Here is a 72,089-nt window from a genome sequence, read left to right as displayed (position 1 = left end):
AAAACATGTGATTTTACATGTGACATTCATGTTCTATATTTCTACAAGATCCCTCCTCTTTGTGTACAGTAGTTGGAACTTTGGCTCAGGGTGGACCCTCAGCCTGCGCTGGGATTTTAGAACTTGAATAAGCATCTAAGTTCCTCCTTGGTGGCAAAATTTGGAGGAAAGCTAGCAGGGGATCCAGCACCAGGGTTCCCCACAGAAGGGGATGGGGAGAATGAAATTGATAAGCCAAGAGAATCAGTTGGGGGGGGGGTCATTTACAAGCCCATCTTCCATTAAGACCAACAGCCTCCACCATCCCATGATTTTGTAAACATTACTGTCAATTTCCATTTTTACCTAAAGTTTGGCAAGTTGATTGTTCATTTGTAACCAAAATAATTCCAGTGAACACATATGGTAGGCGATTTCCCACCCATTTGTATTTCTTTGTGGGTGCTGTTTCCTCTGTGAGAATCTGTTCCCTCATTTCTAACTCACAGCTTCTATCTGTGAGAATCCAAATCTGAGTTTAAATACCAAAGCCTTAATTTAAAATGGTAGCCAATATCCCCAGCCAATGTGATGGTGCTCTCTCTGCTCTTTTATACTCACTACTTAATGGCAGTTACTTTTCCCCTTATGATAAAGCTACATATGTATCCCTCTGATCTCACCTCTTAGTGCCATTTCCTGTGGCAGGGATTGTGTGGTGATTGGTTTGCTCTTCCCTGTACCCAGCACAGGACTGTCAGGTGAAAAATACTCACTTAGCCTTTTCTTTTTTTCAAATATTAGTTGAATGTACATGCATGAGTTTATATACTCTTTTCTTTTTATTAAATGATGCTTATTGAAGTTATTGGTTCCAATACTGCATGCTAGCTACAACACACAACACCAAAGAGCCAGTGATCCTCCAACACAGTCCATTGCACCCCCCTCCACTTGCCCTCCACACCTTCCAGCCCTCTGGTAGCCTCAGTTCTGTAGTCATATTTCTCAAGGTTTTTTTGGGTTTGTTTTTTTTTTCTGTTCTATTGCTTTGTTTCTTTATATTCCACATATAAGTGACATCATTGGTGTTTGTCTTATCATAATCCCCTCCAGTTCCATCCATGTTCTCTGAATAGCAAGATTTTATCTTTCCTTTTTTAGCGTTGAATAATATTCCATTGTGTATACAGGCAACATATCGTCTTTATCTACTCTTCTGCTATTGAGCATTCAGGTTGTTTCCATATTTTGGCTGCTGTAAATGTTGCAATGAATGTAGGCATGCATATATCCCTTCAAATTAGTGTTTTTACATTCTTCAGGTAGCTATTTAGAAGTGGAATTGATGGATCATATGGCAGATATATTGTTAATGTCTTGAGAAACCACTTGTAGGGGCAGGATGGCCACAGAGCTGGTTCATCTATGATCTGAGCAGACCAGACCAGTTAAAGGAGAGTCCTGGAGCCCATGGTGGGTTTCTCAGGCTTTTATTGAGCTTTACAGGTAGTGTGGCAAACAGATACATGGCAGGCAGTGGTGCCAGGGGGCCAGGAGGCCACTAGGCCTCCTAGGCCCCGGCAAGTCTTCACTCTGAGATTCTCTGGTGTTCTTTCTCCCCTTCTCTCTCTCCTGCCTCTTCTGCTGCTCTTCTTCTCTCCTGGAATAACTCAATACTCCTCCCATGGCCCACAAAAGTAAACAAGACGTCTTACAATGTAACAACTGCAGGTGCCCCATCAGGCAGGGCAATCCTGATGGTGGGAGGGCAGAAAAGCCTGAAAACCATTTACCCAAACCACTATACTGTTTTTCATAGAGGCTGGAATAACCTCCATTCCCACCAATAATGTACAAGTGTTCCTTTTTCCCCCACATCCTAACATTTGTTGTTTTGGGGCAGGACTGTGTGGGTACTGCAGCCCTCTGTGGACAGCACCCAATAGAGAACAGGTCACAGTCTGTGGGTTCTTCACCTGAGTGTACAATGGCAAGACCACTCAGGCTCAGGGAACAACAATCATGGGGTTTGTTTATCAACAGGGGAAACTAAGAGTTACTAAGACCCTAAGCAGCTAGTTATTTCACCCTAGACAGAGTCCACCATGTTCAGAAGTCCCAAACAAAGGACACTCTTCCAAGACGTCGCCATCTGGCCAATGAGGGCCTGGAGTATGTAGCAGCCAGAGGCACTCACAAGTGGGCCACTGAGATGATGCAGAACAGCCCACATCAAGTCTGAAGGTCCAGGTGAACGGCACCAGATGCCGGAACAGACAACAGCAAAGGCAGCCACACCAAAAAGTGGTGCCACATAATCTGATAAATGGCGATTTGAGACACCAGGCCCAGGCCTCTGGTGCTTGCAGGGATTGCAGCGACAAGACCTGAGGCAGGCCCAGCCTCCTGGTCCCTGCAAAACTCTTCAGCTTATCTCTCTTTGGAAGTCAGCTGCTGGAAGCTTCTTTCTTCTTTCGAGGCAGGAAGCAGGGAGAGAGTGGGACAAGGCTGCTGATCAGCATCTTGGGATCCAGGGATCACTTCTGTGTTTCCTTCTCTCCCACCCTCCATGATCCCTCCTGAATGGCCCATTTAACCTAGCTGGCACCCAAGGGAGGGCCTGCCCACAGGCAGCAGCTTACCCACCACCTTTTTTCTAACAGTTCATTGCTTAAGTGGGTAATGAGAAAAACGTGAGTTTGGCCCTGGAGGGCCCTGCAGGGCCCTGTTACAGTTTCTCTTCTTTTCAATGTGGGCCATTCTCACAGGTCTGAGGCGGTTTGACTTTAATTTGGGTATCCTTGTCTTTTACCCGACCTTAGAAGAAAAGCTTTCAATTTTTCACCACTGACTGTGTCATATATCGTCTTTATTATGTTGAGGTATGTTCCTTCTCTCTCCATTGAGAGTTTTTAATCATAAATGGATGCTCACTTATCAGATGATTTATCTACATCTATTGATATGCTCACATGATTTTTATCTTTCCATTTGTTCATGTGGTCAGTTACATTAATTGATTTGTATATTTTGAACCATCCTTGCATCCCTGGCATAAATCTTTCTTGGTTATGGAATATGAGCCTTTTAATGTATTATTGAATTTAGTTTACTAAGATTTTGTTGCAGATTTTGTCTGCTTTGGGTATCAAGATGATGTTGGCCTCAAAAATGATTTTGGAAATGTTCCCTCTTCTTCAATGTTTCAGAAGAGTTTGAGAAAGATAGGTACTAGTTTCTCTCTCAAGGTTTGGTAAAACATACTAGTAAAAATTAGTCCAGAACTTTGTTTTTTGGGAGACTTTGGCTCACTTGTTTGTAATGGGTCTGTTAAGGTTTTCTATTTCTTTCTGATTCAGTCTCAGAAGGTTGTATGGTTCTAAGTTTTAACCATTTCTTCTAGGTCATCAAATTTTTTATTTATTGGCATAAAGATGTCCGCAGCAGTCTCTTAGGATCCTCTGCATTTCTGCTAAGCAGTCTGTATCTACTCTTCTTTTGTTTCTGATTGTATTTCTTAGAGTTTTCTCCATTTATTCTTAAGAGGACTAGTGCTCAAAGACACAGCATGGGTGATTATCCAGGAACACAGTCTACAGTCTGAGAGCTGGAGGAGCAGGGCCATGGAGGTCTCTGCAGTAGATTGTCAAGGATATGAGACTCCCTTGGTGCTTCAGCCTCTTGAACAGAGGGAAGTATCTGCAATCACCATCTGGCCAATGCAGGTCGGGTCAGTCTCCACCAGTGGTGCCCTCCCAGAAGCCCCAAACTGCAACTGACCCAAGCTGCAGCCTACTGATCTCCGTAGGTTTTGCTGGCAGTACCTTCCCCCTGAGGTGCAGGCATAAGCAGAGTGTCCAGGGGCTATGGATTTAATCCACAGGCAGGCACCACAGGAAGTTGCAGATTGTGGAGTGGTAATTATGTAGTCCAGATGCCTGCCAAGCCCAGATGGTAGAAGACTATGCTTCCAGGGACTGCCAAGCTAGCCTCCAGCAACCCCAAGTGTGTTAGCCCTGGCCTTCTCAGCAGTCAATGCTCTTTCTGGAAGGCACTATTTGTCCATCTATAGTGGCCAGGAGAGGAGAGAAGCCCCTAGAGTCCAGGTGGGGGAAGGTCCAGGAGCCTCTCCCAGTGCCATGGACCCATTTTTCAATCTTTCCTACTGTTCTGGTGGTCTCTGTCTCATCTGTCAAGTCCTCAGTTCTATTTCAAATTCAGTTGCTTCCTTGCTGATGATGACCCACTGTGTCCATGAAGGAAGAGACAAGTCCAGGCAGCAGTTATTGCCATCTTAGTTCATTTCTCATTTAGCTTTTTCTTGAGTTGTGTTGTGATCTGATTCTTCCAAGCATTGGAAGCAGAGCTCTGCAAGAAAAGTTTCCTAATCAAGTAAATTCTATCCAACAACTCTGTGTTCCAAGCCTGAGTTTTAGGCTCCTGGAGTAGGGAACACTTTTCTGACCACAAGGCTGCTTGAGAAATAGGCCCTCTTTTTCAGTTCCTGCTGAAACATCATTTCCCTTGGGGACCTCCCTTCAATTGGAGCCACTCTGAGGTCATAAGAGGATGATGTTGATGGGTCATCCTACTTCAGTTCTTCCCACTGAACTTGAGGGTAGAATCAGTATGTAAGATCAAACTAGGATAGAGAAACTAACAAGAACCAGCAAAATACAAAGATCATTAGCCTAAGAAATCATCAAGATCCCGTACTTCAAAAGATTCATTGGTGCAAATAAAACATATTCCATTCTTCTACTCATGTTACTTTTGGAATACTCCATGCCATTCCTAGTTCCCAAACTATGGAATCTTTCAGAATATCTCTCACAACCCAAGTTTCCCTTAAGTGTTTCTTCTGCAGCCTCTTTAGAAGTATCTTCACCCTGTTCTGCCCCTCCACTGTAGCCTCTCTGCCCCTTTCTTGAAGCCTTTGTTTTTAAAGGGCTTACATCTTGCTTTGCTTCATGTTTGACCCACCCACGTCTGTCTTCCTGACTAATGCACAGGCTAAAGTTTGTTCTTTCTGGTGTCCTATTCCCAGCATGGAGTCTGGTACAGATTAGGTGCTCAGTCAATATTTATTGTCAGCATCATCCTATAATTAGATGATGACAACAGGAAATATTTATCTTCCTGCATCTAGGTAAAGCTGAACCTGATTAAGCAAAGCAAGATAGGTGTCTGGGAAACTTCTGAAGCATTCCAACAGAGGAAAAATTCATAACTCAGCAAACACTTGTAACACTGATGTAGTTTGTTCAGTGACAATAAATATGTTTGCATTGTTATTTCATCTTTCATCTGCTATTTGTTCCTCTTTGCTGTAGTATCTTGAGCAGATAGGCACTGTTACCTTTCTTATAACCTTCACTGCATCTAATAAACCATAATAAGCAGAGTAGCTAAGTAATAAATGATTAATTAATTGATTGGATCAGTTAATAAATATTCCTTTGGCTTTTACTGACTGCCAAAGATATATGAAGTAGGCCACTTTCCTTTAAGTGTTCTTGGTCCACGTTGGGAGACATTGAATTTTATTATAGATAGTTGTTTATGAATTTGAATCAAAATGGAGACATTTCCTGAGAGATGTGGAAGCAAAGCAAGGGGTCACCAATTTTTGCGCCATAAAGTGCTTCACAGATGAAGGGATATTTGAATTTAATTTTGCAATTATACTGGCTACCCAGAGGAAAAAAGGCTCTGGGTTGATGGTCTCCAGTAAAAATGTCACAATTTCATGCCTAAATACAGCATGACTCTGTTTGCCTGGCAAAACTAACCCACATGATACCTTCCATCCCACTGAATAGGTCTCGATCCTGAGTACACCATGACCATGTGGAGACAAGCCGATCACAATGCATGGAAAGGTTGGTTTAGTCCTAGCAGTAAAACTGCAAGAAAGGTAGTCCCTCTCTAAGCCTCAGTTTTCCCATATGTAAAATAGGTATGATAACCTCATTCAAATGAAAATTCAATTATAAAACTGTTCTGAGACTTATTATAACCCTGGTGAGGTTTTTTCTATTGCTCTAGTGAAAATACTCTACTGTTACTTAAGGTTTATTATGATCTATTGAGTTCATCTCATCTTATTTCTCTCCTTCAAATAGCTCATTCTTTCATGTGGAAAGAAAAACTACAGCCCCCACTGCTAACTCAAGAAGGAATGGACAGGGCAATGGTATGGAAGAAGCAGTTAAAATATAAAAAATAGTAGCAAGGGGCTGCAATTGCCCCTGACTGCCCATTTCTGCTCTAGTTTTTATAGTCCATTAAAACCTACAATCACTGTAATGTTTATGCATTATTGGGGAGATAAATTGCATAATTTTCATTTTGCAATTTAAATGTAATTATGATCTTACTAATGACTAAAACCTGAATTTGCTAGACTATCAGTTTTTCTAACCCTTGCCAAAATTATAGGTAATTACTTAAGGCTTACAATAATTATAAGTCCATCTCTTAAATAATTAATGTGCACTTTCATGGTACAAAACAGCTAGTAATCAAACGACCTCTGCTTACACTGCAAACCCATGCAATTAGGCCTATTGTGTAGGCCTGTAGAAATATACCCATTTGCAAGAGTCCCTTCCGTTGGCAAGCTGCAACACAGTTACTGTGTTTTATAGGATTGAATAAGGGAGAATTCCCCTGCTGCCATCAGGCTGGGAAAGAAAGTGACCCACAACACTGGCAGAAAATTCAATATTAATCTCCACAATACCACAATAGCTGGTGGGAGTTGGGCTGAGGAGAGGGAGGAAAGTGAGATATGCCTTCACACTGGACTTGGAGAGATGGGAAACAATCTAATTTTCACAAAGAATCTAAGTGTGTGTGTTTGGAGAGGCTGTCACCTGTTTTTTTTGTCTTTTTCTTCTTTAGGGGACATGCCAATGCCATCCCCTAACATAAATACAGTGCTGGGCTCTAAGGGTGCAGGCATAAGTTAAGCAAAGTTTTTTTTTTTTTCCCCTGGAGGAATGAACCCACCAATGCGTGTGGTGAGGTTGGCAAGCAGATAATTAGAATACACTCTAACAAGTATTTCAATTTTCTACAAAGTACCTGTAGATACGAAAGGAGTGAATCATAATCGGCTTTTTACTATTCATTATTCAACTCACAGGTTCTAAAAGGTTCTGAAGTTTCCTGAGACTTCAGTGGTCAATAAGGAACATTCCAGAGACTTTACACCCTAATACACTCAGTCCTGCCCTGGGCTTTTTGTCCACCATGAGTCAGACATTGCTGATCACCTCAGTCACTATGACAAATATTGTTGATTCAGACAACATTAGAAATAAGTCCTAGCAGTCAACTACTCAACATTCTGTGTTTGCTATTTGCTTCTCTGTCTCTTTCTATCCTAGTCACAGTCAGCTCCACTTGTGTCTCAAATGGATTCCACCAGTTCACAACAATCCAACCAGTTCAAACTGGCAAAAAGTGGTTCAAATGAGATCCAACTGGTTAAACCCTGTTCCAACTGTACCCAGCCATCTCAAGCTGCTTCTAACTGGTTCAAACAAGTTCAAATTGGATCAAATGGGGTCCAGCTAGTTTAAACCAGTTTAGTCTGGTTCACATGGGATTCAGCATATTCAAACAGGTTCAAGCCAATTCAAATCAGCTCAGACAGAATTCACGTGGAACCAAGTGGATCAAACCAGTTCTAACTTTCAAACCAGATCTAACAAGATATAACTGGTTCTAACTGGTTCAAACCAGTTCCAACTGTATCAAATGTGTTCAAATTGGTTCTAACCAGATCCAGCAGATCCAATCAGACTTTCTGAACTGGTTCATTGTGGTTCAGAGCAGATCCAGGAGACTCAATCAGGTGCAAATTAGTACAAACCAGTTCAAACCAGCTCACAACAGTTCTGACTGGTTCTAAACAGTTCAAAACAGTTTCAACAGCTTCAAACCAGATCCAACTGGAAGCAACAGATTCCAACTGGTTCCAACTGGTTCTCACTGCTTCAAACTGGTTCTGACTTCCTTAAACAGGTTTGACTGGATAAAATCAGTTGTGGTTCAAACCAGTTAAACCAGTTCAAACCAATCACACTTGTTCAAACTGGGGTCTGAAATCTTGCCTAAGTCAAAGTAGCTTCTGACTGGAAACCAAAGAAAATGGGGAAAGGATGCTAGGTGAGTCTGGAATGAAAGGAAAAAATTCAAAATACATGTTAAGGTAATGGCTGCCATTGGTAGTCTCCCCACAGGTCTCTCACCCATGTCTCTTCTAAGACATATCTCATCTACATGTATCTCCTTTTCTGTCCTCCAAGTTCCTGATGCAAGTTTAAAACTGAGAAGCAAGTAGGACTTTTTCTTCACATGTCTCTCTGCTCCATGTGCCTCCTCCAAGTCTTTCCTTCATCTACGCCATCTTCTCCCCATACAGCTCCACTCTTCATTAGGGGAGATTCCTCTCTGTAACATGTACAATCTTCTAAGCCTAACCTTACCACAACTTTTCAAACATTTATGGAACTATTAGTGCCTTTCTTGGAGGACCTTGTGACCAGGTTGGTCCTCTCTTTTGCCCTTTTTTTCATACCCAAAATGCTGAAATTGCATTCACTATTGGCAAGCTCAGTGGAAATATTGCTTCTCTAAGTTGTTGGACTTCCATTCAATCCAGGGTAGCAGCACAAGTGTGCTGCCATGGCTGCTTACCAACCACCTCCACCAGGCTCTGCATGAGGGAGATGATGACCTTTGTACTTCTGTCTGTTTTATAAAAGAAGACACAGTAGACCAACTGGGGAATTCGCATGGAATAGAGTACTACTCGTTATACCAAAGGATAAGATTATTTTCACACATACCTCTGGAAAACATCTCTCTTCTGTTCTTCTGGTATGTTACAAAAATTATCATCTAAGTCACAACATTTTCTGAGAACTCCTTTTGTAAGTCTCAGAGAAAAGAACGTGTTTCTAAGGACATTTAACTCTACGACTCTGCAAGTGAACCAATCACATTAAACAGTATCTTCAGTTAACAATACGTTAGCCTCACCCAGACTCCTTGTCCTTTGCATACCTGGGGGTGCAAAGAGGATGCAAAACCCCCTTAATAACTTAAAGTATGACTTTTCAAAATAAATAAATTATCTTTATCAAAGAAATCTTCTTTTCCCAGTCTCATTTCTATTATTTCTCTGTTGAAGCTGTTGGAACATAAAAAAAATCATCCCATGCCTTTCTGGGTTCTTCTAGGTTAGCAAATAATCAAATAAGCATCAGATACGTTTATAGGAGAAAAGATCATATGGAGGTTTAATATTAACATGTATAGCACTTGTATACATGGGGAAAACCCAGCATTACTAACTTACCCCTGTGGCTTTCTTAACTAGCTAGCTAACACAAGGGAGATCGGAGAAAAAGAGGATAAACTTAGTTAGGGTGTTTACTGCGAAAATAAAGGAATGCAGATTTAAATTCTGCCTTCTCCATAGAAAAGAGATTAGGAGATTAGGTCTTCCTAGGAGAGAACCTCACAGAGAGAAATTTACAAATAAATATAAAAAGAAACCTCATTCAATCTTCAGAGACCCTTCCATGAAATAAGCCTCTTTCCAAGGACATTTTTATGGTAACAGAGTTTTGTTCCCATACACAGTTTACCACCACATGCTAGCAGACCTTTCTGACATGCTCTTATTTTTTGCACCACTATGGTAACTTCCAGTGAGTCCAGCCTCTCCAGGCTTCAGTTTCTTTATCAGATGCTATTGAGTGAAAAAGCAGCCTTATTCTACTTGGTCTTCATGGGCTGTGATGTCACCACAGTGAAATCTGTAGGGATGCAGGCTGTTGATAACTGGTGCAGGGACTCCCCAAGTTGCTAGACAATCAAGATAAGGTGTCAAGCTGTTACAGGGAAACCCAAGAGGCTTCACCTCAGAGTCCTCATCCATGTGCTTAAGAACTCAGGACAAGACTCATCAGCAGACACACAGAGAAATGGGGGGCGGAAAGGGTTATTTACAAGGGGAGGTTAGGCGGATTAATTAGGCAACACAGTCTTCCAAAAATGCAGTCTGAGCTGAGACCATGATGTGAGCCAAAGCCAGAAAGGCAAGAACATGCGCTTGCTCTGTCTTTTAAGCCTAATGTGACCATTCAATTCTGCCCCTCATTTCCAGTGCTCCCCAGTCAGGAAGACAGGTTCATTGCAGGCTGGCAAGCCTCTGCACCTGAGGTCTGGTCGGGCATGGTGATGGAGGTGGAGTCTGTTCGGGACATCACTAGCTTGCAGTTTGTTGCCCACTGCTCCTCTAACAAAGAAAGCCGGCAGGGGCAGAACCTGGGCTGAGTTCAGAATTAACTGTTGCTATCCACCAACCCATTTCCAGAGCTCTCCTTTCCTACTCTCTCTTTCCGCTCCTGGAAGAAGGACAGTGAGGACTTGTAACAGTGTGGTTTCCACAGAAAGGGGAGATTCAGGTTCCCTGCCACCCCAAGGAAGGGGTGGAGTTGAGCAGGGAGGAGAAGCTAGAGAAGAAGCAAAGTGAGAAGAATCAAGAGAAAGGAGAAGCCCTAGAGGAGGCACATGATGCAGAGAAACATGTGAAGAAGCTGTGCTTGCTTCTCAGCCTTGGACTTGTACCAGAGAGCTGGGGGACATGGAAGGAGACACTTGAAAGAGACAGAGATGTGGGTGAAGACCCATGGCAGCCTTTATCTTGATTTTGATTTTGCTCCTTTCCTCTCCTACTTGCCTGGCTCCTTCTGCCCCTTTACCAGAAGGTGTCTTAGATTTGTGGCAAGCTCTCAGGCCTCAGTGGCACTGCTTTGGGCCAAAATTATTTGTCTGGGCATTTATCCAGGAAGGGATGGGTAACTTTGGGTGTTTCATGGAGAAGCTATTTTAACTACACATTCCTTCTCTTCTCTCTACCACACATTAATTATATTAAAGTTTTGTCTTTTAATTGAAGGTCTCACACACTAAGAGTATGTTTGTCTTTATGCAGCGGATAGAGGAACCTATTTAAAGTAGGCAGGCAGGTTTGGAGGTCCCGGGGTGCCCCTCAACCTGTTTATAACGGAAGAACTCCTGGCTCAGTAGATGACATTCATCGCTAGCAAGATGGTAAAAGGTGGAACTTTCCAAACTCCACCGCTGATCCCTGACAGGGGCTGCTCAGAACTAGGGGCAGAATGGAGTCAACTTGTGGACCTTAAAAGGATTGAGAACAGGCAGATGGCTCTCTTTTGGGCTCTCTTCTGATTGCATCTTTTTTTTTTCTTTTTTTAAAGATTTATTTATTTATTTATTTATACAAGCACTGGGTACAGTCAGAAGCGCGGGAGGGTGAGAGAATTCACCAGAGCCAGGGCGGGGAGCAGAGCAGGCAGAAGGACCGAAGTACACTGCTGAGGGGAGCAGCGGGCGGCAGGAGAGGTCTGCGTGCCATGTGGGACCCTCGCCAGTGGCCAGGGATTGAACCAGCGCTGCAGAGGCTGCGGGCAGCTTCGCAACCCAGAGCTCAACTGCTGCGCCACCAGGGAGGCCCCTGATTGCATCTTGATCTCTGCTCGGCTGACACTATTTACAGTTAGAACAGGCAGCATCAGGCCATGTGCCAGTCAATCAATTTTCTTCTCCTTTCTCTTAGTCCATATGTAAATAAAAACTTTTAAGTCCTTTGTATTATTTCTTGCTCTTCCTGGACCTTTTCCTTTATTCTTAAGTGTGCAGGTGAAGACTCACAAACAGGGCCATCCTCTTTTTTCCCCAGGTTTGCCCGATAACACCGCTATACGGGAGCCTCTGTCTTCTGGCCTACTACCCAGTGGGCACCTCTTTATTCAGTGAAATCAGCACTCCTTCACTCTGTCTAATGATGATTGGATTGACTTGGAATAGCAAGCCAAGTCATTGATACTGTTATTGAACATGGCCAACAAGCTCTTACGTCTTCCAAATTCTAAACATAGCTCCTTCTAGACAAGTTTGCGTTCTCATGTTTAGAAGCACAATGGAAAGAGCAGGAGGGCATGAGGTCAATTATGGAATCCCCTGTCACTGTGCTCCCTGATGTGTCCCAGTCACCATCTACAGAGATCACTGGCACCAGCTGTGTGTCTACAAAAGGGCTAGGAGCTTCCTGAATCTTCAGACACAGCCTACCCGTTAGCATAGAAGAATGACATCTGCTTCAAAGGTGGGTTTTCAGGGCAGTGTTGAATGGAAAAAACAGCAGCAGGGCTGGTTGTGGGGGAGGCTGGGAGATAGTTGTGGCAGAAAGACCCACAGATCCCACCCTCAACAAGGAAGAGGGTGTCACATTCTATTACCTTTAATTAAACCTAACTCTGCATTCAGTTTTTAAATTGTGACATTTAAAAATTTAAACTAGATATAAAACATTTTCATTTTGTCATAAAAAAGTGTCAATCTTTATAAGAAATAGAAACAGTGCCCTACCGCCACCCCTCCCTAGAACTCTGTAACTGTCCCTTTAATTAGGCACTCATTAATAAATCTATCTTGTTCTCAAATCTCCACGCACTTGGTACAGTAGTTCATTAGCACAGGAAGAGGCAATTTAGATTTCCTCAGATAATAGCATCTGGTGCTAATCAAATTAAGACAGGATGTGCAAATGTATCTAAAGCTGGACAAGCCAGTGAGGAGCGGGGGTAGAGGAGGTTCGTGACATAAAAGATCCTCTTTCAAAGTACAGCCCCACATCCTCAGTCTGTGAGGCTCCCTGAGGTCAAGTATCTTGCTTTATTTTCCCCGTGAAAACATTTTTATTGATCATAATATTCATGTAGATATGAGACTTGTCAAATTTTGTCACAGTATCTAAAAGCATTAGAGTCACTACTGACAGACTCTCTGAGGTCCATCCATTCATTCAGTCATACAAGTTATACTGATCATGTTCCCATTCTGTTACCTAGTGCCAGGACTTGGGGGTGTAAGAGAAGATACACAGAAGGCATTCTTAATACTATGGCCTTCAACATGAAAGCAAGTCGTCCATATACCTGCCCCTCCACCCATGAATGCTGCCACAGCCACCATCTGCCCACACATTCAGGTTTTCATTCATTCATTCATTCATTCATTCATTCACTCATTGGGTAGTACATTCCATGAGCATAGGCAGCGTTGTGGCCACTAGAGAAACAGATGTAAACAAAGCAAAGTTCTTGCCCTCAGGGACCACTTATTACTGAGGTGGGGGTGGGACCAGCGTATAGCTATACACTATAAGGTAATGAGATTGCTATGGACACCAGAAGGCAGAGTAATGAGCTAGATTGAGAAGAATATGGAGTGTTAGCATGCTGATACTTAGGAAAGGTCTCTGAGCTTGGAGAGAGACCATAATCAGCTGAAGGGATGAACCACAAGGTCCAAAAGCCATGCGCAGCTGTGCAGAAAGACTCCAGACTCCAGATAAGAAGCAGAGTCAAGGCAGCTGGCTTTGGAGATTGCATCCTTGCCCAGCATACTGTTCTGACCTCCAGGGACCAAGGAATCACGTTGAGGTTGGAGGAGAACCCTGAAGCCCAGTGCTGAGAATCACCTGGGACAGATGCACGAGTGAAGGCAGCATCTGAAGGCTGACATTTTGAGTCAAAGAGAAGCAATCATTGGATCTGGCAGAATGAAGACTGTTGTTGACTTTGGCAAGCATTGTTCCCGCGGGTGGTAGAGACAAAAACCTAATTACTGTGAGTTAAAGAGAGACAAATAAGTGGAGATAGCAAATACAGAAAACAATGGTAAAAGTTTATCCATAAAAGAGACATGGGGTAGCAGCTGAAGGAGAATGCAGGCCCTCGCAAGGGCATTTTTAGAAAGATCTGAGCTATTACAGTATCTTTATAAGCTGGCAGTAGTGGCTCTGGAACAGGGGGAGAAAGCCGATGATGAAGAGAGTGTAATAACTGCAAGAGAGAAGTGTGTTCACGGGGGGGGAAATTTGTCTTAGGTGCAAGACCGTTTTATCCACTCTGGAAAGAGGGAAACAGAAAATGTGTGTCAGATGCAGCAGGCAGCTGGGTGAGGTGGTGGCTGGCTGGGGTATTTGTCCACCGCTCCTGTTTTCTCAGTGAAATGTGAAGTCTGGCTAGACTGAGGAAAATGGGTACAGAGGCTGAAAGACGCAAGGGAATTGACTCTATAGATGTAACAGAACAGTGGGCAGTGCTGAGGTTCAGTTGACAAAGTGCGAGCTGTCAACACTGTTGGGAGGTTTTCCACAGCCATGCTTGTTCGGGGAAGAGGCTGAACATTGAATTGGAGGCATGTAGGAGTGGGGCAGTTAAGGCTCACTCGTGTGCGAGGGAGTCAGGATGAGGAGGGAGTGAGGAATCTAAACTGGCCCAGGAAGGAAATGAACACACAAGAGATAGGACAGAAAAGCGACAACGACTATGTGTTGGAAGATCCAACAGGGGTGAGAGCAAGTGGGAAGCATGCTGGCTTCCCTCTGCAGATGGCAGTTTTCTTGAATCTTGGTGGTAACACTGAGTCCTGCCATTATCTTGTTCATGTACCAGCCCTGGCTGAGGATAAGGAGTAGAACCAGGACAAATGGAGTCCTGAGAAGTTACTGGCTGATGTAGGGAACCCTCACAGATCTGCTTTGATGATCTCTACTAAGAATGTAGGGTAAAAGCCAGGACCAGGAATAATGAGGTAAATCTGAGGGCAAGAGTTTGGCACCAAATAAGAATCAATATATTCAGAGAGTAACTGGGGAGCTAGAGTGAGCAGAAAGCAGAGGGTCTAGAAGAAGCATAGTAGATGTATCTGTGATAGACATGCCATGCGCCGAGGCCACAGAGTCGTTGGAATTCAGCAGTGCCCCTGCTGGATCCACACTCAGCTGCTGTCTCTGCCCCTGAACCTCAAGGGCATTCCATGGATGGTGAACAACATGGTGGGTAGAGGATAGTGGAACAGAGGAGGTCAGTGCCATGGGGCAGGGGCCACACAGGGTTATGTAGCCTAAAGGCAGTGACCAATTCTTGGGAGTGCAAGTGAGACACAGACCATACATGTTACTTCTCCCAACAGGGCAATGAGATCATCTAGGCGATTTAGCAAAGTAAGGGCAGTCAGAGGCACTTGGTTCTAGACCCAGCTCTGCCAAAAAACAATTAACTAATAGTTCAACTCTGGCAGACCCAGTAACTGCTAAAGTGTGCTGGGAGATGTTATGATCTAGATGTTATGATCTAGAACTGTATTTCAAATAGTCGTGGGCATATGTATTACCTGGCAAGCTGGTGAAAGTACAGATTCCTGGAGCTGGAGATTCTGATTTAGAGTCTCAGGAGTGGGGGGCCCATATATTTCATTTCTGGCCAACTCCCACATGATGTGGAAGCTTGGATCACACCTGGAGTAGCGCTGGTCAGGGAGAAAAAGGAGTCGGGAATGGTCAAAGGACACAAAAACGGGAGGAGGAGGCTGTAGGAAATGAGCACGGACCTTGTGGTCTGTTTGTCAATCTAGTCTCTGCGAGAAGGTAGCCAGCATTTCTGAACTTAAGGTAACACTTAATCTTGAAGTCCTGGCATGTTGTTATGCAAAATTTGGACTTCTCCTTACAGGCAAGGCTTTTTTCATGTGGAAGTGATGACAGGATGAGAATCATGTGGGCTTGTTATTTTGGCAGCAGATTGTAGGAAAACAGGAGTCATCAGAAAGGAAATGAGAATGAAGGTTGTTGCTCACTGAGAAATGGGAGGAGTGAAAAACAGACATGGAACAGAGAGAACGAGGACAGGGAAGTGAGGATGCATCTGGAAATAATGGGAAAGAACAATATAGAGTTGAGTGATAAGTTAGTGTAAAGGCCAAATTGAGGGAAATGCTATAATGACTGAATTTTTTGACCTTCTGGATCTTTTGTCTTTGGCACAAAATTAGAGAAAATTCACCAGAAGTATATTTGCTTCTATTTGGGCATAAAATCAAGTCTGATGGATTCTTATTTTGAAGGGAAGAATCAGAGACAAGCATTAGGAAGTTAATTTGCAAAGAACATCAGGTTTATCAAATAAGAGACCTAACAGTTTATTTAAAGTAAATGCCCACAAAATTACCAATTTTATAGTTAGTTCATTCATGGCGTACAATGATTTTCTGACAATCTTATTATATCTACCCACATCAGGCATGTCTTTAAACGTAAGAATTATGAAAGTCAGAGGCAGACTTATTTTGCTGTGAGTCTGGAACATACAGCAAGTGCTCCAAGACAGTCATGCTCTTTCTGCTTCTCTTGGGTGGCAAAGGGTTCTGGTTGGGGTTTGGATTGCTTTGGGTCTGTTTTCTGCAGGTGCCACTCCACTTGGTTGTGCATTGTACCGGGGTGGAAGTATCTGCTAGTCTGTGCCTTTCCTGTATTCTTGTTCTAACTAAAGAGACAGTGATGTCAAGTGGATGGGAGTCAGGAGACCTCACTTGGGGACAGGGCAAGTCATGAACTAGGTACTTCCATCCTCTCAACAGGGAGATTAGTCTCAGAGGCTCCAGGTAGCTTTCAGAGAGGAGCACAGATGGGAACACAGGAATTCTAGCACAGTTGCTGATTTCTTAGTGGATACCCCCTTCCAAACACACACTTTTTGTTCCAGAGCACATTAACCTCATCACGAATTCTCCCCTACAGGGCTACTGGGGAGTGTCCAAATCCTTCTACCCCTCTCCTCTTTTAGCTCTCTCCTCTTCATGTCCTTTAATTTCTTCCCTTCCCTTCTTTTCCCTCTTCCCATCCCTTCCTTTCTCTTGATTTCCATACCCCTTTTTTTCTCCCTCCCCTTCACCATAGAAACCCTGTCCGGGTCACGCTCTTGAGCTTCCCTTCTGCACAAAAGTGATAGAAATGATCCATGTCCATGCCCCAAGAAGTTCTCCTATATCTAAAAAATTTTCCTTGAGAAATCTTCTATCAGTAGGTGAAATACCAACATCAAGATCAGTCCTTTTGTATGAAGACACTATCTACAGAAGCATGTTGTGAAGCTGTGGCTCATTCCCAAAAGGATGATGTTCTGGGCTTACTAACTCATCAGCTGTTCATGCATCATCTCTCAGAGCACCAGCACATCAGAAGATAGATGAGAGAAGAGGTGATGCTGGGTGAGCTGACCTGGGTGGGCAATGCTAGACCCTGACTAGCCATGGCTGAAGAGATGAAACTCATTCCAACCCCATCTCCACATTATTGTGTAAGCTAAAGTTAGCATATTCTGCATTCTTAGTTTCCTCAATTATAAAATCAGATGTGGGAAACAGTTCCCGTCAAGTTCTATTGACAGATTGATGGTTTTGAAAGTACAAGGCAGAGGGGACCAGAAGCAAGAGGAAAGAGAATAACATAAGCAAATCAACTTCATACTTTTGCCAGTAGCCATGTGAATGTGAAAGTGACTCAAGTTAAACATAAAATTGATATGGCCCAGACTTAGGCCTGGGATCCACTGAACTATTAGTAACGTCCCCTTGACTTTCAGAAGTGTTGCAGTGTAGACCTAAAACTACACACTTATCCAATCATCATGATGGAGCCCAAGCTCAGTGCTGCCTCTACCCAGAGGACTTTCACAATCTTTTATATATTTATTTTCCTGGCTGAAATTAATCAAATGCAGCCCACGTCCTTCCACTAAGCTTCACACCATGCTCCTGTAGAGTGGAAGCTGTCATTTTCCCAAATGAAAAATCCCAAATGTCTTCTTATACCTAGAACTGCATCTTTAGAGAGCTGGCATTGACCTCTGGGTGATGCAGGCCTCAGGGAGACACATACCCTGAAATGTTCAGAGCTGAAGAGCTTAATGCGTTAGAGTCGAAGCAGATGAAATCAGCTTAGGATAAAATGCTTAAAACAGAAAGTGACAAAAGGTTTCAACATCATGAATTGCTGTGGAAAAGCTTGATGAATGTTTGGGGATTTCTTAACCCAGGCAAGCTGCAATGATGACTGTCCTCGGTTAGGTTGTGAGCAGCGAGGTTCCGATTCCCTTTCCTCCAGCAGCAGCCATAACATTCAGTCTTGTCATCGGCCACTGTACAGACATTCTCCCTCCTCTGCTCACTCTGAAGAATCCTTTTCCCCTATAGGACAATAATTTCCTCATCTCAGCATTGCCAGACCTCTGTTTTATGAGATCTTGGAGGCTCAAAGCAGTTATCTGCTGCCATCCCAAACAGTCTACACTTTCATCTCCAGCAGAGGAGATCCAGCCCCTTTCCAAACAAACATTATTATGAACATTTTATAAAACTCAGACTGAGAGAGCTCCCTGGAGCCTCTTCAGAACGGTCTAATGCAGCAGTCTCCTCAGGAGGCCACACAGAGGAACCTGTCCTGCCTCCTCCCCAACCACTCTACCCCCTCCTGGAAGGAGGGCAAGAAACTCAGTGCCTGCTGCCCACAGTTAAAGGGACAGCAGTCAGGAGACCAGGAGAGGCCAGTGGCAGGTACATAATGGCCCGCAGGTATGTCCAAAGCCTACTTCCTGTTCCTTGCTATTCATAGTCCTAATCCCAACACTAATCCTAATCCTCACCTTAATCCTAATCCTAATCCCTGTTTCACTCCTAAACCAGTGTTTTCTTCTATAACAAAAAGAAAGTTTACAACTTTCTTCTACCAGTTGTAAACTAAAGAGTTTGAGATGGGGAGGTTATCTTGGATTATGCAGGTAGGTTCCGTGTAGGATCATATATATTCTTTAGAGAAAGTAGCAGAGAGAGATTTCACACACACATGAGGAAAAGACAAAGTGACCACAGAGGCTGAGGCTGGAGTCAGGATAATGGAACTGCTGATCTCGGTTCCCCTTTGCCAACAAGAATAGCGTTTGAGGAGATGGAAAGTAGTTCATTTGCTTGTCGACAAATGAGGAGGGTAGCAGAGGCTGAAAGATCACTGTCCTGCTCACTGGCAGAGCATAGTGTTGAACTGGAGTTATAAGGGTATGAAAGAGAGGCGTGGGTGAGAGCGACACGCCCCCTTTGTAATATATGGGTCCGGTGACTTGTTTGGTCACTGTCTGGTGCTCAGCAATTCTGATGCTGTCTTTGCCAGGTTCCGTCCTTGGCTTTGTTTTGAAGTTTCTTTGCAGCAAGGCCCTTTGTCATCACCGTGCAGGGAAAAAGCAAGATATTAGCTGAACATACAAACCAAGGTTTGTTAAGTGTGCAGGGTGAAGAAGGGGTCTCTCTCCAAGGCAGGAGAGATGTTGCTGAATTAGTAGCATGGCCACAAGCCCAGGGATGTCAGCAGGAGACACTGGCAGAGGCAAGGGACACACCATCCCCTGGAGCTTCTAGGGAGCACAGTCCGACCTACAACTTCCTTTGGCACACACTGATTTTGGAATCTAGACACGGAAGTTAGAGTAAATATGTGTTGTTTTAAACTACCTAGCTAGTGGTGTTTTGTTGCAGTGGCCCCGGGAAACTGAGGCAGACAGTCAATGCAGAGCTGGGCTGTAAAGCCAGGAGGGGCTCAGGCGGAGTCTGAGTAGCCATGTTAAAGGAGTTCCCAGTCAGTCAAGGGGTATGGGGGTTGGGTAGGGCTCAAAGGCACCTGAGAACAACTGACGTTGTAGGGTGAAGCCTGAGCAGCGACTGGAAATCAGAACAAGGGCCGCAGGTTGGGGTGGACATGACACAGACATGTAGTCCCTTCAGCATCCCAGACGGTTTGCAAGAGGGCAATTTCCCTCTTCCTACTAAAGGGCAAGGTGACTTGAGGACCCTGCCAGATGACAGACAGCGTGGGTTACATTCTTATTAAGGTCGAGGACTGAGAATGAACAGAAGCAAGCAAGAATGAACAGAAGCATTGCCCCAGGGTGTGGGGCAATGCCACGAGCGACTGTATTTTTAACACCCCCACCATGCCCATCTCTCCCCTTGCAGTATAAAAGGCCCCAGAGCTCTGGCTTTGTCTGGCTTGGAAAGGCTTTGCCAGACTTTCTTTCCTGGGGAGGTAGGGGGAGGCGCCACTGTTTATAAGGGGCACCCGCCTCCCGATACTCTTCCTGGAAATCCTCCCATGCCTGGTGCCTGACCTTGGCCATGCCTGGGAGAATGTGAGATCAAAGGAAAGAAAGTGCTCCTTTCTGGTACTTCAATCAGGGAGAGAAGCAATTAAAATATGAATTAATCTAAGTGAGACGAAAATGCAGATGTAGAACAAGAGCATCTTGATCACCTTGAACCTGCACTGCGTGCAGTTAGCGCCTGTGATTAAAGATATTTTCATGCCATTAAAAGCCGTCTCTTCTAATGTTATGAACCCTGTCATTCAAATGCTCTGAGCAGCCCCTGTGAGTGCTGCCCTCTCTGGGTGAGTTCCTTGATCCTTTCTGAGTGCTGGGGTGGCAGAGCAGGAGATGCTGGGGGCCTGAGGCTCATTGGCCGCAAAGGATTCTCAGCTAGATGGAAAGAGTCACAGCATGTGCCTCCTTTCGAATATGTCTTGTCGGGTGTCTGGACAACTCTGTGCAGCCCCAGCCCTGGATGCGGGGCACTGGGGGAGAGTTGGGGAACAGGAGAGGAGCCTATTCCCAAAGCTCCATCATCCCTTCAACCTTCTGGGTATCCTGGCTTGCTCCTTTGCAATGAGGGGTTTCTGCAGTATTTGCCTCCAGAGCTTTGCTCTGGCTTTTCTGTGGCCAAAAGGACCCTCTGCTGCCCCTCTACCCCCACATGGATGCAAGTAGGGAATGTCTGCTGTCAGCCTCTGAAGCACTGGTGCTCCCAGGCTGGCACCCCTGCTGCCTTGGACCAGCTTCCTCCTGTGCCTACCCAGTGTCTGACTCTACCTTTTTTCCTTTTGGCTGTTGTTGTCCACGCACTTGTCAGTCTGTGGGAACTGATATTACTTCAGTTTTCTCTTGTCTACTTTTCTCTTCCCTCCCCACTCCACCTGCTTTTGTGGCCTGGGTGCAGGGCTTTAAATATATGTATTTTGATTCATTAATCATGGGAAAATAGTTCTTTGCAATAATAACAAATTAAACATGTTAATAGTTGGGAAAGAGGAGGAAGGAGTTTGAAGCTTGGAACTTAAAAAAATTCATCTTGAATCTCCCTTTGTTACTTTTGAAAGCAAACCACTCTGATGTGCCCAAGTCCTGGGGAGAGCTGACCCCTCCTGGCCTGGACCTGAGATGGCTCCTCTCTCTTCCCCTCCTTGACTCTCCTGCAGAACCTTCTAATTGCGTCAGCCCCTGTGGGAAGCAGCACTTGCTGCAATGCTCACTGGAAGAATAAGGAGGAAAGACCACCCGTGGAGGGTGGGGTCTCACTCCAGGGGGGGCAGTAACCTCCAGCCTTTGTCATGCCGAGGCTGGCAGTTGACTCAGCTTCAGCTCTGCTCTTGCCATCCCCAGAAGCTGAGGTTTAGGCCATGAAAGATCCAGGTCCCAAGGACACCTACCACTTAGTGACTGAGTGTCTCTTACTCTGAAACCTCTTAAAAGATGCTCAGAAGCTTCGTGCTCCTCTACGCAGAAACAATAAAGCACAGCACTAGTGTCCACAAGGCTTGTCCTGCAAATAGTTCAAAGAGCCCTGACACTGTGCAAAGATATTATAATTTACTGCAACATGGAAACTTAGACAAATGCAAAGCAATCTGCTTCCCATGTTTCATGCACAGCTCAAGGAGAGGAAGCTGTGCAATCACACAGCAATACAGCACTCCTTTGGCCTGCCTCTGCTGGCAGCTGCACCTGCTAGGTTCTCACCTAATTTCATTCTCCTGTGTCCACCTCTCACCTTGTACAATGTCAGAGGGAGCCTTGCGTGTCTCTTTACTTCCCTCAGTCAAAACCAAATGCCCAGAAGACCTCTAAGTAGCCATCCAGCTTCTTACTCCCTCCCCAGACCCACCCTGCTGGCACCTCACATCTCCAGGGGGAAAGAAATCTTCTAGACAGGAGTCACCACCAGCCACCAGAGGGGCCCAAGACAGAGTCCTTCTTAATTTAAAGATTTAACTTGAGCATCCCAAATTCATGATGTTCCAACTCGAGGATGAGGAGTGTGGAGAGCTTGAGATTCTCTCCCTTAGTTTGCTGTACCCTTCTTTCCTCCCATTTCTCAGCTCTGCAAGATCACAGCACGGGGGAGGACACTGCGTAGCGCTCTGCTTACCACCAGCAGGCTATGAGTCCTTTTAATCCTCCCACCTCTGTAGATTGCTTTCATTTTTCGGTTAGTGACTTTGAGGGCCACCATGTGTAATAATGATTAAGAGAACAAGCTACAATGATAATCCCAACTTCATCACTCACGCGTTTATGTCTACCTAGCTTGAGGATAATAACTGTGCCTACCTCAAAGGATGGATCATAAAAATTAAATGATATAATGTTTGTAAAGTGTTGAGAATGCTCCTGGCACCTTGGAGGTATTCGATAAATGTCAGTTACCATTATTATTGCTATTGGATATTCACCATCATCACTTCTTCTACTTTGGCCAGGTCCCAATCTTTCTAACTCATTTCCCACGCACCTTAGAATCAGTAGTGTCCTGTCTGTTGACATAGTCCATCAGTAGTGTCTCCAAGCCAAGGCAGTGCGGGCTGGCAAGGTCCCCCATCCTCTCACTTCATGTTTTCATGTTCTCAGCCTTTCCTCACAACCAGGAATTGACTGGACACAGCCTTGTGGAATCAGTGTGGGAGGAGACTTGAGTCTTTCTCTAGGCACATCAAGCTGTTTGAGAATTGATACAAGAAAGTGACCCAGTTGGGTGATCTTCTACCCATGTCACTGGAGGGTAATAAAAATGGAGGGACTTGGAATAGAGAGCCATTATCTTTCCTTTCACAAACACAAATAGCAAGCTGAAACCCGGTCAGGGTCTGGAATGTAAGCATTCTAGAAACATGAAGCCAAACATGCTAAATTTACTACAACTGATACCTGCTTATCACTGGTCAATAAGTCACACTTAACCTACTTTGAAATCCTGCAACATGAGACTACAGCCACTGCACCCCAAGTGTGTGTATGTGTGTGTACCCATGTACACATGCACACACCCACAGGATGCACCCAAACCTATACATGTGCCATCTGAAAATGAGAATGTTCCCATCACCAGTGACATGGATCGGGTCATAATTGATTTTCCATAGACAAATGCTTTAAATTTTGGTAAACCTCTTGTAACATCTTAGTCAAATTAAACTGAGTCCTTTCAAGTCAGATTTATAGTCCATAGGATTTCACTTAACTAAGACAAGCAATGCAATTTCAGGGCAATTTAAAGCATATTTCATTTAGAGACAGAACCAATCCCTGTCAAGGCCCTGGAGGTAACAAGAAATCTTCCTCTTTTCATTTGTTTGGAGGCCACTGAGGTCTGGGCCAGGGTGTATGGGGAAGTAGGAGTGGGGGTGGGGCACCAGAGTCTCACATGGTGCACTGCGAGGGACCTGTACAGTTCTTCTTGCTGCAGGGCAAGTGACCCAGAGGAGGGGGATGGGAAGGAGAAGGTAGAGCCCCCCTACAGCATGCACAGCCTTCCTGATGTTTAGGAGAACATGTCCATCCTGGATGCATGAATCACTCAGAGGCTCTTCATCCCCACTGCAACATTTGTGAGGGCACAAGAGTAGGGGTCTGAGCACTGACTGGACTTCCATCCCCTGGGCCTGCACCCCCAAATAAGGTGTAACCTGGGAAATAGCCCTTCTTTAATGCTCCCTCACTGGGGGATTTTAATTTAAATATAAAAAGACTGGGACACACAAAGCAAGGAGTTCATATAAATGTAGGCTGAGTGAGTAACTTGAGCCAAGTCTGCCTGATTCTAAAATCCAAGCTCTCTCTTAATTCACCATGGACTTTGAGTTCAACTGAAGGGCTTAGCAATCTTTTTGCAGGAAGAACTGGCAGGATAAGAGCATCAAATCTTCGAAAGTGCTATTGGGAAAGGAGAGCAGGTGTGTTCAGGTGGCCTTTCAGCTCCTGAGGCCCCTACTGAGGCCTCAGGAGGCCCAACTCCCTCCATTGACCCAGAAGAATGACAGACAGTACTTGTGCCTGAACCAAGACCTGGGGCTACTTTGTTCTGCTGTTGTAAAATGCAACTATAGCCTTCTGTCCTGCCAACTCAGAGGTTGTGATAATCAAGGGATGAGTAAAGGAAAGCACTTGCAAGTGAAATGAGGAAATAAGAAGTATACATTGGTTTTAACAAAACTAAAAATATGCCATTTAAGGGATTGTCTTTTATGTTGAGAGACTTCTAACTTGCGTTTTTAAAAATACCCCTGGGCTTCCCTAGTGGCACAAGGGGTTAAGTCTTAACACTATGAAGCTATTACCACTGCAGCCTGAGTTTGATCCCTGGCCAGGGGGCTAACCTACATGGCACAACAGACCTCTCCTGTCTCGCCTGCTGCTCCCCTCAGTAGCATAATTCAATAGATCTGCCTGTTCTGCTCCTCACTCTGTCTCTGGTGAATCTTCTCACCCCCTGCACCTCTGGCCTGAACCCAGATCTTGTATGCATAAATAAATAAATCTTAAAAAATTTGTATCCTCCAATTGGGTTAAAATATTATTAAAAAAAATAAAAATACCTCTTATTAAATGAGAGAGAGATGTAGGTGTATATGGTTTTGTTATAGTTTGAGTCTTATAAATCCCTTACCTGGTAAAAAAATTAAATTTGGCAAGCTTTTTTCAGTATAAAAAAATGCAAATGCACTTGTGCATGTGTATGTGTGTGTGTAAGTTTACAGATCCACAGTCCCAACATTCCCTGTCTTACAGGGAATGAATATTGGTGTAGCCACTATGGAAAACAGAATTCCTCAAAAGTTAAAAATAGAACATCTGATGTAGCTATTCCAGTTTGGGTATTTATCTGAAGAAAATGAAAACACTAAATTTAAAAGAGATAAATTCATCCCTACATTCACTGCAGCATAATTTACAATGGCCACAATAAGAAACAATCTAAGTGTTCATTGGTAGATAAATGGATAAAGAAGATGTGGTGTATATGTATGGTGTGTGTGTGTGTGTGTGTGTGTGTGTATAAAATACCATATATATCATAGAATGCTACTCAACTATGAAAAGGACAAAATGTTGCCATTTGTGACAACACAAAAAGACCTTGAGCATATTGTGCTAAGTGAAATAAGTCAAACAGAGGAAGACAAATACCACATGATTTCAGTCATGTGATGTATATAAAGAAATAGAGCAAGTAAACAAACCAAAACAAAACAAACTCTTAGACATGGAGAACAGATTGGTGGTTACCTGAGGAGAGGGGCTTGAGGGATGGGTGAAGCAGACAAGAGGGTAAATTGCATCACCGGCAGGTAGAAATTTGACTTTGTAGAGTATACAGATATTGAACTATAGCACTCTATACCTAAAACTTACATAATGAATTAGTGATATATAATATAATGACATAGACCAATTATTATAAAAATAAAAAATTTTATAAAAATTTATTTTAAAAAACTCATCCCAATGAAGACATCCCATCCCAAGAGAGACAACTTGAGTTATGTAAAGCAGTCATTATTTTTTGTAGTTTAAAGAGCAAGAGATTTGTGGACAATGTAATCTGCTCATTAAATCTAGAGAGAATGCAATTTCAAATTAGACATATGCACATCTATACAGGAGAGAAGGGCCACCACCAGTACACCAAGTAGACTGAGACAGTCTTTCAATGTGATAATGCAGGTTCCCTGGGATCTGTGAAATCACACTATATTCCCTAAAGTACTTGGGTCTTTTATATTAGTTTCACTAGGGTAGTTCTGGTTCTTACTTGTAGCAGAGCCTGGTAAATGAGAGGCCACCTGAGAAGCAATTAAATTAAACCAGGAAATCTTTCCTGTTCATTCCATCTTGTCCCTAAATAGTTTACACATCAATTGAACTGGGAAAAGCTCATGGTGGTTTATGATGATTACTCCAGTAGGGGTCAGCGCCTAATGAGTTGGGTACTTATCTGTGACCCCAACAAGATGGCTGTAAATGAACAGATAAGAGGGCCAATGGGACTAGTTCTCAAAGCTGCCCATGGATCAAGATAACAGAAGCTGATGGAGCTAAGTAGACTGAAAAGTAGAAGCTGGTAGAGTTGGCTGGATTGAAACATCTAGGGATTTTTAATTAGAAAAATAAGATGTTTATCTAGCTCTCTATGTATTAGAAAATTCTTATTCAACACACTTTGGGTATTTTGCCTCCTCTTCTTTCTTTAAAATATCTCATAAACTTGTAATTCCCATAAAGTGACTCAGTAGAGGCAGAAATCCTTACTTGTTACAGAAGACTTGTGTGACAGTCAAGTGGAGAGGCAGAAGGAAGCTTACTCACCGGTGCCATCCGAGGAACATCCTGAAAATGACAAACCAAACAAAATCTTAGGAAAAGTGCATTTGCTGTAAATAGCTAAAATCATAATGACACATTCTATGGCATAATCAAAATTCTCAATGATTGGCAAACTAGAACAAGTAATTGCTGTTTTTTTTTTCCATTCAGTAGCTGTATTAGACAGTTTTTTTTTTTCTGTTAGAATATTGCATAACAAACAATCAAATCTCAGTGGCTTTGCAGCAACAAATATTTGCTTTAAGCTTGTGGGCTGAAGTTTGGCTGTGGTCTGGCTGATCTTAGCTGGGCTCAGCTGTGTTATGTTGGATCCAGGTCTGTTCCATGGTTTCTCATTCCAACAGCCAAGCTTAAGAAACTACAGCTGCCTGGGGCATATTTCTTTCAGTTCTTTCAGAGGGAAGACAAATAAAAAACTAGACCCTCAGGTAGGAGCTGGCACATTGTCATTCTTACCCATATTCCAATAATCAAAGCAAATCACAAGGTCAAGTCCAAAGATGTGTAGAGATGTATACTCTATGAACTGTGGCAGAAGGAGCTGAAGTCACAGGGGGAACATGAAATTATAAAAATTCTCTTATGTCAATGAATTGGGAACAGGAATCCAACTCCACAACACCATAAAAAGAGCCAATTTCTGCTAAATGTGTGTCAATATCCCAACACAACTTGTAACCAAATCTATAGTCACAAGTGCTGTCAAGCTCCTCACCACTATCCTTTACCTCCTTGGCACCACCCTATCTATTTATACATCATTAGTAAGGAACGAGGCATGGAGTTTCCTCTTCTCAAATAAAACATCAGTTATTACTTTCATCTTGGAAATAGGTGTCAGGTAGACAGCATGCCAGAGCAGAAAAAGCAGAGTGCTAAGGCTAAAATAAGTGATTTGGGATGAGGAGCTAACCTCTCACTGCTAAGTGATTTAATAGAAAGGGTACATTTTTATTTGAAAGGCTTGAAATGAAAAGGTGGGATGCCTTTGGCAGTTAGTTTTCAAGATTAATATTTGTATCTTCTGGGTTACATGAGAAGATATGGGAGTTCTATGGGTTTAACACTAGGGGCAGAGTCATTCCACTTCATGGGACACTTGTTGGACATGAGGCAGCTGGATCACAGGGAAGAGCTGGAGTGACATTTGTGTGTTCTTCACCTCACTCTGCGTGATTTGCTTCACCTAAGTAGGGCTCATGAACTCCACAGGCTGCTAGGTTCGTACCAGGAATAAGTGGATCTGGCGAGGAGTCAGGAAAACAATTGCAAACGCATGAGAATTGATGGCAGTTGACACTCAGCCTTTGCATCAGGAAGATGACAGACTGTGGTGAGGACTGAGATCTTCTGGAGGGCACCCAGGATATCTGGGTGCCCTCTAGAAGAGGAGCCTTTCGTTAATTAGTTCCAGCTAACTGCCAAGTGCCAATGTGGGGCCTCTCTACCAGAGGTTAAAATTATTCAGAAGCCAGAAATCTGAGCAAAATCTCCTAATAGTCAAATATGATAAATTCAAAGATGATAAATTCTACTGCAAAAAGAAAACAGGAAACAAAGAAAACAGGAAGGAAAATGGAAAGACAGAAAGAAGATAGGGAGGGGGGAGGAAGAGAGGAAAGAACAGCTAGACGGAGGGAGAAGACAAGAAAAACCACTTTGCAGGTCTATCCTGAGGATGAGACAAAAGCCATTCACAAACCAAGGTCAGCTGGATGGCCAGTCTGTGACCTCCATGTCTGAGATGATACCTTAACCCCCCCACCACCTCAGGGCGCCGCAGCACACAGGGGCAGATATGGTGACTCCCAACTTCCCCCGAGTGAGACCATCACACCATCTCTTCATTAGTGCTTAAAAGTGACATGAATCCCACAAATAGCAAACCCAAATTCAAACAAAAATATATAAATGCATTTTTTAAAAGCAAAGCAGCCATAATTGAGTAATTTTTCACTCCTTTGAATTACCCATACTATTACTCCCAGGAGCGTGGATAACAGAATTTAATATCAATATTTAACTTGATCCATGTACTCGATGAGAGAATGAGCTTCTGTTTATGAAATATCCCTTGTGGGTCAACACTGTGCTAGCAGTTATGCCAATTGTAGAATCCGGGGAGTCCTCCATGAGCTCATGCTCTAGGGGGCCAGCGGTAGGAAGACTTACCAGCCATGGGATGGCCAGCCTCACCCTGACCCCTCCTGCCCCTTCCCAGGCTGAGTGTCCTGAACAATGGACTTGATCTCCTCAACTTCCTTTTCTTCTTCCTGGGAAACTGAGCACTTTCTAGATTTGCAAAAAGGATTCAAGATAGTATGCCTCAAGTCCAGAGTTCAATACCTGGTGCTTACCAGCTGCTGAGAAAACTTTTTAACATTTCTATGCCTCGGTTTCCTAATTTACATGTGGGGATAATAACAGCTCCTGACTGAAAAATTGATCTGAGGATTAAGGAATATAGTGAGTGCATATCTCTTAGAATGAAGGCCAACCCTTAAAATTGATGTAAATTAGCAATAACATTTTCTGTACTTACTACTATTATTACCTAGACTTCATTATGGGGCAAAAAAATCAATCAACTTTGTATTGGGTCATCCATGTCCCAAATGAGATATTTTCATAAACAGAAATGTTCTTTGTAATTCCAGGAACTGGCTGACCTTTCCGCTCACACCTTTTCTGTGGTGGAAGTCATAATTAAATGCTTTGATTTACAAGAAAGAAAATGAGACCTCCTTCTCTTCGGTGGTGTCACAGTGCAAACAGAGGCAGCATCTGTAGTAGTTACCAGCTCTTGGAGAGAGGGGGCAGAGGCCACATCCACATTGTCTTCAATCGTTTCCACCGGATGAGACACATGGAAAAGTGGCATCTGTGTCCAAATAATCATGCACACACACAGTGTGGATGAATTAAGTGTTGCCAAGTCCAGGGAAGGAGGCAGCCTGAAATTTCTGGCCCTGCTTTCCTGGGGCACAGGTCTCCACGTGTGCACTGCATGGATCAGACACTTAGAGGCTTACTTAGAGGCTTGGGCATGTAGTTTCTTGGGATGAGGAGGAAAGAATAGCAGTCAAGGAAAAAGAAGTGCAGAGGAGAAAATGAACTCCATCATTTTGAGTTATCTTGCTGTTCAGGCCGTAAATTGCATTCTTTTGGAAGGATTCTGACAATAAGGAAAGCAGGTGGGTGGGACTCATCTGTCATGTGTCTCTGAGGAAGAAGCTTAATTTATTTATTCCTCAGTTTCCCCCATTTACAATAATAACATTTAATTGTCTGAAAGGTACTTGGAGATCCTGGAAAGCAAGGCACTCTATTAAAGCTAATGGTTCTCATTACCCATTGGGGTCTTTGCTCCTGTCATCTAAGCAGCTTGTGCCCTTGATGCCAGAGACAGATGCAGCCTGAGAGAGCAGTAGAGGGGAAGGAAGTGGAGGAGCAATTGGGCTGCTGGGGAAGCGAGAGAGCAGAATGGCAGTTTTCGAGTAGCTGCTTAATTGACAGCCCCTCCTTCTCACAAGAAAGCTGGCAGGAAGCTTTAATATGAACAGAGTCCCCAGAACAGTGAAAAGAGACAAGAAGCTGGCCTTAATGGGGTCAAACTTGGGGGAAGGTTGAGCAGGTAAGCAGCGATGCCATGTGCTACCTCCCTACAGGACCTGATGAGAAAGGTCCTTCCCCCTTAGGAGCCTGTTGTGGCTCTTAAGTCATGAGAAGCAGCTGTAGGACACCTTCCTTAGCATCCCACCAGCTCCTTTTGCTAAGTTCCCAGGAATTGTACAATCTCTGCTGGGAGGCAATGGCACAGGTTGGGGTGTAAGAAGGGGTGCTGCTGAGCTACTAAAGGCTAGTTAAGCTTGAAAGGCTACTTCCAAAAGCACCTGGTTGAGGGGCATAAAATGAACAGGATTACAGATCTGGGTCATAGACACAAGAGCACACATTCTGGCACAGCTAAAACATGCACACATATACATAGACCATGAACACATACATGCATGAAGTTGCATAAATCTGTATATTCAAGAAAGAGATTGAAAGAGATAGATGCTCCGTTATTTGAAAGGTGAAGGGTCATTCAACCTGAGAATTTCAGAAACAAAAAAACATGTTTTGGATCAACATTAAACATATATTTTAAAATCAAAACCAGTGGACTTTGCACATAGCTGGGACTCAATATTTACTGTATGACTAAATGGGGGTAAGGAAGTAAGAAAAGGAAAGGGAAGGAAGAGTCTGGTAAATTTCAAAGCAGAAAAGATTCCAGATGAGGTGAGAATGACCTCGATGGTCAAATTGGTTTTCCTGCATCATGACTGACTATGACGAGATAAATTCCCCTTCATAGAAATATTTAAGAGGGAGAAGAGTGATTCTGGGTCCAGATTGGCTTAGGTCCAATGTTTCCTCCATGCCCTGCCCTATTCTAGAATGTTTCCTCCCTCTTTGGCGGGGGGAATGGAGGTGAATAGCAGTGGTAGAATCTTTCTTCTCAGGTTTTGCTTCAATCGCTGCCCAAGTAACCAGCTTCCTTGTGATGGGACAGAAGCAGGTTCACAGTGAGAAGCCACCGACCTAGAGGGGCAGCCTGCACTGCCAGAACAGAACTCTCAGAGTGGAGAGCAGTCACCTGTCCAGGAGTTCTGGGATGTTTTTGTGGTTTCTGTTGCTTGTTTCTCTTTGGCTTCCTCTTGCTATTTTGTTAGGGCCTCTGTTGACTTTTGACATTTCAGTCTCCCTCAGCTGTGTTAAGAAAGATAAGAGAAATTTATCTGTGTCCACACAAACACACATATGGATTAAAGAGACACAACTCCCTTGAGGAGGGAGTGTGGAAACCGCAGTGGGACTCCAAACAGAACTCCTCTACCTACAGGGAAGAGAAATCTCAGGAGACAGTTGGAGAGCTAGTTTCCCTTCCAGCAGAGTTTTCTTCTAGTGCTAAAGCCCATGAACATTCAATACTTCTTTTAAATAAAGGCAACAATGCTCACTTAAGGAGTTCCAGAAATTAGGCTATTTTCAAAGGACTGCAGGATAATACAAGAGTCAGTATCAAAGAGTCAGTCCAATTTCTATTCCAACCCACTGGCATCAACCACAAGACAGAGATTTATGCCAAAAGGCGTGCTCCTTCCAACAACCACCAACACAAAGGTGAATAGGGGCCTCACAGCATGCACCAATTGGCAAACATTACTAGGGACTTACACACACAGGAAAAAGTGGACAGTTATTTACAGTTATTTACCAGGAGCAAAGAAGTCAAGTCTCTACCAGATTTTCCCTGATTCCCAAGAGGCACCTGCTTCCACAACAACTACAATTTGGAGAGTATGTGACCTTCAAGTCAACAATCCCAGGCAGATATTTAGTCTGAACTATCAATTCTGGATGGGCAAAAAGAGCACAGATATAAGTTACAAACATTCCTGAGGCTCGTGGAGATTAAAGAGAGTCGTTCTGTGGCTAGCTTATGGAAGCCATTGCCAACACCAATCCTGAACTCCATTCTGGTAATATCTTGCTGAGTTCCTATAGCTCCTCAACCTGGAGCCTTATCCTGGCAACTTGCACCTGATGGTGACAATGATGATGGCAGTGATGATAATGACATGACAATGGTGATGATGATGATGATAATGAAGACAATGACAATGATGACAATGGTAATAACATGATGATGATGATGATGATGACTATGATGAGGATGCAAATGATGAGAACAATGATGATGTTGATGACAATGATAAAGGTAACAATAATGAAGATAATGACAATGATTATAACATGATGATGATAATGATGACGATGACTATGAGGACAGAAATGATGATGATGATGATAAAATGGTGAGAACAATAATGATGATGATGACTATAATGATGGAAATGCTGATGATGATAACAATGATGATGACAATGATATTGATGACCATGATGATGCTGACGGTGATGATTAATGAAAGTCAAAGTGATAGTAAGGGCAATGACGATGATGAAAACAGTAGTCATAACAGCAATGAATGTTTGACTGCTCAGTGCTTCGCATGAATTTTTTGTTTTGCCTCATAAGAATACCATAAAGTAGATGCTATTCTTGACCTACTTTTCTGATGAGAAAACATCAGCTCAGAGAGTTTAAATAACCTGTCCAGAAGCACACAACCAGCAAAAAAGACATGATGTGTGAACCCAGCTCTGTGTAATACCAAGTCATTTCTTTCAGGAATAAGATAACTTAAGAGCTCAGATTCTGTAACAGACTACATCAATTCAATCATTTCTAGATCCTTACTAGCTGTGAGATCTTTGGCATGTCACTTAATCCTTCTGTGCCTAAAGGGGCATCATGATCTGTAAAATAAGAATAAAAATGGTAGATCCTGCCTTGGATTGTGTGGGTTAATTTTTTTTATTTAAATATTTTATTTTATATAATTCTTACATCTTTTTTCATGGTTGCACAATGTATGCATTTTCATTTTGGTTATATTCCCTATGCAATTGCACCCCCCCCTATTTTAACTCTAATCCTTCCTTTCCCTGCCCCCCCTCCCACCCCCCACCATAGTGTGATTTTGATTTTTACCTTGTATTGATTAGTCTTTTTCCTGGTCTCTTATTTAGGTTTTCTAAATTCCTGCTATGAGTGAGACCATCCGGTATTTTTCTTTTTCTTTCTGACTTATTTCGCTGAGCATGATCCCTTCTAGCTCCATCCATGTTGCTGCAAACTGCATGTGTTTTATCTTTTTTTGATTGCTGTGTGGGTTAATTGTATAAAGAGGTGTTTTTCAAACTTTGCCTCCATTTAAATTACCTGAGGAATTTAAAGCACATAGCTGGGACAGGTGCTACAAGTCCTTAGACCATACTCTGGTTAGCAAAAGTGTAAATAGTATGGGATAAGCAATAAAGATGTGTTGACAATTGTTATTGCTATTATTTTTTCACCTCCTCTAATCACATCCTTGTGCCAGTGACTGTTTCGAAAGGTTTTACCTAAACAGCCTCCTCACTCTCTGGGAATTACTATTTTTAGTATGTAAAAGTAAAGATAGAAGAGCCACAAAGTTGGGGTATAGATGGGCTACTTTTGTGAGCAGCCTTCTTCCCTGCTCCCTGCATGAATTAATTATCTGAGTATATGGAGGCTTAACCTCTGTCGAACCTTCACATAAATGCCTTGGCCCCAAGAAGAAAACAAGGGGACATTATGCTTTCTTCTTCCTCTGACCCAAGCAGGAGGTCAATGGAAAACAGAGTAACTGTGTCCACTTGCCAACATGTGTGGGAGTTAGGATGCAATGCCAAGATTTCCCTTCAAGGGAGGACTCATTGCCCAGTAGTTAGGGGTGCTGTTGGCAAGCAGCTGTCAGTGGTTGGCCATTTCAGGGTGGCTTCTGCCATCGTGGTAGAGACAGGGGCATTAAGGCATCGCTATCTCAGCCCAAACAGACAACTTACTCTGGAGCTCCCCAAAAACTGGTCAAATCTGTCCTGGAGCCTTGGACATCAATGCTGGACTTCTCTCTCCCCACACTCCAGCTTCCTCTCACTGCCAAGGGCATGGTATTGATTTCCTATGACTACTGTAACCAAATTTCACTGGGCTAAAGTGAAGAAGTTGGCAGGGCTGCATTGCTTCTCAAATCTCTTTGGGAGAATACATTTCTTTTCTTTAACCAGCTTCTGGAGACTGGCTTCTCTCTTGGCTCATGGCATCTTTGCTCCATCTTCAAAGCTACCAGCACAAGCATCTTCAAAGCCAGTAGTATAATCATCTTCAAATCTCTCTCTAAGACCTCTGCTTTGTTGTTATATTTCCTTCTTATTATTCTGACCCTTCTAATTATTCTGACCATCCCTATCATGGAAACATTTGTGATTATAGTGGACTAATCCATATAACATAGTACAATATTATGATCCTTACTTTATTCAGATCTCCAAATTCCCTTTTACCAATGTTCCAGGGATTAAAGGATCCCAGGGATTGAGAAGTTAGGGAGCTATTATTCTTTCTCTTAAGGGTACCCCTTAAATATGGTTTACATTTTATTCCACCTCAGAGACTGATTCCAGGGAAACTCAATTTGTAACTACCTCCTTCAACTATCCAAAGTAGAAAATTCCTATTTGGTATGACTTGGTACATTATTGCTTTTATTTATTTTTTAAAGATTTATTTATTTATTTATACAAGCACTGGGTACAGTCAGAAGCGCAGGAGGGTGAGAGAATTCACCAGAGCCAGAGCAGGGAACAGAACAGGCAGACCAACAAAGTACACTGCTGAGGGGAGCAGAGGGCAGCAGGAGAGGTCTGTGCGCCATGTGGGGCCCTCGCCCAGCGGCCAGGGATTGAACCGGCACTGTGGAGGCTGCGGGCAGCTTCTCAACCCAGCGCTCAACCGCTGTGCCACCAGGGACGCCCTGGGAACATTATTACCGTTAATTAATATGGAAACAGATTTCACATTCTCAGACCCACCAAATCCTACTCTAGATGCTACCTTTGGATAGTGGGGAAAATGCTGCTTTCACAGTCTGTCATTTTTCAGTGTGGGATTGTGCTCATCAACAAGGGATTAGAAAGAGAGAATGGCCATGTAGATTACCTGAAACATAAAAATTCAAATAACAAAAATTCATACCTGATGACATCACATAGAGTTAGCCTAGCATCTGAGTATTTTAATAGTTGATTTATAAAGAATTTACTTTACCCAAAGACAGCTATGGCCTTTTCCTTTGACTCCAAGAAAGTGAGTGATCTCCAAGCCCATAGAATGACCTGACTAATAGAGTGTCTTTGTTTACCTGGGAGACTTTGGCCACTGGCCAATCAATGTGACTTATGATGAGAATCTTATGTCACTCAGTATGAGCTCGAACTCTGGAGAAACTTTCAAGACTGAGGTCAGCCATATAGGTGGTCAATCTACATGAAACAGTCCCAATAAAATCTTTGGACAACAAGGCTTGGAGAAGCTTGTATATTATCATACTTTGTTGCTGGGAGAAGATAATACCATCCATGACCCCAGTGAAGAGGACAACTGGAGGCTCCATGTGTGGGAATACTCCTGGACTCTCGCTGTGTGTCTCTTCCCTTGGCTGTTGTTAATGTGTCTCCTTTTGCTGTAATAAATTGTAACAACGATACTAACAGTTTTCAGTGAGCCTGTGAGTCCTTCCAAAAAATTATCAAACCTAAGGAGGTCTTGGGAATCCTAAACTTTCAAGCAGTGCCACAGTGATGGTGCTCTTGGGGACCTCTGAATTCATGATGATATTATATACTGTATTCAGGAAATTTCCCTGCCAAATCTTTTCCCCACAGGAACTATATGCCTTTTAAAAAATTTTCCCATTGTAATTGCTTGATCAGCTATACACTGCACCCATCTTCAAACTAGGGACAAACTAGGGACTCAGAGAAAAGCTGAGTCATTAATTTTGCAATTTCTTGGGACCTGGAAGGACAGGAAATGTCTTGATTCAATAGCTTAGACCCAAGTTACTTTAAATGTCAGAAACAGCTTGGTTTAACCTCTTTTCTGTGTGTCACTCTCATAAATCAGAAATACAGGGATGAAAAAGGCATCCTCTAGAGGCAGTGCACATGCAAGAGAGATCATGAAAACATGCGTTGTGACATACCCTGCAGGACTGATTATAAATAGAAAGAGGTGTCCACAGAGGCCTCTCTTTGCTCTGTCTGCCAGTAAGTCCAGGGGAAAAAACCACATTAACTATGTTTACATGTGTAGTCAGCAAAGCTTTGTTTTCCCTTTTCTGTTGAGCCCTGTACTTCTAATTATAGCTTCACTTTAATAAATTTAGCATGGATTTACTGCTTATTTTTATATTTGGACCTCAGCTGTACAGAATAAGATTAATCATAATTCTGGCTCAAGACATGCCTGATCATTGCTCCCTGAATTCTATGGTGCAGGCTGGCTTGCTTTTTGTATATTTATTTATTATTAACACTGTAATAATCACCAACGAATGAACTTCTAAACTAAAAATAGACCAATGACAGTAACTTACTTTGCATATTTATTCTATTTCAAAATATTTAAAAGAATATGTATTTTCTTTTTTCAAAGGTAAAATTAATAAGCCATTTTTCAGAAAATTTTCCAAACAGGCTGATATAAAATAAAATGTTACGTGTAATCCATTCTCTCATTTTCACCCACTTCATCAATGGAAGTTAATATTCTATTTTGGCATACTTAGACTTAAATATTTTTCTGTGTAGGCCTCCCCTGGTGGTGCAGGCAGTTGAGTGACACACTGTGAAGCTGCCCGCAGCCTCTGCAGCGCCGGTTCGATCCTAGCCAGCTGGCGAGGGTCCCACATGGCACGCAGACCTCTCCTGCCGCCCGCTGCTCCCCTCAGCAGTGTGCTTCATCAGTCTGCTTGTTCTGTTCCCCGCTCTATCTCTGGTGAATTCTCTCACCCTCCCGCATATCTGGCCTGTACCCCGGATCTTGTATAAATAAACAAACAAATAAATAAATAAATCTTTAAAAAAATTTTTTCTGTGGTTTAAGTTTTAAAGTATGGAAAACTTCACAGCTTGTGTTTTTCTAACCCACTTCCCATTATGTATTAAAAACACTTCTACTTAACATTATTATCATGCTATTTCTTATTATTCTTATTATTTTCTTAACATTATTCTCACACTATTTCTTAATATTACACTATTTCTTATTATTTTTCTTATTATTATGCCTTATTTGAATATCAGACTTGATTTAGTAACTTATTTGTTGTTTGACACTTAGACTATGTTTTTATTTTTGAACGGAGGGGCTATGCTAAATAATATTACTGAACAATATTTTATACATAAGTATTTCCCTTTTTTGATCAGTTTTCTGCATAGAGTTCTAATTTTTAGTGATGTCTATTCAAAGAATATTAATATTTTACACATTTAAAATTAACATTTTAAATATTGTCTTATTGTTTCCTAGAAAGATTATACTGATAACTACTGCCCTTGGTAAGAGGGACCCTGCCCTGGTCCCGCATTTTTCTGGGCACCCCTCAGGTCTTCTAGACATGATACTTCCTATGGGTCAAGAGGTTTATGGGTCAAGGCGACAACCTATAGGGAGTCCATGACCCTTGATTTTCTAGATCAGTCTCCAAGTATCTAGAGTCCTGGAATTGCCTGTTTCAGGATACTACACCTATTTCTAGGGTTTCAGAGTCTCTTCCTTGGGGGCTGTTTTTCAGCAGCAGGCCTCAATTTCAGTATACATACCCCAAGACCTGTCTGTCGAGCACCTGGGCACATGAAAAGACCATGAATGTGCTTCTGGGGTGTCTATATGCACGTGTACAAAGCCCCTTATATAGCAGATGGAGCTAAGGGTGGGAAGAGTAGGGGGAAGATCAGGGACTGGGAGTCTGGGGCTCACTTTCCCCATACTACCAGATTGCATCAAAGAACTCTTAGGAATACCAAAATGTAAATTTTTCCAAGACATTAGGACAAGGTATTTATCAAGGGAGGAAAATTAGAAATATTTAATTAATAGTTTGTAATTTTTAAGCAGATAGACTTATGGTAGGTGGGCTCATACCATACTCATGTCCTGAGCCCTAAACTTGTTAAAGGAGGAAACAATACCTACTTCTGCTCTCACTGGTATTTGTAAATGTACCTACTCACCAACATGGCTGATTATCATTATCTTTTGCTAATTTGGTGGGAAAAAAAATAGTATCTCTTTTTTAATTTAGATTTTAACAATATTTGGCATTCACAATTTTATTTTGTCAATGAAGAATAGGAACCTCTATAAATGTTAACTCCCAACCCAGAGCCAGGTATGTGGTGTCTGTTCCATCTCTACCCCAGGAAAGTTGCCTGCGTCCAGTGGACTAGCAAGTGGGGGTGTGGAATGAGAAGTACATAACTCTGAGAACTCTTTGGAGACCTCTGTTTGACTATACTCATTAAGTGGGGCTCACTAAAGGAGTGAGACACTCAGAACCAAACAAAATCATGAAGATAAAAGTAAAGAAGACCAAAGTAGGGCATTCTGAGACGTTTCTAGAGTGTGAGCCTTCATCTCTGGCCTGGATTTTGCCATTTACAAATCCCTGGACTGGTGAGCAATAGAGTCACACAAGGGTTCTGTTATTGGGCATGTCTCAACATTCAAGAAATGCATACAGAATTACATTCTTGAACTGAGCCGTGGTAGTCTAACTGGATTGAATGTCCAAAAGCAGAGTCAACTCTTTCCCCCAAATTATCTCCAGTCAACAAGAAATTGATCTTGTTACACCACAAATAACCAAATCACCCCTTCAGAGGCCTTCATTCGACTTTCTTCTTCAAACACCCAAGCAGAATCTCTTCATTTCTTTCGGATAGTTGGCCAGCAAATGCTTTAATTACCAGTTGAAAGGAATAAAATAAAATCATCTGGTGGAATGGTTTTAATTAGAATTTAGTGAATCAGGCGAGCAATTAGTGCATCTAAGAATGGAAACTATATACACATATTTGTCTCTGTTGAGCTTCACTGATTTAAATGCCTATTGTCTCGGATACCTCAAGTTAGACAAAGGCCAGCTTAAAGGCAGTGCTCCTACTAATAATGTAGTTTGAGCTGATAGGAAATGGTAAAATCTATCACTTCCTCCACATCCTCCCAGTTCCCAGTGGCAGGAGAGCAAGGTAATGCCACCAATCTCAGTATAGGACAAAGCATGAAATTCCTAAGATTATCAATATTATTGATAAACTAAAGCCAGGAAATAAGTTACAGTGTAAGAAGAGAGAAGCAACAGCTCTGTATGAAGACCTGCTCTATACCAAGCTCAGTGTCAGGAGTTAATGCATCTCATCTCCTCCTCCCCTCTCTGCAACAGCTGCACAAGGCTGTGTTATGATAGGTACAATTTAAAAAAATCCAGAGAGATCAAATAATTCCCCAGTTTGGACAGCTAGTAAGGACAGAACTCTGGATAGTACAAATCCAAAGTCTTGCTTCCTCCAAGGGCTTTGGGATCGCTTAACGATAAAGGGTTTATTTTAACACCCCCACAGAGGAAATGGCATGTCTCCAAACAGCCTGATTTCTATATCTTAGGTGTGATCTCACTCTTTAGCTGGGAGGTGAGAGCTACAGGAGCCAAGACTGAGGCTGTGTCTTTGCAGCACTGAGCGAGTGCCTCACCACTGGTTCTTAATTGTGTCTGCATGTTGGAATCACCAGGACACTTTGAAAACTGTGCTAGACCCCCACCCTTGGAGTCTCTAACTTCACTGGGGTGGAGTATTGCCTGAATATGGCTGTTTTGCCAAGCTACTTAGGAAATGCTGATGCGTAGCTGAGCTCTAGGACCAGGGGTGCAAGCACAGTGTGTTTATAAAAGGTGGCAAGAGTCCCCATTTAAGAATGAAAATTTTGCTCCCCTGAATTTTATAAGGGGTGCCCAGGATGCCCTCCTCATCTCTGTTCCTGCAGGGATTGGGCAGAGTCACCAAGTAGCAGACAAAGAGAGAGAGATCCCAGGCAGTGATCCAGGTTCAGTCTCTCATTCTCACTGAGATTTAGGTCAGGAAAGGGCATCTCAGTCTCAATTATCTATAAAATACAAAGGAGAACTGCCTAACTGTCTGGAGTGCAGATTTTTTAAATTGCATTCCTACCGTGCCTAGCAAATGATATTAAGCAACAACTGATAATTATTTGTTTAAAATGTATGGTCCTTGAAGGCAGAGACCACACCTGTTTGAATCTCTGCAGCACTGAGACTATAGCACAGGCTCTTTGCACAGTAATTGGTGCTCCTGCCCCTGAGTTCTCCTATGGCTGAGCCTCTGCATGAGAGGACTTTATGCCTTGTGCCTCTTGACATGCAATAAGTATCATTATCACTTATTAACACCTTGGTTCAGTGTTTCCTTGTCAATAGATCTTTCAGAAAACAAAAGTAAATAGAATTGGGACACATCATGTGCTAGAGTCTCCCTTTTTGAGAATCACAAGGCATATTAGCAAATGGAATCCTTTAAAAATAATTTCTGGGGGCCTCCCTGGTGGCACACGGGGTTAAGATGCAACCTATGAAGCTGTCCACAGTCTCTGCAGCATGAGTTCGATCCCCGACTGGCCGGGGAGGTGACCCACATGGCGCAGCAGACCTCTCCCGTCTCGCCCACTGCTCCCCTCAGCAGTGTATCTCAGTCAATGTGCCTGTTCTGTTCCCCACTGTGTCTCTGGTGAATCCTCTCACCCCCCCACAACTCTGGCCTGTACCCCAGTTCTTGTATGCATAAATAAATAAATCTTTAAAAAAATAATTTCTTTTTTTTTTTTTTAGATTTAGTTATTTATTTATACAAGCACTGGGTACAGTCAGAAGCGTGGGAGGGTGAGAGAATTCACCAGAGCCAGAGCGGGGAGCAGAGCAGGCAGAAGGACCGAAGTACACTGCTGAGGGGAGCAGCGGGCGGCAGGAGAGGTCTGCGAGCCATGTGGGACCCTCCTCCAGTGGCCAGGGAGCAGCCAGGGATGGAACCGGCACCGCAGAGACTGCAGGCAGCTTCGCAACCTAGCGCTCAACTGCTGCGCCACCGGGGAGGCCCTAAAAAAATAATTTCTGCATCAATAAAATGTTTAAAATTGTGTCTACCAGTTTATTTATTTGTTTTTCCTTGGTGTATTTAGTGGAACAGTTTTTGGTACCTAACAGAACTAACATTTTATAGGACTCAATTTGGGGATCCATACCTTAGTTTAATTGTAAAAAGTGAGAGTTTGACAACTGGCTCTCAAGTTCAAATCTTCTATTTTTACCCATTTACCCACAAGTTAGGTTTTTTTTTTTTCCCTTGGAAACAGAGTCACAAGTTCTGAGAGCAAAAGAAACAGTATTGAAACACAAAAACTCTTGATTTTGATGAAGTTAATCGTGTTCTAGCTTCAGAAATTTCATTTGTAAAATGAGAATAACAGCAAATCTGTGGGCTAGGTATTAAGTTAGAAATGATAGAAGCCACAGTTGCTTTCCCTGAACATTTCCCATCCTCTGCCTTCTGGACACAGGTGGGATGTGGGACCTGGCTTCCTTGGCAGGTGGGCCGGTGCAGCTACCATGCAGTGGGTTGTGAATGGAACTAAGAGAGCATCACCTTCACACAAGAGCACTTTGCTGGGGGCAAATACATTCAGGGCTGCCTTTGAACAAGAATGGCCATCAGTGATCTTCAAGATGAAGGCTCTTTGATCAGCCTGGATGCCATAAGCAGCAGAGACCATTGTTGCTTATGGTTATGAGACATGGTTATGCGACATGAGCAAGAAGTGCATTTTCAGTGCTTAAACCACTGAGTTCTAGAAGTGGTTACTGCAGCACAACTTAGCTTAGCCTGTCTGATTCAAGGGTCAAATAAGCTAATATATATCAAATGTCTATCACAGTTTCTGGCCCATAACAGGTATCCAATAATGTTAACTCTTTCTTTTCTAAAATGGGTACACTTCCAGGTGATGCAGAGCACACATTTGGACACAGGTAACTCCATCCTGCTGTGCATGTACAGGGGATAAACAAATTTCACAGCAGAAAGTGTGTGCATAGCACTATACTCAACCTAGTAGGAATAATTGCTTTTTGAGCATAAACTTGTTTGAATTTTTCCCCTCTCTTTCTCTCTTCCTTTTCCTCCCTCCATTTTCTCCCTTAGCCCCCTTTTCCTGTCCCCTCTCTTCCTCCTCTGTCTCTGTATCTTTCTTTTATGCATAATAGGCTCCTAGAAAATGGTTGATAAGCTAAGTTGAATTTCCTACCCTGGACATTAGCTAGTCCTGTTTTTTTTTTTTTTTTTAAAGATTTATTTATTCATGCATACAAGAACTAGGGTACAGGCCACATGTGCAGGAGGGTGAGAGGATTCACCAGACAGAGCGAGAAACAGAACAGGCAGACTGACTGAAATACGCTGCTGAGGGGAGAAGCAGGTGAGACAGGAGGGGTCTGCCGGGCCATGTGCTATCTCCCCGGGGGCCAGGATCAAACCAGCACCACAGAGGCCGCGGACAGCTTCACAGCGCTGTGCTCTACCGCCTGTGCCACCAGGGAGGCCCCTAGTCCTGCTGTTTTTCGCATCAAAGTGAAAAAGGGACATAGACAAACATTAAAGACCCCAGTTGCAGAGAGGATCCTTGACTCCTTCTGATGCTCCCTCATCCTCACCTCTGCAAATCTTCTTTTCCTGTCTCTCCTCTTAAATGGTTCTGAATTTAGCACTTCTTCATCCCTTTTCATATAATTAGCTGTATTTTTACCTCAGACTTGGGATGACAGCCCAGCCCTTGTTTGTATGAGCTTATAAACACAAACTGGAAGTGTTTCTCATTAACATGCACTGGGGAGGGTTCAGCAACACTGTGGCTCATTTGCACAGGCACTTGACCTGCCTTCTTCTCCCTTTGGGGACTGAATGCAAACCTTTGTTTTCTTAACATAAAGCATAGGCTGCTCCCACTGGAGCCAGGCCTGCCAGGCTGGCTTCCCTGACTCCCAGTTTTTCTCTCCTGTAGCTGGGGCCTCAGACTCCACCTGCAGACCAGCCCACCTTGCAGGTCCTTCTCTGGTTAAAGAAGAATAAGAAACAAGAAAGCTAGGATCCTCAGGCTCCAGAATATGACACCCCCAGGCCCCTAACACAGGCTGGTGCACGCAGCCACCTCATTCCGTCCCTTGCTTTCAGTCCTAGAAACAGAGTCTAGATTTCCTCTGGGCCACCACACAGTCTGGTGAGAGTCCTAACACTTCTATTCTGGTCAGCCCTTTGCAGGGGCCATTACCCCACATTGAATGTCACAGTCCAGGATGTCAATCAACGCAGATTACTTCCTCTTCTTATAAGACTTCTGCAGAACCCCTATTGGCAGGGCTTTACCCATCCTTCATTCACCCCTCAGGGAGATATGTCACCTTCCCCATGCCTAAGTTTAGATTCTCAGATGCTGCAGCATGCAAAGACTGCCATGGGGGGTGCTCCTGATAAACTCTACTTCTTACCTGGGTCAGACTGACTCAAGTAGGATGGGACGTGGTCCAGTGCCTGGCTCCTCCTAGACTACACCCCACTCCTCTGCTGTGTTTTACTAAGCTAAACCTGGCTAAGATGGGCAGATTGGTTCAAAGATAAGTAAATAAGAACAAGAAATTAAATATATAGAGCACCAATAGGGTAAAAATCATAGTGAGCCTCAATTAATCCCCAAAGAACCAATTTTAGGAAATAATAATTTATGGGGCAATGCAATCCAAATTTTTTGTGCATTAAGAAGATGAACATCTCTCTCTCTTCTGTATAAAGAGGCTGTTGTTGGAAGGATCTGAAGAAAGGTGTGACAAACACTGGCACAGTACCTGGTTTGCAAATTTCACCTGGCATCATTGTGCTTGTTGCAGCTGTGGGTTTGGTTGTGAACTGCATGATCAGGACATGCACCATTGCCGCTGTAGCTCCCGCCTGGCTGGAGCCTCCATGGCTGCGCTGCAGGGAACACAGGACAGAGTCGCTAGAGAAGGGTGTCTGCTTAGAATGGATTTGGTTTAATGAGCCCACAAAGAGGCAGGAAACAGCGCCAGCAGAGATCAGTATCTCCTCCCAGGCTGGCCAAGCCGCTTCCACCTTTTCTGAACACTATTAAGCCTCAATGCACCACAAGGGCTCAGAATGAAATCATCTCCAATAGGATAAGGGATTCTCCAGGCAGATGATTTTGTAGACTTTTCCCAAGAGATCAAAGATCCCAGCAGCCAGGTGCACCCTTTGCCTTCACCTGGGATTATCTATGGGCTTAGCCAGATGAGAATGCAAAGTGTAGAAACCTTGTGTGGTGTTTATATACCCCTAGCCGATTCTGTAGCAATCATTGTCTGAGTTAGCTAATGGCAGGGTAGAGGACCTCCTACTGAGATTCCATTACCTTGTAATTTTCAGCTTGTTCACTGTTGCAATAAAGCCCCTCTGTCTTATAATTCCCCAGCACTCACGTCTCATCTTCTCCAGAACTGAAGTATGTAAGATGCTTTCTGCTGGGGATTCATTGAGATAAGTTATTGAAGTCAAGCAGAGAGGCAGGCTTTCAGCACTTGGCTATTCATCTCAAAATTTATGTCCGTGTTTCCTTTTGAAGGTCTAATGTGATCACAAATAATGTGCTTTCTGTATGTTTAAAAATTCATAAGCTTCCTGTACAATGAAGTTGGAGAGGTGAGGAACCCCCACACTTGGGGCTCACCAGCAAATCGGAGGCTGGAACAGCTAACTTGTATTTTATGTAATTTCTAAGGGACTGAGATGCTACAGTCATACAAAGGTATTCAGTGGGAGAGGGGTGGCAGAGTGGAGCTAACAATGTCCCATTCATCTGCAACACATACTCATTAATCTGTAGCATCCTGGTCAGGAGTAGGGCTGTGTGACTGAGCTAGAAGATCTCTTTCTTCTCTGAAAATTGTTGCTCCCTCCCATATCTTGTTTTTTGGTCTCTGAGATATGGCACACAAGTCCCAGCCTCTTCCTGAGTTTGGGTGTGGTCATCTCTTGGGTCTCCCTGCCAACAGCTTCCCTTTCCTTTCTACCTAGCACACTGTCATTCTTCCGACTCTCCTAGAACAGTGTTCTCCTCAAAGCTGCCACCATAGGACACCCTTCTGATGGCCAAAAAGAGAATCAAATAGAAAGATCCCACGGTGGGATTTGAGGTACAACCACTGTCTCGCCTTGAGACTCAGCAGCAGCACAGGCTGTGAGAGTTGCCCTTGAGGGATCCCAGGGAGACTCCAAGAAGGGAACTGAGTCACAGTGGACCTGAGCTGATACCCCCAGATTCACTGTTCTTCACTGGACAGCTTCCCACCAAAAGGTGTGTGGATGTGCCCTATGGGGGCAGGGGTTCTAAAACACACTTTAATTGTAATAGATTATGTGACACTCCTTTTCAGAAGTAGGGTCCCTATCCTCACTTTTTGAGTTTAGGAAGGGTAGGGCTGCTTTGACTAATAAAGTATGGCAAAAATAACTTCTGATGATCTCAACTTGCTGTTAGAACTCTGAGTCTCATCTCAAGGTCATTCACCCCAAGGCTGCCATATTATAAGGAAGCCCAAGTCACACAGAGGTCCTCTGGGCTCAGTCTCTGCTTCATCCCATCCAAGGAACTAGATTTGGTAATACAGAACCCTCCAGATGATTCCAGTACCATCCATTGGAGTCACCCTCAGCCATTTGAACTTTTTCAGCTGGGATTCTAGACACCATGGAGCAGGGACAAGCTATGTTACTGTATCTGTCTGAATTTCTGGCCCATGGAATCTGTAAGCATAGCAAAAGTTTGTAATTTTAGGTCAAAGAATTTGAGGTGGTTAACTGCACAGAAGTTGACTGGAATATAGGGATATAGTGAAACTCCCACCCCCACAATCCTTCTCCAAACAGATGTTCTACCCATTCTCTGTGTGCCTGAAAATGTGTTACCTCCCCTGTGGATTCAACAGGGGGAAAGTTCTGAGATCTCATTGTTCATTGGGTAGGGGATGAAAACTCCTAGGACTCAGAGAAGATACATCTTAATGAGGGGCTGGGTAGAGGGGAGACTTGCAGCAGAGTAGCACTCGGGGGTGCAGACTATCTGGGGCACAGTGATGAAGGCTTTGGCATCTGACATTGCAGCAGGAGGCCTGAATGTGAGTTGTGGGTACAAAGGGAGAAAGTGGGCTAACACAAGTGTTAGGAGGGAGTATGCCAAATAGCCAAGGTCAGTGTCATCACCAATATGTCTGACTCCCATCAGCCCTGAGTCTAATATGTCTGACTCCCTTCAGTCCTATCCAAATCTAAAAATATCAGCTTCAATTCAGTCCTATTCATAAGCACCCAGCATCTACTAAACAAGAGGCAGGTTGTGGGAGAAAAATATACAGATGAGGCTATATACTGCATAACTTCATCAGTACATAATGTTACATACTGTAAGCTAAAGTCTGGGGAAATCCTTCTCCATCCTGGGTTCACTATCTGCCAGGTTCCTATTTAGAATTAGATATAAATGTTTTTCCAGGAATTGCAGCCACAAGAAGGCCAGAATATACTTGGCTTTGCCTTCTGCCAGTTGCAGGGGTCTCTAACTCTGGAGGGGAGAGGTGAGGCTTCCCCTCTTCTTGGGGCATCACATTCAGAGGAGGGTCAGGGGCTCTGAGAATAAATGTAGTCCTCAGTGGGGAGCCTCGGCAGCACCCTCTGGCTTATCCCCCAGCCCCTCACCCCCAGCTTTGCCAGCTGGCTGCAGAGGAGAGCAGGGGAAAGCCTCATTAAGCCACACAAAGCCTGTCTAAGAAGCGACAAAGTGGGTTGCAGCTGCCTGGAGAGCAGGCTGCGCCTGATTGCCGTGAGCCCACTCGGCGTGCGGCCATGCCTGCTGACACAGCCTGTTGTGCTGGGCACTTTATTATTGCGGATTCCCTTTCCACCCCACAGATTCCTCAGAAATTGCTAACATGTCTGTCTTGGGCCAGCCCGCCTAGAAATGTCACTGCAGCAGCAATCAGGCCCCGCTGCCATTTCACTCATTCACACACACAATCATTAAATACTCAAGGTCAGATCCTTCACTCACTGCTTAATACTGGCCAGGCCCCAGGCTGGGCCTTAGGCAGAGGCTGACAAGCCCACAAAATCTCAAGTACCCCCAGAGATTCTAATTTAATGGATCTAGTGGAGCCCCTCCCTGGAAGCTGTACTTTTAAAAGCTCTCCCTTGACATGAGATGCAGTAAGGCTGAAGACTACTGCCATGCAAAATGGGCTAATGTCTATTGAGCTCCTACTCTATGCCAGATCCTATAGATTATAAACTTGTTTGCTCCATCTGTGAATCAGCTAGTAGCAAGGAGCGAGACTGAAGTTTAGAGAAGTTAAAAGTAATTTGCTCATACCACGCCATACCCACTAGACTGAGTAAAAAAAAAAAAAAGAATTGCACTACTGTTAGGGGGAAATGATGTCCTGAGCTAATCCCATACAGGCTTTGTGGACTCCACCCCCACTCCAGACTAAAGCCATCAAGACATTGGGAAAGACAAATCCCATCACCACCAAAGGGAGGGTGGCTGGGACCTGAGGGTGGAGTTGGGCAGCCAGGTTGGATAAAAAACCAAACACGTGGGCCTTGGGGTCTCTCTGGCTCGCTATCGCTCCCCTCCTGGCTTCACCGCTCCTGGCTGGCGGCGAACTCTGAGAGCGCCATTCTGGGATTCCTGATCGGCGGATTGGGTAGGACGCATTTAAAACTTTGTCTCCCACTTTTCTCCCAGAGCTGTACATTTCCTCATTTCCCCTTCCCTTGTAAATAAACCTTTTATTAACCTTTCACGTGTGCCTGCAGTAGAGCATTGATAAGTCCTTTTAAGTGCGCGGGTGAGGACCCACAGTCAGGCACCCCATTTTGTATCGGGGTTGCTCTACAACACTACCAAGGAATGGCAAAGCAGCAGAGCAACTGGAATTTTCATTCATTGTTGGTGGGAATGCAAAACGGTGCAGTTGATACCATAAATTTCAGGTCCTCACATCTAGTTCTTCAGGCAAGAATTGACCCCAGGCTGTGGTGGCAGCACTGAGTCACGCCACTACACCACACGGTTTGGGGTTGGCGTCTCACAAAGCTGCAGCAGGAGCTTTACTGATGCTCAAGCAAGCAAGTGGAAAGAGGCAAATTTGTTTAGAGAAATAGAAATAAGAAAAAGTTCATTAAGGAGAAAAGGAACAGAGATAACGTGAGACTCCCACGCTGGTGGAACCAGGCCAGAGAGGAGCAAGGAAGCTGCTGAGTCCCGCCTCTGAATATGCACTTCAAATGTATCCCTTCTTTCCCTGATGTTCTAAATCCCCATCAGTCTCTTTGTGATTGGTTAGTTCTCCATGGTCTCGCTTGCTCTGTTTTAATGTCTCTGTGCCCAGAATTAATTCTCTGTGTCCCAGCCCTTATCTTAGAGTCCTTTTTCTTTGTTATCTTTGTTCCAGAATGTCCTGCTGCCCTTAGTCCTGGGGGTGCTTGATTAGTCCCCTTTGGAATTTGTTGCCCTTTTCTCAGGAGACTTCCTTATTGGTCTGGAGGCTTTTCCTCTTCTGTTCTCACCCTAGAAGCTATCCACTTGCTTATGACTCACAGCCACTCTGCGAAAGTTTGGGTCATGTCTTAGAGAGTGAAACATGTTTTTCATAGGACCTAGAATTTTACTCCCAAAATAAAAATGCATATCCACACACTTACAGTTCCACTGAAATGTTCATAGTAGCTTTACAGCCAGAAATCAATCTAAATATCCAATGGCCAGTGCACTAATAAAACAACTGGGCTGTATCCACCCGAGAGAATGTTCCTCACTAATACAGAGGGCAGAGTACTATTGCGTGCAAAATATGGAGCAACTTTAAAAACCTGTATCAGGGCAAAACAGAAAAGTCACAAGCAGAACAGATACTGGGTTATCCTATTTACAACAAGTTCTAGAATAGGCAAATTTGTCAATGGTGACAGAAGACAGAACAGGGGTTGGGTCCTGAGGAGTGGGGTGACTGCTAAGGATCATGAGATAGGGTAGAGCCGCTGCCATGGCATGTCAGCACAAGTGGGTCTGATTCTTAAGCTTCTCTGCTGCCCCCAGAGGGAGGACCATTAACCGCTTACTCAGGATGGAACTGGAAGCACAGGGGAGTGGACTCTTGGGGAGGAAGGAGGCAGGTTACAAGATAGCAGAGAGAACACTTGGGAAAAAGAGATCCTGACTTCCCAGTTGTGAATGAGTACTTGTCCTTTTGCTGTCTAGCACCCTTTTAGATGCTGGTTTGGAGAGGTGTTGTGTTCAGAGAGTGGGGTCCTTGGGTTACCTCTGAGAAAAGTTTCATCAGAATTCCCTTCTCAGCAACACTTGGCAAGTTTCCCTAAAAGGCCGAGGGAATTTTTTAGTTTATATCCAAAAAGGCAGATTTATTATAAAAAGGGAAGTAAAGGACACTTGCACAGACACACGTGGGCAGAAAGAGCCACCCCTGAAAGGGACAGGCTTGATCAGAGACGCCTGCATAGTCACAGGCGGGCAGCCTTGGGAGGAGAGCTGCTTCGGCTGCTTTGCAAAGGGAGAAGTTAATGAAAAGAACACCTGCATAGTCACAGGGAAGCAGGAGAACTGCCCTCCCAGTGTGGAAATCGCACTGATAAAGTGTTCTTTTTGGGAGGGGTTCATTCCTCTCTGGGATTGTTAACTGCTGTTAAATTATTTCTAGGGTTGGTACCTAAGTATTTTTTCTATATTTGGTTTGACTCGGTAGATTTGAAAGGACAGGTGATTTTCTTCCTATGGTCCCCAATCTCCATATCCCCAGTCAGCACCTCAGGATACTTTTCTGTAACTGTTTAATGACTATCTTAATCATTTCTACCTCCATCTCCAGCTTCTGGTTTTGTGACGTCTACTTCCCAAATTTTCTATTCCTAGTCTCCATCACTTTCTTCTAGCAGAAAAGAATAAGAGCTTCCATGCTGGAAGATGAAATAATTTTTATTAAGGATGGTGGTAGAAAAGTTCCAAATTCAATCCTCTGGGGAAGTCTGTTAAAAGTGTCCATTCCGGATTAAAGAACTAGACATAAGACCTGAAACCATAAAATACATAGAAGGAAATATAGGCGAAACACTACGGGATTTGCACATCAAAGACATCTTTACAGACACATCACCCAAAGCAGTGATAGTGAAGACAAAGATAAACAGCTGGGACTACATCAAATTAAAGAGCTTCTGCACAGCAAAAGAGACAATAACAAAAACAAAGAGAATCCCCACCAACTGGGAGAACATTTTTGCACCCAACACTAATGATAAAGGACTGATCACAAAAATCTGCAAAGAGCTGATGAGACTCAGCAACAACAAAGAAAATAATCCAGTCAAAAAATGGGCAGAAGAGCTAAAAAGAAACTTCTCTGAAGAGGAAATGCAAATGGCCAACAGACATATGAAAAAATGTTCAACATCACTTGCAATCAGGGAAATGCAAATCAAAACTACCATGAGATACCATCTCACACCAGTGAGAATGGCACATATTAAAAAAACTAGCAACAACAAATGTTGGCGAAGATGTGGAGAAAAAGGAACTCTTCTGCACTGTTGGTGGGAGTGCAAACTGGTCCAACCACTATGGAGAGCTGTGTGGAGATTTCTGGACCTACTAAAGATAGAGCTTCCATATGATCCAGCAATTCCACTCCTAGGTATTTACCCAAAGGACACAGAAACATCAATTCCAAAGAGCACCTGCACCCCTATGTTTATAGCAGCACTGTTTACAATAGCTAAGCTTTGGAAACAACCCAAATGCCCAAAAGTAGATGACTGGATCAAGAAGATGTGGTACATATATACCATGGAATATTACTCAGCATTCAAAAAAGATAAACACATGCAATTTGCAGCAACATGGATGGCGCTGGAAGGGATCATGCTCAGCGAAATAAGCCAAAAAGAAAAAGAAAAATACCGGATGGTCTCACTCATAGCAGGAATCTAGAAAACTTAAATAAGGGACCAGGAAAATGAATATAAGAAAGTGAAAATCAAAATCAACAAAAAACTATGAACCAGAGACACTTTTTGGGGGGTGGGGGGTGGGAGGGGAAGGATTGGGGTCAGAATGGGGCGTTTGCAATTGTATGGGGAATATAAAAATAAAATTTAAGATTAAAAAAAAATGAAAAATGATGTAAGAATTATATAAAATAAAATAATTTTAAATTAAAAAAACTAAAAAAAAAAAAAAAAAGTGTCCATTCCCTGTTAAAAACAAGACAACAGGCCCCAAATGGAGTCATTTTACTAAGTGCCAGGTCCCCAAATCAAGACCTAGTAACAGTTTCGGTCTCAACACTAACTGGAATGTTGAGCCAATCCTCAATCTCAAGCCTAATCAGCACCAGCTAGGTGATCTGGGCCAGGCCCCAGGCATTCTCTAAAGGAAGTGACTTTGTAATAACTGGCTTACTCTTTGCCTAGTATCACTTCCTTGTTCTGGCTCCCTCTGCCTATAAAAGGTTTTCATTTTGCACAGCAGCTTGGAGCTCCTTTCTGTCTGCCAGATTGGATGAGGCCTGATTCATGAATCATTGAATGAAGCCAATAAGATCTTTGAAATATACAGTTTGAATTTTGTTTTTTTAACACTCCCAATCTATCAAAACAGTTCCACAGCTATGAGACTTGGACATCTGCATTCTTAAAAAAAGCTTTCCAGCAGATTCGATAGTCCTGGATGAGTTTCCTCCCGGCTCAGCAGCACTTCACACAGAGCTGCATTGCCTCAGGATATTCTGTTTTCTCTCCAACTGCAATAACATTTGAGCTGGGAGAGTTTCCTAAATCCAACATCAAAACAGGCCCCAGAATTGAGCAAGCCCTCAAGTCTTCCCCGGAGCTATCACCCCACTGCCCATTGTATAAAAAGTAACCTCTGTGGTCAAAGGCCTGTGATCAATATTCATAGCACAGCCAGTCTCCAGACAGAAGCAGTATTTCCCCAGAAAGAGCACCAAGGACACAGTCTCTAGGTCTCCCTTTCCTTAAAAAAAAAAAAAAAAGGGTAACAATTACAAGCAGATTACAGCAAGCAAAATACCTTGAACTATGAATTGTAGATTGTTATACATAAAAGAAGAAATGGTGTGTTTTTAAAGCCTTCATCGATTTCTGGGAGAATCAGATTAGTGTATAGGAAATTACAGACCCGGAAAAGCACTGCTGAAACTCCAAGTTCAGGTTCATGAAGTCGTTTTATGAAGAGTGCAGCATGACAATTCTTTGATTTTGCAAAGCTGTATTTCTTACATGCAAAAAAGCAGAAGTGGAAACGAGTAAGGGAAAGAAGTCTGTACATCTCGCTCCCGGGGTCTGCCCTCCTCACCTTCCTGTAACCTGGTACTCTTATGGCGCAACCCCAATGTGAAATGGGTTGGCCTGAGTGTGGGTCCTCACCTATGTGCATAAAAAAAAAAAAAAAAAAAACTTATAATGAGACCTAGCTGCAGACACACACAAACAGGTTAATAAAGGGTTTGTTTATAAAAAGGGTAAAAAAAGAGAGAAATAACCCAGGGTGAAAAAGAGATAAATTGGTGAATGTGCCCTGCAGTTCCACTTGTTATAGGGCAAAAATGTACAACTCAGGGAGAAAATAGGGAAATAAAGTCTTTAATGCGTCCTACCCGATCCGCTGACCTGGAAACCCAAAAAGCACTCTCCGAGCTGGCCGGACGCTGCTAGCTGGCGGGGAGCCAAAATGGGGGACCCCTCCAAAGCCCACGTGTCTGGCTTTATACCAGCCTGGCTGCTTAACCCCACCCTCAGGTCCCAGCCACCTTCCCTTTGGTGGTGATGGGATTTGGAGTTCCCAGTGTCTTTGGTTTTGGCCTGGGGTGGGGGTGGAGTCCACAAAGCCTGTATGGGATTAGCTTTAGGACATCCTTTCCCCCTAACACACTGAGCTGGAGCTCCAATAGCTTGCTGAAGGCTGACGAAAAACCACCCGGTAGATCCACACATCTGGTTATATACCAAGCCTGGCTGCTGACCTCCACCCTTAGTTCCCAGCAATCCTCCCTTTGGTGGTGATGACATTATGGGATTTGCCATTCTTGGTGCCTAAGTTCTCTTTGGTCTGAGGTGGGAGTGGGGTCTACAAATCCTGAGTTTGTGGAGTTCATTCAGGACCTCCTCTTCCCCCAACAGTACTTACCTATGTACTTACAAACCGACCTTAGATTTTACATGACTAAGAGGACTTGCAAGCCAAAGGCCTCAGGGGTTCCAAAGACCCAATGAAAGGAGAGAAACCTGGAATAAAAGAACCTAATCTCCATCTAACAAGAACACCTTCAAAGTAAACACGGTGAAAATATATGCTGAATGAAGCATATGGCTATTACTCTTAGAGTGAAGGCAGATTCCTCAAGGCCTGTCTGAACAAGATAAATCCACCCTCTCCCTTCTCACCTCATTGTCTCATTTCCCTCCTCTCCTCCATCTCTTTTAGCCTCTCCTGCCACAGGGCATTTGCCCAAGCTTCTCCTGCCCCCACCCCCACCCTTGGCCCCCAGGGATTTTCCCCTTTTCATTCTTTATCTGGTTAACTTCTACTTCTCTTTCAGATATCTAGTATCCCTTCTTCCAGGGCAGCTTCCCAGGCTCACACCCTATTTAATCCCCTTGGTAGCATGGATCATCATGGCCATCTCACGATTGTGAGGTTATTTGACAAAGCTCCAAGAGAGAAGAAACTTCAGTTCTATCTGTTCCCCTCTACAAAAATTATGAGAGCCAATTGTGGCATATAAAAATGCAAAAATGAATAAATGAGTGATCATCTAGTGCAGGTTGCTGACCTTGAAGATGTTGCAAAGACACAGAAGAACCCATCTCAAGTGAGTGACTGAGCTGAGATCAGGACTAAGTGCCTCTCAGCCCTGAGCCCAGATCTCTTTCTCTGATGCCGCCAGTCCTTCTAAATAATATGACTCCACTGGGAAAAAAAGAAAAAGAAAACAAGCCAAAAGAAAATCAGAGAGAGTTTTCCACTCAAGGAACATTTTTGTGCTCAGACAGAAAGGATAGTGCACAAAAGAAATCATGAAAAGAAGCAAGGGATATCATCAACAAAGTGCTTGATATGAATAATAATGAACAAAAACATTCCTGCTTATTGTTTATTCTAATTTTGAATTTTAATGAATAGCAGGGATGGTAATTACTCAATTCATATGTTTATATAAAACCAACACATGAAACCTCACAGTTCGATATTTATGAAGTGTCAGGTTGCCTTAAATACTCAGCTTTGCAATTAGAAGGGGAGCTATTCATTAACATTTTAAACTAGATAAATAAAGAATAGAGTTATTTATTCATTGCAAATTTTAAAAACTGGAAATTATACACTCGTCTTTTGGGTGTATCCTTATCATTCAATTAGCCAGGAGTCAAAATGCTACTAAGAAACATGTATCCACACACTTAGAACAGATGTAACATCTATTCACAAATGGAATGATTTAATCAGGTTAACGATTCAGATTAGTCCTTCTGTTTTGTGCTGGGGATCCTTTGCCCGCTGCCAGGTGATGTAGACAGAGCACTAACTTTAGAGTCAGCAGGAGCTGGGTTGCCATGGTTTTTCTTCTGGGTGACCTGTGGCCACGTGCTCACCCATTCTGAAATCAATTGCTTTGTCTATAAAATGGGATTATGATCTTGCCTCACAGGGCTGTTGGGAGCCATGAAAGGATAGGAAGAACAATGAGCAGCTCCGGGTAGGTATCTCAGGAGTTATGGTGTGGCCAGTTTCCTGACCCAGCTGTGACCCAACTGTATGGAATCAGCATCTAACTTTCTGCAGGTTGTGCTCTTAGATTCAGCAGCAAAGTCAGGGTATTAAGAGTTGTTACCCACATGCTAGTGATATTTGATGGTGCTAGGAGACTCTCAATTTGAAGATCGAAGACCAGGATTTTGCTAGGAAAGCACTCTGAACACCAGGTCAGGACCACTGTGTTGCACTCATCACTGGATTCACAGGGCTTAGAACCCAGGCTATAGTAGGTGTTCACTGAAATTTATGAATGAATGATAGCCTCATTACCATTATGGTACCAGCACCTCCAAATGCTTCCTGTAATGCTCAGCCTACCTCTCTTTCACACAGGTGCCAGCGTTCCCACCTCTCTCCACCCTCCCCACCCAAGGTATTGGTGGCACCCAGAGGAAGCCTCAGCTGCATCTTTCCCACCGGGGCCTTCCCCTGACAACCGAGGACTCCACCCTGTTCCCCACTTAGTCTAGTTTTCAGATAGGTCCGGTAGGTAAGAGCCCCATGGTTGACAGTACCACATGGGGCGTGCACTGCTACTGCCCTGCCCTTCTCAGGAGAGATGGGCCTCTTACATCTCTACTCAGAGATCTGGGGCTTGGAAGTGCAGTATTTGCCGTGTCCTCGCCAAATGTGAGATGGGATTGCTTCAACCCCCTGCCATGCTTACTGGCTGTCCACTCCCAGCCCTCTGTCCAGATCTAACTATGATATCCTTGCCCCACATCTCTGCCAGTTTCAGAGACTCTCTCTGGAAGCTTTGGCCCCTTCCCTGCTGGTGAGCGGGCAGCATGCTCTACCACGAGCAATGTCCACTCTGAATGTGGGACTCACCAGCCCTAAGGTAGATAGAGCTATTGACTTCCCCCCGCCCCGTCCCAGACATTTGACAGAATCTATTTTCTCTTACTTGGCAAACTAAGTAAGAGAGATAAATTGTAAGCCACCCGGTCCCTACTGCCCACCTCCCCAGCTCTCTGGACATAGCATTTCAGTCCATAGAAGGGAGAGGTGGTAGAGGCATCTCAGTCTAGGCCACAGCGCTAACCAATGTTTTGTGGAACAGGACAGCTGTGAATGCCACTATGTTAAGCGTGTGTAAGGCAGGACTGGACACAAAGTGCAGGTTCTCTGATCCCATGCAGACCGGGTAAAGGAGGAGTCAGAGTCCTCAGTGGTTTTGCAGGTCTTTTATTGGGGTTCACCAGGCATATGGCAGGCAGGGGTGCTGGCTGGGGGGCTGGGAGGCTGAGCTCTCTGGAGTTCGTTCTGCTGCTTCTCGGCTTCTCTTTCGGCTTCGGCTTCGGCTTCTACTGCTGCTGCTTCTCCTGGCGTCCCCGTAACGCCACCCTTAAAAGCCCAGTCCTAGCCCAGGTGAATCCCATCTACTTATGCCCACACCCTATTCCAGGTGCCCGCCATCAGGCATACATTCAGGACAAGGATCCATCATCTATCCTGATGGCAGAAGGGCAGAAAAGCCTGACATTTTCTTTGCCCTACAGCGTGTCTCTTTATTCTGAGATTTGGGGTCTGGGGCATTAATGTGCCTGAGGTCACCACCCCTCCCAGAGTGAGACAAGCCTAGAGACAGTAAATGAATGCCTGCAAGCATGTCTTTCACAGGCAAACCACCCAATCCAGACTTGACATCTGGTGACCTCATCTTTGTGGCCTGTCTTTGTGGCAGCATTCCTCTGCCTTCATCATCCTAGGGCAGGTGCCACACAACCTGGGGTAGTCACCATTCCCTAGTTTACAAGACATACAACTAGCCATCCTGACTCTGCTTGTCTTAACTCACCCATTCCTACCCCCAATAAAGTCTCCTGCCCAAGCCTCCCCCTCACGCCTCTACCTTCTCACCACCCCCAAACTTCCCTGCTGCGCTCTGTGGCGTGATGTGTTCCCTCTCTTGGGATCTGTGACCATCTTTCTTTCCCTGGCTATCCTCTCCTGATCTGTTGGCCTCACCATACCTGAAAATAATGACACCTACATTTAAAAATAGACATTCATATTGCTCTTATCTAAACCCTAAAAAGTCTAAGCTGACCTTTCTGAAAAGGGTGAAATCTTAGAAACTGACAGCATGAGCTGAATAATGAGCTGATGCAATAGATGCACTACAAGGACACAGAGTGAGGAAACACCTTTTGGATGCAGATGGGGACTCATGGGATGGGGGTGGTTAGAAGCCCTCCATAGCAGAGGGTGCTTATAGTAACTGCAAGGTGAGCCAACCCCCCCACCCCCCAGCAGAATGAAAAAAAATGAACCAACCTGAGGATCGGGAATAAAGGTCACCCCAGAGCACATGAGGCTCCTCCAGTGTCACTGGGGGAGGTGGGGGTGCATGCTTGCTTGTAACAAAGGTGCTGTTGGGGCTGAACTGTATCCCCCTGAAAGTCCTAGGTTGAAGTCCTAGCTCTCAGTACCTCAGAATATGACAGTGTTTGTAGACAGCCTTTTTAGATTTAATTACGTTAAAAGGAGGTCATTAGGGTTTGTTCTAACCCAGGCTGACTGGTGTCCTACGGAAGGAGGACATGGGCCGGGACAGAGGGAGATGCTGTGAGACACGCAGAGACAGCCGTCTGCAAGTCAGAGGGACAGGCCTCGGAAGACATGGGAAGCCAGCCCTGCTGACACCCTGGTCTCAGATATGTAGCCTCCAGAGCTGGGGAACAGTCCATTTCTTTTCAGTGATTCTGATAGGGGGAAAGGTTGTCCCGAGCAAACTCCATACAGGCTTTGTGGACGCCACCCCCACGACACTGCGAACTAAAAATCCCATGATCTCCAAAGGGAAGGTTGCGAGGACCTGCCGGCGGAGTCAAGCAACTAGGTTCTCGGTTTGGGTATTTAACTGGCCAGGGGTCGGGCGTCGGGGGGCTTGGCCCGGAGGCGTGCTCGGTTTTTTCGCCAGCTCGGCGGGTCATTGGGATTCCAGGTCAGCGGAACGGGTAGGACGCATTTACGAAGTTATCTCCCTTTTTTTTTTCTCCCTGAGTTATTCATTTCCCATTCATTTCTCCCCTCCCCTTGTCAATAAACCTTTTATCAACCTTTTGTGTGGGTCTACAGTTTAGCATTAATAAGTCCCCTTTAAGCACGTGGGTGAGGACCCACAGTCAGGCAACCCCATTGTATATCGGGGTTTGCCTGGTAACAATTCCATCCATGATACTTCGTTACACCAACCTGAACAATGAAGGTATCATTCTCTCTCTCCTTTCTCTTTTGAGAACGGGGAGAAAGGGTTCTTTAGCATAGTAGAATGTATTACTTTTGCTTGTTTGTTTGTTTGTCTGCTTGTTTCACCCAGACAGCCACTAGGCTTGTTCACAGTCAAAATTAGATGCGGACAGCAGCTGCAAGTGAAGCCGCCACATCAAAACATGGGGATGAACAGCAGGTGTCTGAGCTCCTGCCCACAGAAGCTCTTCTCTCTCCCAATGCCCACATCCCTTGCCCACAATACTGCCATCATCAAAGATGCTTTTGAAGTTTAGAAACCCTGAATCATCCATAAATTCAAAGCTTGAATGAACCCCATCATGCTGTGGCTATGTTGGATGATCAAGTCGAGTTAAAAGCATGAATCAAAGCTTTTTCAGGTATATGCAAATGAGGTCATCAGATTTGCGGAGCCTTGGGAGTTCTTGAAAATGCAGGATCAGAATAAGAAGAGGCTTGTACCCTCCCTCCTTCTCGGGACTGCAAAGTTTTTAGGGAGAGAAACACAGAATGTGGGTCTAGTTGGACCGGCATAGCAAGGTAAAGGTCAAAATCTTTGGTATGTATTTAGAGAATGTAGGGTAGTGGCCAGACTTCAAATCTAAGACAGTAATTCCTTAGTGGCTGCCAATCAGGGACACACAGGAATACTGGCAGGTCACTTGGCACAGGAGGAACAGAGGCGTTGGAATCGGAACACCTGACTCCCGTCCTCTGGTTATTTATCTGAGTCATTCATCCTCCACAAACATCTGTTTCCCAATCTAAAAACAATTAACATCACTCCATACTCATCATTCACACTGTTGAGAGGTTCAAACAAAAAAATCATTTTGAAAACTCTTGAGAACTCTGAGTCCCAACAAAAGGTAGGGACCCCTCACTCTGAAAGGATATCATACCTTCCTGCACAGGGCAACAGCCACTTGAAAATCACACAGAGATACTGTCAGCACTACCTTCCTGCTCTATTTCAGCTTTGACTTTTATTTTAAAGTAATTTTAGACTCAGGGGACAGATCTAATATAGCCTGCAGGCAGTACCCCCCAATGTTAACATTTTGTGCAATCACAGTAAAATTATCAAAACTAAGGAATTAGCATTGCTACGATGTTACTAACTAAACTGCAGACCTTATCAGGAGCTCCCCAGAGTTTGCAATGACAGCCTTTTCTATTCCAGGATCTAATCTCGATCCCAACATGACATTTGGCGGCCATCTCTCTTTAGTCTCCTCCAACCCATGACAAGCCCCTCCTTGTTTTTTTGGATCTGAGACTCAGTTATTTTGTAGACTTGCTCTCAATTGGGATTTGGCCAACATTTTCTCATGACTAGACTGAAGTTATGAACCAGCAGGAAAGGTGTGAGCAAGGTGACATGCCCTTTTCAGTGCCCCATATCCAGAAGCATCTGATGTTGTATGTTTTATAATAACAAGGTGTGAAGCTCAGTCAACTTGGTTCAAGGTGGTATTTCCACAGTAAAGTTACTATTTCTCCTTTTTAATTTATACGTATCCATTTTTGGCGAGATAATTTGAGATTCTGCAAATGTCATAATTTTCCCTTAAATGTTTGCCCACTGATCTTATTGCCCCTCAGAGAATCTTGCTTCAGCAATTATTAATGTGGTATTTTAATGGTGATTTTATATTTTCCTCACTCTATTTTCTTCTACAGTTATTATTTGGAATTCTTCTGTAATCTAGAATCACTTTTGTTCCATATTTATGAATTTATATATTTATGTATTTACTTATTTATTTATTTCATTATGTGTTCATATCGACTTGAACTCCTGTTTATATCATTTGTTATTTAATGCAATACCAGTTATGGCCACTGGGGGCTCCATCCGCATTCCTTTCCGTGGCCTGTCACCATGCTCCATCTTGGTTCCCTTTTGTTTGTTCAGTTGGTTGCTGGGTTGCTTCGTTGGGATTGTTTTGTTTTTAGCACTTTCTTACTTCTTGGTACCACAAAATCCTCTGGGGTCATCCTACATTTTGCCTGCTTAGCGCTACAATCAGCTACTACTTCACAAGCTCTACATTTTATCAAGGAGTACTCAAACATCAAAAACCCACTGCAAAAAAAAAAAAAAAAAAAAAAAAGGAAGTAATTTATGTTGGAAAAATAAAAATATGGGTTTATTTTATTTTATAGGTTTCTCCATCTTCTCTCACCTTCATCACTTCCTCCCAGGACCAGGTAGTCTCATTAAGAGGCTCTTATGGACACCCAGCATGAGGGAGGCTGTGGGTCCACAAGATGATGTTATCTAATGCCACCCCCTACACACAAAGACTTTTCAATCTTCTGGGAGATAATTTTAGCAACTATGCTCCAAACAAACAGATTGGAATACCCAGTAATAAAAAGGACATCAAACATTTTTACTTAGTCCATGAAGACATCCACTTGATTTTAGATTCCGTGCTCTGAGACAATAACTTAGCATATGGGATAGGCTAAATGATGGTCCCCCAAAGTTACCCACAGCCTAATCCCTGAAGCCTGTAATACATTACCTTACATGACAAAAGGGGAGGTGCAGGTGTGATTAAGTGAAAGATCTTGAGATGGAGGGTTTCCTGGATTATCCAGGTAGGCACAAGCATCCTTGTAAGAGGGAAGAAGGAAGACCAGTCAGAGAACTTGATAATTTGTTACAGCAGCTGTAGGAAACTAATGCAGCATATAAAACATGTGACTTCAGGTGGCCACAAGTTTTCGGTCACCTATTATTGTCTGAGTCATCAGGCAGATTTAGAATCACAATTTCACATGACTGGGAGACATCTGCCATGATGTTGGCATGAGAAAGACAGCTCCTTCTCAACGTCATCCAATGGAAAAGGACCAGGACATTTCAGAGGGGGCAGGGCATATCCAGGAGAATGTCTGTGTTTAGGGAGCAGGAAGCTTGCATGACTCCTGACCTTTCACCCTTAGTCACTTGCCCTCTTGTAGCACATAGGACCTGCCGGCACCATCAAAAGAGGAACTTCACATTGAACACCAGGAAAGACTGGTATGTGCAATACCTATTCTAATTCCCCCCTGTCCATGGCTGCCTCTTTTAACCCTTTTTGGGGCAGGGAATAAAGCCCTGCATGTGGCTAAGCTACTGGAGGAAGGCATTGGAGGCACTCTGTCCTTTCGCAGTCTAGTCTCCTAACAACATTTCAACACATTGGAAGGGAGGGGAAAGGAAATAAGGTCTTTTCAACACCATTCTGATATCTAGGCTGCTGTGAAATGCCAACTTGCCTCATCGATGCCTGCTGCCTCTGAGCTCTGTGTTTTCCTTTGGTGAAAGATCTGTTTTTGTATATTGAGATATATAAATACCCAGAGTTCCAAGCCTACCTCATCACAACTTGGATAACATAAGCTAATGAAAGGAGGCAGATCCATAAGGACCCCCTGATCCAGTCTATAGGTGAGAAATTCTTAGGGAATGGAACAAGTTTGTCTGTGTTTTGCCTTCATGTTATAGGATTTCTTCTGCTTTTAAAAAGGCTGGGGGCTGTTCACTGTTACAGATCAGATTGTTGGTTTGATGTGGTTCAACAGTGTACATGTCATCCCAGCTGATACTCTTTCCTATTTCAAAGACTGTGTGAGTAGCTCTAATTCCCATTTGTACACTGGGAGATCAAATATGAATACTTCCCGAGGAAATGAGAATAAAATAGGCTGCCCAGAGTTGCTCCTGTGCCCCAATTATATTCCATTTTCAGGTTGTGTTCTACTTCTTAAAATGATAGAAAATTGTGGAGTGTTTCTAATCTTTGCAGTGTGGATTGAATCCATCTTCCCTGAATTGTTTTAAAGTGGGCTTGCATTAAGAAGGGCTTTCAAAATAGACAAGTAGCTGGTCTGGTGGGTTTGAGACCTGGTCTACTAGAAAATGCTTTGTTTTGCCAAAAATATCACCAAATCAAGTCAAAAGCAAATTGCATCCATTTTGAGTCCTAGGGATCTGTGATTATTTCTTTCCTTTCAAATGAGAGAGGGAAGCAGCATTCATTAAATATCTAAAGTGTTCCCTGCACTATGTTGGGAGTTTACCTATTTTATCTCACAGCTCAAGACAGCCTGCTTTTCTTCCTATTAAGTGCAAGAAAGTAGAGATGCACTTTGTTTCAGAAACTATTGATGTTTTCCTGAACTGGCATGTAAGACCAGGTAACATACAGTGATGAAAGCCATGGGTGCTTCAGAGTTGAATTAGAATCTCTGCACAACCATTAGCTCTAGGGCTTGTTACATAACATTTTTTGGATTGTTTTTATAAAATGGACATAACAATATCTAACTTTTCTGGCCATGATAGTGGATATAGTGGATATGTGTGTGTATATCCATATACATGTATGTTAAATGCCAGACCCCTGTAGGTGTTCCATAAATGATAACAAGCATTATTCAATCTGTAAGTAACTATCAATTTAATGTTCAACCAAATCGTCAGGGGACTGGATTGTATCCTAGCCAAGAGGACACATAACACCAACTACAACAGGCAGCAGAAGGGAATAGGTCTGAGAAATTTGTCCTCAAATTGAGCCCAGTGGCTGAGGATTGTTATCTCCTGAGACTGGCATCTTTTTGGGCAAACGTTTACTTAGGTCACATTTTAAAACCTTATAAGGACATTTGCTTGGTCTTGTCTTGGTGAGAACGTCTCTGTTTGTCTTTGGTTTCCTGGAATCGGAGGTTCTATCTGCTCCTTGGTGATGGCTGGGTGATGACTGGTGCTTGGCCAGGACCCCACGTCATGAAGCTGCACAAACACCTCCCGACAGACCGCAGCTCTCCCTCCCTCTAGGCCCTGGGCTCTCCTCCATCCCCACTGCTCGCCAGGCCCAAACCCATCTCTTGCTTTCTCACTCTCCTGCTAACTTGTGTGCTTACCTAATTAACTAGCAGAGCTCTACCAGACACATCTCCAGATAGCAGTGGCCACTTCGGGGAGCTTTTGACAGGAACAAGAACATTCATTTGAAAGGTGTCTGAATACAAAGCAAAAAACTCCTCAAGGGGAGATTGTCTTGCTTGTCGACAAGAGAAATCCCTTCGTCTAATCTAGGAGTCATCCCTGGCCTTCCTTTCAGCACTTGGGAATTAATAATTGCTGACTTTCTAATTGTTTGGGCTGATAAAACTGTCAAGTACACACAAGTTATATCAAAACCAGCTGCACGCCACTCTCTTTTGTGAGCACATATGTCAAAATCTGTTTTTCTAAATCCAAACTCTCTGTCTTCTCTGTAGAAAAACATAATTAGCCTTTTGCAGTGATAATTTCCTATTTGTACGAGGCAGGAGCTCTCTCTCTGGCTGAACAACTAAAGACCTAAAAAAATTACATTTCTATATATTTTTTTAAATTCGGTTAGGTCAACACTCTAGCAATATCAAACTTAGATAAATACTGAACAATGTCTTTTCAAAAAGAAAAGTATTAAGGGGCTTTTCTTTTCTGGAACCCTGAAAAGTTTGTTTTATTTTTTAATATAAATAGTTTTTGATGCTATAGTTATGAAGTAAGAAAGAAGGGCTTTATCTCCAAAATAAAAGACAAGTTAGGGGTATGATTCAATCTTTAAAATTTCGTTTCCCTATAAAAATACTGATAGCATGTAATTTTATTAGTACAAATACGGAATTGAATGTTTCATACTTAATCTATCTACATTGCAAACATTGGTTTTATGTGTAATTTAAGTTACTATCTCCATAGCCAGTCTAAAATTATTTGGATAAAATTATTCCCACCAAAATGAAATGATGTTGATACCTAAAATTAACAGATGTTAATTTTTTAAGTTCTTAAAATGCTACAAATCATAAGCACTTAATATGTTAGTCAAATTATAATTATCTGAACCATAACTAACTTGATGACCTTAAACACATATTTAAGTAGTTCAAAATGACCTCTTAATGCTTGAATCCCGCTAGGATTCTATTTCCTACATGAGGCATTCGAATCATTGGTCACTAGACATAACTTACCCTTACTTCTTAAAATAGCAATAGATTAACAAATTATGCAATTATTTTAGACCATTTTACATATTTACATTTCCTTATTCAATCTTCTCTCATGCAAATTATTTAAATGAAATGAGTGTCTATAGAAAAAATGAAGTACATGATGCTGGAGTTCCTATAACTAGTTTTCTTTTTTATTTGAGAAAAAAAGCCCACCCTCTTTTTATTCATGATTTTTGCAGAAGTGCTGGAGTCTTGTTTGGATACTCCTGATTTAATATGATGTATTGATGGTTCATACTTAAAAAGAAAAACTGCCAAGAGACTGTGCTATACACAACTGAATTTACTCTTGAAATTTAAGCTTCTCAGAGAAGTTAAATCAGTTTAGATACCTAAATAAATTGCCTCACCCAAACCTACTAACTCATAAGAGATAAAAGAACAAATATGTACCCTATCAGAGGTAAATGATTTGAGGTTAATCCATGACTTAAGTGACTTAAAACCAAACCAAAAAAAGATTTTATGGCCACTGCTGGAACCCCATAGAATGGACACAGAGTTGGTCAACTCTTGTTGTAATAGATGATGCTTTCAGTCCCTAGAAAGCCTGTGTCCCACTAGGATTCTATTTCCTAAATGAATATTAGACTTATGACTGCCTCACACAATTTGCCCTTGTGTGGGGGTAGATATTTGATTAGACTAGTAGATATTTCAAACTACCTCCTCTCCCAGAAACCTCTGGAATAGTGTCACATAGGACACTCCTAGGAGGAATAACAGGTGTTTCTTCAGGCCAACTCTCTTAGTCGAAATTTCCACAGTATCTGTACCTGGTCATGGACTTTCACAGGTGTCATAAATAACACATATGCTCTGGAAAATCCATTAATGCATCTAAGTCCATTGGCCAGAGTTGGCAGGTACAGTCCCATAGCACTGAATTTCCTCTAAGCTTGTACCACCTATGTTAATACTCCAGGGCAAGTGAAAAATTCCAAGACTAGAAGAAAAGAAAAAGCCACCTGGGTCTCTAAAATTGATCCTGCTGGATCCTGGGAGATATTTTCATGGCCTGGGTTTTATAATCTAGACCTCTTGCTTTGAGACAAGGACTAATATCCCCTGGTTTCTGGTCATCGTGTTGCGGTTGTCTGATGTGTCCTTCCAGATTCTGACCTGCTCCTGTGAAGCCATTGTCACGTTAGGTAACTCAACAATTTACTTACAATAGGAGGGAAAGGAGGGACTGACCTGAACTGATTACAGATAGGTTCAGGGGCACATTCTTGATTCTATCAGCAAAATCTCAGCAGTCTGGATGTCACAGATCACTACACTGTATTTGTCTTTGCCTAAACAGGTAGAACAGGAAAGCAAAAGGTGTCCTAAAGTCCGAAGACCAGTTTGCCACTTACAGCTTGGCCTTGGAGAGGTCAGGTTCTGGTGTTGCTCACCACAGACTATGGTGTTGCCTGCTGGACAGCAGCAATTTCAGAGAGCAGTGACATCAGACAAAGTTACCTGTGATGACCATGAAGTCAACAATAACCAAGTTCACCCCATAATTGTGCCTCAGCCTATGAAAACCATCTTGTACAAAACCTTCCATTCCAAGATAGTGGGAGTGATGGCCTGTCTTCACCCTGACAGCTTTGACCTTGCTCTTGCCTATCCTGCTTCCACATGAGCGTGATCATGATAACCTATCATGGAATTGCCTCCTCTTCCTGGGGGCATCCAATCCAAAATAAAGTCAATCTTCCCTACAATTTCCCAAAATTACCCAATCAAAGCCCAAGTCATGTCAGTCCCTTCCAGCACCCTCTACTGAGGTGACCCTGATTTCCCCAGGGGGTTTCTCCCTCATCTCCATGAGCAATAATCCCAACATGTTCAGCCACCGATGTGTTCTGGTTTGCCTTTGGCTAGAGAGCATTTATGCCCAAATCTTTGCCACAGAGACAAATAACAAAATAATTAATAAAAGCCTTTCAAGTTTAAAGCCATCCTATTAGGATAAACTTTTATTTTACAAGCTAGACTAGAAATACTCAGTAAAGGAAACAATAAATGTGCTTATAGCCAAAGAAGTTTTTTTACTTACTTTTCAGTGGATGCTGTGATATGTAAATTCCAGTGGACACTTTTCAAAGAAGCTAGCAATCTTTTTATTAAAAAATGACAATACTTATAGTTCACTGGAAATTATAGCCTTTGCAGCTATTTATAGTCATGGTGAAAATATTTGGATATTCACTTAAAAATGAACAAGGAGTGATAAAGAAGTTAGCTGCTCCACAATGCCTCAGTAGGGCATGTCAACAATTGAAGAACGGAAGTTCAGGAAGTCTCAATATAATAATGCCCCCTCCATGGATCTTACTGGCAACACTTGCAAATCCACATATTCATCTTTCATTTCAATCAATCTTTTTGAAGTTTACTAACTGATGACCACGAGGACTGGCATATTCCCTCTGCTGTTGCAGGTCTCCCGTCTCTTACTTTACTTTCACAAGACCCTCCCCATCCCCACCACTGACTATGAAAAGAATCCTGTGTGTAAGAGAAAGCCTGTCATTTGATGTATTAGGAAACATGCGTGGTGGTTACCCAAGTAGAGTTTGGTGAGCCCTTCTCTCCTTTGTTTCAAAAATGAAGTCTGGGTGAAAGGGGATTTTCAAAATCATCTTAAGGGATTCTTTAGCAGAAAGCTTTAAAGGCCACTGGTCCAGTTTGTAAGCTGGTTTTTGGCCATGGTGGGCCTAGAGCCTGTGGAGAGGATGACTTGTGACATGGTCTCAATGGAGGACTGGAGTGGGACTTGTGGATTAAGTTGGGGCAGGAGCTGATGCTCTACCTAGCAGTTAAGGATAAAAGGGGAGACACGGGGTGTGACAAGTGGAGAGGGAAGAAGTGTTGGTCTGGTTCGAAAGAACTTCATGCAGGATATATACGAACTGCAGTTATACTTGCAGAGCTCTTGCTAAAGTTGTATGTTAAGGCAGCCTTTAAATCTTAACTAAAGTACTCAGTTAATTAAAATATGTACAGCTATGATAAGAAGTGATATTATTTCTCAGAATCACTCTCAGCAAATCCATGTTCATGTTCCAGACATTCCCATCAAGAAAGTTAGGCTGAGCTAGCGCAACATCAAAAGACCACTCAGAAACACACTCTCAATATTTATCAGTTCTTTGGTAATTCTTGTATGCCAGATAGCAGGGCACGTCACTTTCACTACAGAAAAAATGTGTTTCAGTTTCCTCTGTTACCCTCCACCAGAGCGAAGGCAGATCTGTGTACCCAGACCATGCAGTTAACACAGGAACACACAGGCTGGATAAGAAACCACCACTGGCCACGCATGTAGGATTAAGAGAAGAGGCAGAGAAACACCTCAGCTTTGAAGCATTCATCATGAATTTGCAAAGACAAAGAGATGGAAAAGGAGTCCATGTGGGTGGGAAGAAGTAGGAAGAGAATTGATGAAGCAGTTCCTTGGAGCTGCCCGGCGACATGCATGAGAAATCGCTCAGCAAAAAGCCACAACTGGAAATCTGGGAAGCCCAGTGCTGCTCTCAGGTGTAATTATAACATGCTAATATACAAGGTTAGGTGCCAGGGAGCTGGGGCATCACACCTCATCACAAAGAAAAATGAGTTTTGCCATGTTGGCATCCCTGTGCCCAGCCAAGGGTGGCCGCAGTGACACTTTCCACGGCCCACGCAGGCCCCATAATTAAAAGGTGGAATTAGTCATGTAAACAAATTATCTTCAACAAAGGGGTTTACAAATGCTGGCTAATTAGCTTAAATTCCCCAAAGCTTTCCACTGTTTTTAATTCAATAACACAGTGTAAATTCTCCAGTTAGAAAAAGTCTAATAGGAATTGGCACAAAACTGAATAATTGATATTGTCAGCAATGGCAGCAGCGAGCTCTTCAGCACTATTGTTGCCGCTAAGCAGGATGGCAGCGCTTTCCAGAGAGGATAAAGCAACCAAGTTTAATGAATTAACAATATAAACTGTAGACAGCTGGTGCTCACCAGCCTCTTGCTGAGAAAAATTTTAAAGTACATATAAATAGGCACACCACTAGCTTGGATTCTAATAAAGCGTCATAGCAACCAGCTCCTGGACAGGCCAGCTTGGAAACAGGCTTCAACAAGCTGTGAGATCCCAGCAGGTCACTGACCATCCCCAAGCCTGCATTTCACTCTCAGTGTGAACAAGTGGGACAGTACCCAGGAAAGGGTATCTGGACTCTTACCAACCACATATGGAATCATTAATGTTAGGGAGATGAAAACATCTCAAGCATTCAAGCAGGCTCTGAGGCAAGAGTGGTGTCCACCAGCATTATCAGTATTTCAAAAAATCTAATGAGGGCCTCCCTGATGGCTCAAGGGGTCAAGCACAGCACTATGAAGCTATCTGCAACCTCTGCAGCAGGAGTTCGATCCCCAGCCAGCCAGGAAGCAACCCACATTGTGCAGCAGACCTCTCCTCTCACCTGCTGCTTGCCCTCAGCAGTGTATTTCAGTCAATCTGCCTGTTCTGTTCCCTACTCTGTCTCTGATAAATCCTCTCACCCCCACCCGCCCCCACACCTCTGGCCTGCACCCCAGTTCTTCTATGCATAAATAAATAATTCTTTTAAAAAATCTAATAAAAATACATTTACCCATCAGGAGAGAGCTTCAGTGAAAGTGTCTTAAACCAGGGTGTGTAGATCTCAAGTGTATCTGGCCATGTGCCAGGGAGGAAGGTGAAGCTCCATAAATATGGTGAATGATCCTAGAACACCAATTTTACCTGAAATTTTAGATATATACTCAATTAGCATAATTAAAAAATTTAAAGTAATAAGTAAGCATGGTTTAAAAGTTACATAATGGTGGCCTCCCTGGTGGCGCAAGGGGTTAAGACACAACCTATGAAGTTATCAGCAGCCACTGTAGCACGAGTTCGATCCCCGGACAGGGAGCTCACCCACATGGCGCAGCAGACCTCTCCTGACTCTCCTGCTGCTCCCCTCAGCAGTGTATTTCAGTTGATTTGCCTGTTCTGCTCCCCACTCTGTCTCTGGTGAATCCTCACACCCTCCACACCTCTGGCCTGTACCCCAGTTCTTGTATGCATAAATAAATCTTTAAAAAAATTAAAAGTTACATAATGATGAAAGATAAGTGTTAAAAATAACAGCAGATTCCTCCCCAGTCCATTCCCTCTCTCACTTTATGCAAGCAACTATTTTTCAACACTTTTCACTATTTTTAAAATTAACTCCATTTTCCCCCCAAATAAGATACATCTACCACTCTCTGTTAATTCCTTTTAAGACATACTAACTTCCAATTTTGATAGATAAGGATTTTAGTGCTGTTTTCCCTCATTTTATCTTTCTAATATACTTAGGTTAAAAATTTTATTAAATCCATGTCCAGTTTTTTTTTTTTATTATGGCTATAATTATCAATTCTGAGCTAAGTAATATACAGATTTTCCTCAATGTACATGGGGTTACATCTTGATAAACCATCACAAATTGAAAGTACTGTAAGTCAAAGTTGCATTTAATACTCTTAACCTACCAAACATTAGAGCTCAGCCTAGCCTACCTTAACCATGCCAGAATACTCACATTAGACTAGTGATTGCACAAATCTACCCAAGACCTATTTTATAATAAAGGTGTTAGTATTTCATGCAATTTATTGAATACCATACTGAAAGTGAAAAGCAAATGCCCAATTTCAAAATTCCAAGTACAGTTTTTACTGGATGGATATCCTTTCCATCATCATAAAGTCAAGCATCGTAAGATAGAGCCTAACTACACCCACCTCCCCCATACTCTAAAATTTTCCTAATTTAATCATTGTTTTTCCATTGGTGTAGTTTTCCTTGAGCTTCAGCCTGACTCCACACCCTGCCACACCTCTGAGTGTGATTCTCAAAACAAGTGTTTACAAACTCTTACCATCTTTCAGTTTTACTGTTTTCTGGGAAGAACTTTCCCATGTCAAACTATAATACTCAGGACAAAGCTGGGGGAATGGGGGTGACCTGGTTTGTGAGAGTTCACACACACTTAAGAATATAGGACAAGGGCCTCCCTGGTGGCGCAGCGCTTGAGCGCTGGGCCGCAAAGCTGCCCGCAGCCTCTGCAGTGCTGGTTCGATCCCTAGGCGCCGGGCGAGGGTCCCACATGGTGCGCAGACCTCTCCTGCCGCGCCCGCTGCTCCCCTCAGCAGTGTACTTCGTCAGTCTGCCTGTTCTGTTCCCCGCTCTGGCTCTGGTGAATTCTCTCACCCTCCCACGCTTCTGACTGTACCCAGTGCTTGTATAAATAAATAAATAACTCTTTAAAAAAAAAAAAAAAAAGAATACAGGACAAGACCTAAAAGCAGACACACAGAGAGAAATTTTTAAAATAAATATTTAAAGGGATTTAATTGCATAGGAGTGGGAAAAGGGAGAGAAGGGAAAGAAAATGTCTGTATTACAGGTGTGTGGCAAGAGGCCATTTGACCTACCGGCCAGTGAGCACCCACTGCTCAGAGAGAACAAGTCCAAGTGGAAGTCAAATGAGACCCAGTTCACCTGTGCTCAGTCAAGGTCCACATGGCAGTTCTGCTCAGCCCTTAGTTTCCAGCAGCCCCCATCCAGGGAAACAGGAGGGGAGTCTAGAAAGCTCCACCTTCTGCCTTCAAGTTGGCTGTGAGCATCAGTCACCTACTGGTTCAGAAGTTGTTCCTCCCTGTTTCTCTTACATTAACACTTGAATTTATTTATTTTATTCTCTAGATGTCCTTCTCTTTAATGGATGCTTCCAATCCTGGAGCACCTCTAGCCCAGTATCTCCAGAGACCATGGTTCTCCTGCCCTCTGGGAATAATGATTCTCTCCCAGGACTCTGGGTGGTGGTGGGGGACTCCTGAGTCACCTAGCAACTTCAAATTACAAGTCTTGTGGGTTTTTCCAGAGGGAATTGGCTAGCTTTAATGGTCTCTCCCTCATGATGCTCACAGGCATTCCTTTCTATAAGAACACGCATAAACATCTTTTATTTTCTTTAAAGATTTATTTATGTATTCATACAAGAACTGGGGTGCAGGACAGAGATGCAGGGGGTGAGAGAATTCACTAGAGATGGGGTGGGGAGCAGAACAGGCAGATTGACTAAAATACACTGCTGAAGGGAGCAGCAGGAGAGACAGGAGAGGTCTGCTGCTCCATGTGGGTGAGCTCCCTGTCTGGGGATTGAACTCATGCTGCAGTGGCTGCTGACAGCTTCAGAGTGCTGAGACATAACCCCTCATGCCACTGGGGAGGCCTGCACATAAACATGTTCCCACTCTGCTCTCCCTTCACCTCTTCTCCCTCTGTTTTTACAACTTTATACCTTGGGATCATAGAACACTTACTTGTGCCCTCTCTAGCATTTTCCCATGCATACACAATATTACTTCATGTAGAGATAAGTTAAATATTTGACTGAGATAGTAAATTGATTGAATAAGATGAAATTTGAGATGAAAAGAGAAATTTAAGTTGGGACTTATTTTGCAAAGACATGTGTCCACAGATTTTAATAGGTTTGGGAACACTGTGTGATCACTAAACCCTATCTGAAATATTGAGGAAGAAATCTAAGGTTAGAATTTTCCCCAGTGTTTCTGTCACTTTATGCTATCAGAGCAAAATGAAAAGGAGAGGATGGCTTGCTATTGCATTATGAGTACTGTGATGCTATAGGACATTTCCTGAATATATGAAAAGGACAATTGGCTTCATGCAGCCCACTGGGTCTGTTTTCCTTGTCTTTGAAACGATGCGTGGAGTATGTCTACAGAGCCAGATTATAAAAAGAATTGTTCAGTTGATGGATCAACAGAATGGAAACTGCTTC

At 43.3% G+C, this 72,089-nt stretch overlaps 1 long non-coding RNA gene across 2 annotated transcripts; it reads right to left on the bottom strand.

The window, feature by feature from the left end:
- Window positions 1-22,412: 22,412 nt before the first annotated feature.
- On the bottom strand, window positions 22,413-68,961 carry LOC129145516 (uncharacterized). Of its 2 annotated transcripts, none has more exons than XR_008551206.1 (3): window positions 68,859-68,961; window positions 26,337-26,414; window positions 22,413-22,745 (listed from the first exon to the last, which is right to left on the bottom strand). It is a non-coding gene; the product is annotated as an uncharacterized LOC129145516 (long non-coding RNA). The 2 variants fall into 2 exon arrangements; XR_008551205.1 differs by lacking the exon at window positions 68,859-68,961 and adding an exon at window positions 43,858-43,978.
- Between the last annotated feature and the right edge of the window lie 3,128 nt (window positions 68,962-72,089).

Source organism: Talpa occidentalis, unplaced genomic scaffold, assembly GCF_014898055.3.
Source record: "Talpa occidentalis isolate TD23 unplaced genomic scaffold, MPIMG_talOcc4v2.1 talOcc4.12, whole genome shotgun sequence".
NCBI classification, from domain to species: domain Eukaryota; kingdom Metazoa; phylum Chordata; class Mammalia; order Eulipotyphla; family Talpidae; genus Talpa; species Talpa occidentalis.
This window is presented reverse-complemented; position numbering and strand designations above follow the sequence as displayed.